At 45.3% G+C, this 72089-nt stretch overlaps 1 protein-coding gene and 1 pseudogene across 7 annotated transcripts; one reads left to right on the top strand and one right to left on the bottom strand.

Moving 5' to 3' along the window:
• Positions 1 to 18035: 18035 nt before the first annotated feature.
• Positions 18036 to 45563, bottom strand: LOC123426888 (annotated as a pseudogene).
• Positions 45564 to 51650: 6087 nt separating this feature from the next.
• LOC123426184 lies at positions 51651 to 57066 on the top strand. 7 transcript variants are annotated; one of them, XM_045109962.1, is made up of 5 exons: positions 51652 to 51756; positions 52123 to 52230; positions 53258 to 53335; positions 54278 to 54360; positions 54732 to 56096. In XM_045109962.1, the coding sequence occupies exons 1-5, from the start codon at positions 51710 to 51712 to the stop codon at positions 54791 to 54793; spliced, it is 378 nt and encodes a 125-aa protein (XP_044965897.1). In that variant the 5' UTR covers positions 51652 to 51709; the 3' UTR covers positions 54794 to 56096. The 7 variants fall into 7 exon arrangements, 5 of the variants coding, with proteins under 5 accessions (XP_044965896.1, XP_044965897.1, XP_044965898.1 ...); XM_045109963.1 differs by lacking the exon at positions 54732 to 56096 and adding an exon at positions 56823 to 57066 and having other exon boundaries at positions 51653 to 51756; XM_045109961.1 differs by having other exon boundaries at positions 51651 to 51756; positions 54278 to 56096.
• Positions 57067 to 72089: the final 15023 nt, after the last annotated feature.

The following is a 72089-nucleotide window of genomic DNA, read 5'->3' as shown; positions in this document are numbered from 1 at the left end:
AATACGTTTCCTCTCATTTGGTCATTTGCTGTGTGGGGTTTGGACATGGTCGGACCTTTCCGGACAGGTCAGAGTGGTTTCACACACTTGCTCGTCGCAGTCAACAAGTTCACCAAATGGATTGAAGCCAAGCCGATCAAGAAGCTGGATGCTCATACTACCATCAAGTTTGTGAAGGAAATTCCATTCCGGTATGCAGTCCCGCATAGTATCATCACAGACAATGGGTCAAACTTTGACTCGGACGAGTTCAAACGTTTCTGCACTAACAAAGGGACCCGAGTGGATTATGCATTCCTTGCTCATCCGCAAACCAACGATCAAGCAGAGCGAGCGAATGGTCAGATCTTACAAAGATTAAATCCTCGACTCATGTGAGACCTTGAGTATGCCGCAGGCGCTTGGGTGACTTATCTACCCTCTGTTCTCTAGCGTTTGAGGACAACACCGAACCGGTCGACAGGGCGCACTCCTTTCTTTTTGGTCTATAGAGCCGAAGCTGTTCTACCGAGTGACTTGATTCATAGTTCCCCCCGAGTGGATTTATATTCAGAAGCTGAAGCCGAACAAGCACGTCAAGATGGAGTAGATCTTCTGGAGGAGGAACACGAGATGGTGTTGGTTCGATCCACGATTTATCAACAAGACTTGCGGCATTTTGATTCAAGGCATGTAAGGAGTCGGGCATTCCATGAAGGTGATCTAGTGCTCCGAGTGGATCAACAATGGCCTCATAAGTGATCTCCTGCTTGGGAAGGACCCTTCATCATTACAAAGGTGTTAAACAATGGAGCTTACCGACTCTACAATCTTCAGAAGAGGACAGACGAGACATGTGCATGCAATGCTGATCTATTGAACCGTTTTATGCTTGATTACCGGTCTATTCGATTTAACAAACAAAGTTTGCTGAATAAACTTGCTTGTCCACGTCATAACTTCCTTAGTTTTAGTAGATTCCGGTCGAGTGGCTACGTGCCCAAAAATTGTACTCCGAGTGGACAGTGATCCTCACACTCGGGGGCTTAGCTGCGAACTAGATTCGCCTAAGTTAACAAACTCTTCTGAGTGGATAAAAACTATACACTCGGACGCTTAGCTATGAACCAGTCTTTGCCTAAGTATGAAACATACTCCAAGTGAAGAGCGATCCTCACACTCGGGGGCTTAGCTGCCAACAAGATTCGCCTAAGTTAAGAAACTCTTCCGAGTGGATAAAAACTATCCACTCGGACGCTTAGCTGCGAACCAGTCTTCGCCTAAGTATGAAACATACTCTGAGTGAAGAGCGATCCTCACACTCGGGGGCTTAGCTGCGAACAAGATTCGCCTAAGTTAACAAACTCTTCCTAGTGGATAAAAACTATCCACTCGAACGCTTAGCTGCGAACCCTATTCGCCTAAGTATGAAAAGTACTCCGAGTGAAGAGTAATCCTCACACTCGGGGGCTTAGCTGCGAACAAGATTCTCCTAAGTTAACAAACTCTTCCGAGTGGATAAAAACTATCCACTCGGACACTTAGCTGCGAACCAGTCTACGCCTAAGTATAACATACTTCGAGTGAAGAGCGATCCTCACACTCGGGGGCTTAGATGCGAACAAGATTCGCCTAAGTTAACAAACTCTCCCGAGTGGATAAAAACTATCCACTCGGACGCTTAACTGCGAACCAGTCTTCACTTAAGTACGAAATGTACGCCGAGTGAAGAGCAATTCTTACACTCGGGGGCTTAGATGGACATGATTCACCTAAGTAAAAAACTTTATTCCGAATGAATAGCAATCTATTCACTCAAAAGAAATCAAGAAAATCTTGCAAATATCAAATGCAGATAGATTCAAAAGAGCTGAGCACGGATCAAAGTTATCCATGCAGCAACAAAGTACTCGGGATCAAGACCTGAACGAAGTTTAAGCGATACATCGACCACTCGGCATACCGAGGCAAATTTAAAGTTTTTTGGAATAACAACATATTTTCTCTTCAAGGACCTCCGGGACTTGTTGGCTCAACAAAGGTATCGAGATCGATTCCATCAGCGATGCGAATTGCCTCACTGATGAAAGTCTCCATAAAATCTTCGAACTGGAGCTTCTTGGTATTGGCTACTTGGAGCATCTTCAGTTTATCCTCCCTCGCCTCCTTATAGTGGACCATGACGAGAGAAAGAGTGACATCAGCTCCACACCGAGCAACAAATTTCTTCCATGCTTGGACTCTCTCTGGGACCCGACCCAAGCACTCCATCACAGCTTCCAGATCAACGAGGAACGTATCTTCAGGCCATAGCTCTTTGTCGATTCGTTCTATAGCAGCTCGCAGTCGAGTGAAGTACTCTTGAACTTTCACGAGGCGGCAGTTGAGGCGATACATGCTTACGGCCAAATCATCAGGAACAGGAAACTTGACGGGGTCCAAGTATGGCTCCACCTAGAAGGTCTCTTTATCGAAGTCAGGACAGAATTCTGTGGAAGAAGATAAATGAAGCATAAGCTGCATGTCAGTCGACGAAAAATGTAAGGACTCACTCGGCAAAGGGAACATACCAATGAGAGACGCCAGCATCTACGAGAGGAAATCTTTTACAAAAATTTCTAGGGCATTTCCCCTTTTTCCATGGAGTTAAGCTTCTTCGCCCATTCATCTCTTTCTTTCCTCATCTTTTCATTTTTTGCCATCAATTTGTCAAAGTCCGCAAGCTTCAGTTCATCAGCTTCGAACTTCTCCTTTAGCTTGACAAGGACTAGATTCTTGTCTTCCAGCACCTTTTTCACCGCATCACATTCCAGCTTTAGTTGGTTCTTCTCAGATTCCATTTGAGTGTACTGTGACCCAATCTTGCACGCCTTCTCAGAAACCTCCGAGGGGAAAATAAGTTACAATCGGCATAATTATTTTTCTACTTCCGAGTGGAATAATACAAGCCATTCAACACTATTATTTTTCTACTCCCGAGTGCAAAAATACAAGTCATTCGACACTATTATTTTTCTACTCCCGAGTGGAAAAATACAAGTCATTCAGCACTATTACTTTTCTACTTCCGAGTGGAGAAATACAAGTCATACGACAGTTAGCGGCCTGCCGCACCCACCCAAGTTCTTCAGACTACTGCCCTTCATAAACGATCGACACTAGTCTCGGGGACTACACCCAGTGGGTGCACTTAGCGTGCCCCCACTGGATACAAAATTACTCGGCCAGACCTGTTTGCCCGAGTCCCGTGTTTACTAATTCTCAATAAGACCATTGCCGAAGCAAGCACTCGACAACGGTCTCGGGGAATACACCGAGTGGGTGCACTAAGAGTGCCTCCACTGGAAGACAACAACACTCGACCAGGTCCGACCTGGCCGAGTGATAAATAGAGTATACATCTCAACTCCAAACTCCTGATGATGCAAGCATTCAACAACAGTCTTGGGGACTACACCCAGTGGGTTCACTAAGCGTGCCACCATTGGAGTAAAGACTACCTACTACATGGCAAACCCCCAGTGGTTGTAAAGTAATAAGGCAAGATTGACAAGATCGACAACATTCCAATCGGATTGACAAACGAGACTCCATCGGATAATAACTTACAGTGCAACTTACTCGGATGTTTGCTTCAAGTGCCGAGCTGGTGGCATACGCCAGATTGCTGGACTCGAAGACCTCCTTTGTGCGTTGCATCATCAGATTGGCCAGGATCATCGCCTCTTTGGCAGCGCCAGTCTAGTCCCCTGGGACGCGATGCATAGAGAATGCAACTGATGAAGAAGTGGGCATCACGACATGGGTAGCTTGGGTTACGAGAGGAGCACTCTGTACAGTCGTCACGACAGTTGATCCAGTCGGAGGGGCCGTCGCCATAGCATCTGAACCGACTGGTGGAGTGGTCGACACAAGCGTCACAAGCATCCCCAATGCAGTTGTAACTGGCTTAGAGGAGTATGTTCCATAGCTGTATGTTGAGGTTCTGGATCGTCATCCAAGAAAATGACACCCAAAGCTGAAATGGTGATGGTCCAATTAGTCCTGATCTAATATATGAAATGTTGTGAGGCTAAGGTTGATCATACCTGGTCGAGGTCCAGGCTGATCCCCTGCGTCCAGGTCCATGCGGTCCTCTGCCGTCTCGACAGGAGTCAACACCGAGGTAGCAGCACTGACAAACAAATTGCACTCGGTCACAAGAAGTTTGAAAAGACACAATGGCAAGATGACAAAGACAAACACTTACACTGAGGCAACCGGCACGACGATTCTCATTCGCGGTAGAGCCTTTCGTAGCTTCGACGCATCAGGCTTCGGTTGTTTTGCAGCCTTCTCCGTATAGTCTGGCGTGACGGCTCGGTCCCGATTCACGCTTCTGCTACTGGAGGCGACTGTTTTACTTGGTGCCGCCGATGGGTCCTGGCGTTGCTTGGTTCGTGGAGGAGATTGTTCTTCCTCCTCACTGCCCTCTGAAGCGTCCTCGCTCTCTTTGTTGTCATCTACATATTCACTATCGACACTTCCACCCTCACTTTCTCCTCCAAGGTCGAATTGCTCCCCGTTGGGCACAGGAGAGTGCAGGTTGGTCCATTCCTACAAAGCTTGAAAGATAACAGAGTCAGTCGGATGAATATGAAGCCACTCGAAGAATGCATAAGTACAATCGGAAAGATGCAACATACCAGATTCCGCGGCTTATTCTCAACAGAACAGGGCGCGACTCGTCTAGATCCCACGGGGTTCTAATCCACTGGCTTACCGTCTCCTCATCGACTTCCTCTGGGTGCGACCGAGTGGATTCTTCGGAACTAGTGTAATGCCACATGACATGGTCCCTTGATTGTAGAGGCTGGATGCGCCGACTAAGAAATGTCTCCAATAGATCCAAACCATTCAGCCCGTTTCTGACCAAGTTGATCACTTCACCCGCCAACATCTCCACTTCTGCCTTTTCATCCTCAATATAGTCAGTATCCTAGGGGCAGTCGGACGATCTAAGGTAAAGGGGGGAAGACTAGTCGACATATTTGGGGATGCCATATCATTGCAGTAGAACCATGACGGCTGCCAGTTCCTAAACGATTCAGGGAGAGTCATCGGAGGATAAGTACTCCTATTCCTCTTCTGAATTCCCATGCCACCGCACAGTTGGATGACATTGGTATGGGTGTCCTCAGGATTCGCTTTTTTGACTGTTTGAGATTGGGCAGTAAATATTTTCTTGAACAAACCCCAATGAGGAGGGCTGAGAGGTATGCGATAGTATTGGGAGGGAGATGATGAATGCTGAGAGGTATGCGACAGTATTGGGAGGGAGATGATGAATGCTGAGAGGTATGCGACATTATTGGGAGGGAGATGATGGAGTTGAATACCGAAATAGAAGAGGAAACCGTGGAAGAATGGATGTGGAGGTAGAAAAAAACCTCGCTCGACATGAGTGGTCAGGAGGACCCGTTCCCCCTCACGACGTGCAGGTTCCAGCTCGCCCTGTAACAGTCTGCATGATTTCTCCGCCACCATCCCATGTTCCCAGAGATCCAAAACATCTTCCTTCATCACAGTGGACGGGAGAAAATCCCCCTGTATCCACCCTGGTGGCACAGCGGTCCGACCAGCTTTTTTCCCCTTGCCGCCCTTCTTGGCGCGCTCAAGCTTGGAAGTTTTGCTTTTCGTCATCGTTGTGGCAGCGAGGAGAAGTTTGAGCAAGGCTGGCAAGACCAAGGAGGAAGAAGAGCAAGAAATGATCAAGGCGCAGCCGTAACCCTAGCCATAGTTGCATTTATATAAGTGATTGATTGAGTCACCGACCGGTTGGTCCTCCAGATCTCAACATATCCCCCTATCAGTGGAGACGTGACGTGTGGCGATGACAACGGCGCAAAAATTGAGGCCCTTCCCCTTCACTCCAGCACCTCGCACCACTCCTACAGACCCTCAATCGAGGCCCTAGCCACCCCATTCGAGCACGGAGAGCTCTGGTGCTCGAGATCGACTGAGGCCCCGCCGCTTCGGAGCTCCGTCGATCTTGGGCTACAGGCCAACTCTCGCGCTCCTCTCACCTCCTTCAGGACCGTAGTGAGATCGGGAAGCTTCTCCACCTCTTCCCCGAGCATTTCCCTGCCCGTAGCACCCAACTCCACCACCTGCCGAAGCACCTCCGTCGCTTCCACCTCATCGCCGCTGACCCAGGGCCTCCACGCCGTCCATTCGACCACCAGCAGGTAGGCGACGATACCACGATGTCGTTCCCGCCGTCACCTGGCCTCGAGGGCGTCGGTATCGCCGCCGGCATGCCTCGCCTCCCTCTGTCCATAGGAGGAAGACAACCCCGACACGCATGCCCCACCTGTCGGTGGCCCGTCTCTCCCCCTCTCTCCTTTCTCTGCCGCTGACCATAGGGGCCCGCGCGTCAGGTTTAAACTTGACGGCGTGCGCACACGTGGGATGTTCGGTGGCTAGCTGGCTGGTTGGCTAGTTGGGCTGGCCAGCCACTAGCCGAGCCAGGCCAGGGTTAAGCCCCCTTTTCTTTTTTCTTTTGGTTTTGATTCTAAATGATTTTTTTAGAATTAAATATTTAATCAAATTTAAATATTTTTCCACCACAAATCTTCTAAAAAAGTGTAGAATTTATTAGTGTCGTTGCACTAATTTTTGTAAAAACTTTTACGCATAGCTCTGATTAAAATGCCTAGTTTAAATATTTTAGCCTCTATTATTTAGGTTTTTTAAATACCTTTTTGCCTAAAAACTAGAGACAAATATTTCTAAAACTATAATATAGATTTATCAGAATAGGATAACATTTTTAAAGTGAATTTGGGCTCTGTTTTTGAATGAGCTTCTTATTCTATTACTATTATTATGATGATAGATTCCGCAAACGACAAAGGAGTTGGACTCGAAGACCCCGAAGACCCCGGATACCTAGCTGATCAAGGCAAGCAGCCCTTTGACCATGTATGAGAAAACATTTTCATGCATGCCAAGTTGAATACTTTATTCCGATGCATATCGTTAAGGTTATCCGGTGCACCCCAGCGTGGTGTTACCGATGGCTCCTCCGGAGCACTTGCATTGAGCATGACCTTACCATCTATGAGGGTCACGCTGATAATATATTGACAAGTAGACAGTAGTGCTACGCATAGTAAGAGCATGTGCATAATGATGGTAACACAAAGTTGCTATCAAAGGTTTTACGAACACCCCGTCGGGTGCCACTAATGCCCAAGGGTGATGCTGTTGAGTTACGTGACCACTTGTGAAGAAGTGGTGCACCGGGAAATGTTTTGTGTGAGTGGTTTTGAAAATGGGAATATATTTTTGATGTGTCGACCGTCCCAACCTTACATGTGCGACCATGATACCCCTTTATGGATGGGGCTTTGTCGATTACTTTGGTCGGTGCTAGCAAAGATTCCACATTACTAGTGGTGGGAGTGATATGTGGTCACTATCGTGACGAGGTCGTACCAGGTAGGTCGACTATGCCATTTTTACGTGTTCCGGGCACACCGTTGGTCCCCGCATGGATGATACGGTCCAGAGTTGGTGCTCGTAAGACGTTCATCATGTGGGCTAGGTACCAATCGAGTGGAACTGACCGGGTACTTACCTCGGGTATGTTATATACTGCGAGTCATGGATGACACGGAAGTTTCCCGGATCTCGTGGGTACAGCGTACAACCTGTGCAGAGTGTAAAACTATTCAAATAGCCGTGTCCACGGTCAAGGACAGTCGGGTGGTTGATACGTCCATTTTTCATCATGTTTTCATGTTGACATTTATCGCTTTTTGGGCTGTTATTTCACTTCACGGTACAATACTTATGCCTTTTCTCTCTTATTTTGCAAGGTTTACATAAAGAGGGAGAATGCCGGCAGCTGGAATTCTGGCCTGAAAAAGGAGCAAGTTTGAGATACCTATTTTGCGCGACTCCAAAAGCTGTGAAAATCAACGAGGATTTTTTTTTGGGATTTATAAAAAACTGGATCAAAGAAGTACTAGAGGGGCGCCAGCAGGAGGCCACGAGCCTGCTAGGCGCACGCTCCCCCCTCACCGCGCCTAGGGGGCTTGTGGGATCCCACTTGGCCCTCTGGCTCCCCCCTTTTGCTACAAGAAGGGTTTCGTTCCCGAAAAAATCAAGAGGAGGCTTTTCGGAGGATTCGCCGCCGCCACGAGGTGGAACTTGAGCAGAACCAATCTAGAGCTCCGGCACGACGATCCTGCCGGGGAAACTTCCCTCCCGGAGGGGGAAATCATCGCCATCGTCATCACCAAAACTCCTCTCATCGGAGGGGACTCGTCACCATCGACATCTTCATTAGCACGATCTCATCTCCAAACCCTAGTTCATCTCTTGTAACCAATCTCCGTCTCGCGACTCCGATTGGTACTTGTAAGGTTGCTAGTAGTGTTAATTACTCTTTGTAGTTGATACCAATTGGATATCTTGGTGGAAGATTATATGTTCAGATCTTTGATGCTTCTCATTACCTCTCTGGTCATGAATATGATTATTGTTTGTGAGTAGTTACTTTTGTTCCTGAGGACATGGGATAAGTCATGTTATAAGTAGTCATGTGAATTTGGTATTCGTTCGATATTTTGATGTGATGTATGTTGTTTTTCCTCTAGTGGTGTTATGTGAATGTCGACTACATAACACCTCACCATTATTTGGTCCTAGAGAAGGCATTGGGAAGTAGTAAGTATATGATGGGTTGCTAGAGTGACAGAAGCTGAAACCCTAGTTTATGCGTTGCTTCGTAAGGGGCTGATTTGGATCCACTAGTTTAATGCTATGGTTAGACTTTGTCTTAATTCTTCTTTCATAGTTGCGGATGCTTGCGAGAGGGGTTCATCATAAGTGGGATGCTTGTCCAAGTAAGGGCAGTACCCAAGCGCCGGTCCACCCACATATCAAACTATCAAAGTAGCGAACGCGAATCATATGAACATGATGAAAACTAGCTTGACAGAAATTCCCATGTGTCCTCGGGAGCGTTTTACCTCCTATAAGAGTTTGTCCAGGCTTGTCCCTTGCTACAAAAGGGATTGGGCCACCTTGCTACACCGTTGTTACTTTTGCTACTTGCTACTTGCTACGAATCATCTTGCCACAGAACTACTTGTTACCGATAATTTCAGTGCTTGCATATATTACCTTGCTGAAAACCACTTGTCAGATCCTTCTGCTCCTCGTTGGATTCGACACTCTTACTTATCAAAAGGACTACAATAGATCCCCTATACTTGTGGGTAATCAAGACTATTTTCTGGCGCCGTTGCCGGGGAGTGAAGCGCCTTTGGTAAGTGGAATTTGGTAAGGAAACATTTATATAGTGTGCTGAAATTTATTGTCAATTGTCACTATGGACACTAATCCTTTGAGGGGATTGTTCGGGGTATCTTCACCTCAAACGGAAGCAAAAAGAGTTTCTCCTCAACCTGCTGCACCTACTGAAAATATTTGCTATGAACTTCCTTCGGGTATGCTTGAGAAACTGCTGGGTGATCCTTTTACACGAGATGGAACATCACATCCAGACTTGCATCTAATCTATGTAGATGATGTTTGTGGTTTATTTAAGCTTGCAGGTTTGCCCGAGGATGAGGTCAAGAAGAAGGTCTTTCCCTTATCTTTGAGGTATAAGGTGTTGACATGGTATAGGCTATGTGATGATACTGGATCATGGAACTACAATCGGTTGAAATTGGAATTTCATTAAAAGTTTTATCATATGCATCTAGTACATCATGATCGGAATTATATTTATAATTTTTGGCCTCGTGACAGAGAGAGCATCACTCAAGCTTCGGGAGGCTTAAATCAATGTTATATTCATGCCCCAACCATGAGCTCTCGAGAGAAATTATCATTCAGAACGTCTATGCTCGGCTTTCTCATGATGATCGCACCATGATTGACTTCAAATGGAATTTATTGGAGAGAATTAAACGCAACTCTGAAGATTGGGAGCTTGATGAAAGTAAGGAGTCAGGTATGAATTTCAAGTTTGATTGCGTTAAATCCTTTGTTAAAACAAATACTTTTTGTGATTTTAGCGCTAAGTATGGACTTGACTCTGAGATAGTAGATTCATTGTGTGAATCATTTGTTGCTCATATTGATCTCCCCAAAGAGAAGTGGTTTAAATATCATCCTCCCTTAGAAGTGAATGTAGTTAAACCCAATCTAGTTGAAGAGAGAGTCATTGCCTATGATGATCCTATTGTTCCCAATGCTTACATTGAAAAACCACCTTTCCCTGTTAGGATAAAGGATCCTTCTAAAGCTTCAACTGTGATACGTAGAGGCTACATTAGAACACCTATGCCCCCTGAGAAAATTAGAGTTGAACCTAGAATTGCAATTATCAAAGATCTCCTGTCCGACAATGTTGATGGCCATGATATTCACTTGTGTGAAGATGCTGCTAGAATTGCTAAACCACATGCTAGAGACAAACATAGGCATGTTGTTGGCACGCCTGTTGTTTCTGTTAAGATAGGAGATCATTGTTATCATGGTTTATGTGACGTGGGTGCTAGTGTTAGTGCAATACCTCAATCCTTATATGATGAAATTAAAGACGAGATTGCACCTGTCGAGATAGAACCTATTGATGTGACTATTCAGCTTGCCAATAGAGATACTATCTGCATTGTGGGAATTGTTAGGGATGTTGAAATCTTGTGTGGTAAAACGAAGTATCCAGTTGATTTCCTCGTTCTTGCTACCACCCAAGATAGCTTTTGTCCCATAATATTTGGCAGACCTTTTCTCAATACCATCAATGCTCATATTGACTGTGAGAAGCAAACTGTCACTGTTGGTTTTGAAGGTGTGTCACACGAGTTCAATTTCTCCAAGTTTGGTAGACAACCTCATGAAAAAGAGTTGCCTAGTAAGGATGAAACTATTGCCCTAGCTTCTATTGTCGTGCCTCCTACTGATCCTTTAGAGCAATACTTGCTTGAGCATGAAAATGATATGCATATGGACGAAAGGGATGAGATATAGAGTTGTCTTAGAACAATATCCTATCCTTAAGAATAGTTTGCCTGTTGAACTGCTTGGGGATCTGCCCCCACCAAAGGGTGATCCTGTGTTCGAGCTTAAACAGTTGCCTGATACTTTTAAGTATGCTTATCTAGATGAAAAAGAGAACCTGTTATTACTAGTGCTAGCCTCTCAGAGCATGAAGAAAATAAGTTACTAAAAACTCTGAGGAAGCACCGTGCTGCTATTGGATATACTCTTGATGATCTTAAGGGCATTAGTCCCACTCTATGCCAGCACAAGATTAAAACTGATCTTGATTCCAAGCCAGTTGTTGATCATCAACGGAGATTAAATCCTAAGATGAAAGAGTTAGTAAGAAAAGAAATACTAAAGCTCCTGGAAGCGGGTATTATTTATCATGTTTCTCATAGTGATTGGGTGAGTTCGGTGCATTGCGTCCCTAAGAAGGGATGTATTACCATTGTCCCTAATGATAAGGATGCATTGATCCCAAAGAGGATTATTACTGGCTATAGGATGGATTTTAGGAAATTGAATAAAGCCACTAGGAAAGATCATTACCCTTTGCCTTTTATCAACCAAATGCTAGAAAGACTGTCTAAACACACACACTTCTGCTTTCCGGACGGTTATTCTGGTTTCTCCCAAATACCAGTTGCACAAGCTGATCAGGAGAAAACCACTTTCACCTGCCCTTTCGGTACCTTTGCTTATAGACGTATGCCTTTTGGCTTATGTAATGCACCTACTACCTTTCAAAGATGTATGATGGCTATATTCTGTGACTTTTGTGAAAAGATTGTTAAGGTTTTCATCGATGACTTCTCCGTTTACGGGTCTTCTTTGATGATTGCCTCAGCAACCTTGATCGAGTCTTGCAGAGATGTAAAGATACCAATCTTGTCTTGAATTGGGAGAAGTGCCACTTTATGGTTAATGAAGGCATCGTCTTAGGACATAAAATTTCTGAAAGAGGTATTGAAGTCGATAAGGCTAAGGTTGATGCAATCGAGAAAATGCCATACCCCACAGATATCAAAGGTATAAGAAGTTTCCTTGGTCATGCTGGTTTCTATAGAAGGTTCATTAAAGACTTCTCTAAGATTTCTAGGCCTCTTACCAATCTTTTGCAAAAGGATATTCCTTTTGTTTTTGACGATGATTGTGAGGAAGCCTTCAAAATACTTAAGAAGGCCTTGATAACTTCGCCTATTGTTCAACCACCTGATTGGAACTTACCTTTTGAAATCATGTGTGATGCTAGTGATTATGTTGTTGGTGTTGTCCTAGGGAAAATAGTTGACAAGAAGTTGAATGTTATTCACTATGCTAGTAAAACTCTAGACAGTGCCCAAAGAAACTATGCTAGTGATTATGCTATTGGTGCTGTCCTAGGGCAAGTAGAGCTAAGCAATAGAGAGATTAAACTGATTCTGCAAAAGACTGTCAATAGGTCTAGAAAGAACTGGTCTAAGAAGCTCGATGATGCACTGTGGGCTTATAGAATTGCCTATAAGAATCACATGGGCATGTCTCCGTACAAAATGGTGTACGGTAAAGCATGTTATTTACCTCTTGAGCTAGAGCATAAAGCTTATTGCGCAATGAAAGAGCTCAACTTTGATTTCAAACTTGTTGGTGAGAAGAGGTTATTTGATATTAGCTCGCTTGATGAATGGAGAGCTCAGGCATATGAAAATGCCAAGTTGCTCAAAGAAAAGGTTAAGAGGTGGCATGATAAAAGGATACAAAAGTGTGAGTTCAATGTAGGTGATTACGTCTTGCTATATAATTCTTGTTTAAGATTTCTTGCAGACAAGCTTCTCTCTAAATGGGAAGGTCCTTACATTGTTGACGAACTATATCGTTCCGGTGCTATCAAGATCAACAACACGGAAGGTAATTTTCCGATAGTGGTAAATGGGCAGAGAATCAAGCATTACATCTCAGGTACTCCCATAAATGTTGAAAGCAATATTATCAATACCATAACTCCGGAGGAGTACATAAGGGATATTTATCAGCCTATTTCAGACTCCGAAAACAAAGAGGTATGTGATTCGGTAAGTAAACAGACTCCAAAACTTTTCCAGTAGGAAATTTTCTCAGTTTTGGAATTTTTGAAAAAATAGAAAATTTTGAAGTAGTCCGTAAAGCGCACGAGGAGGCGACAAGCCTGCCAGGCGCACGCCACCCCCTGGCCACGCTGGGGGGCTTGTGGACTCCTCGTGTGCCTCCCGGACTCCGTTTTCTTGCGGAGTACTCCTTCTGGTCTGAAAAAATCATTATATATTCTCCCGAAAGGTCTGACCCTCGTATCATGCAAATTTCCTCTATTTTCGTTTTGAGTCGGTTTTCTGCCACAGATTTAGAGCAAGGATGCCGTCTCAAGAATCTGTCGGGGAGAACAATTTCCCTCAAGTCCATGAAGAAGTATATGTTGATCTGAAAAGAGTGGAAGTCAAAGAAACCAAGGGCAGAACTAAGGGGAAGAATTAGGCGTGGGACGAAGTACAATCCGTGTTCAACAAGGAAGAATTTGAAGAAGTGGATTTCCTCCAACCCTACCTCCACCTATTGTCTCCATCCTTTATTGAACTCTTGAGGTTTTGTGAAACAACTCGTGCTCGCAATACTTATCTCACTCGTGAAGTTGTTTTGCTGGAGAAACATATCACAGATATCCAAGGTATAAATCAAAGATTGATGGCCCTCTTGGAATCAAAGGACAAAACAACTCCATCACCATCACCTCCAAAGGAAGACAACTGAGCAATGGTATGGGCAATCCCCTTGGCTTGTGCCAAGCTTGGGGGATTTGCCCCGGTATCGTATCACCATCACATCTTTTGCCTTTACCTTTGTTTTAGTTTGTTCCTTTTCGGTTTTATCTTTCTCTTGTAGAATAAAGGTCTTAGTGTTTTAGGCTTGAGTTTTGCTTTGTGTCACCCCCGATTTATTCGAGCTCGTGAGCCATATAATAAAGAGTGTCTTAGTTAAGGGCCTTGCCTCATGCCATGATCAAGAGAATGATAAAAGAACAAAAGCATGAAAGATCATCTAATGATCTTATGGGAAGTGATGGCTTCACATATAAAAAGAAAGACGACTGAAACTTGCTGAGGGTAGACAATCGTAGACCTTGGTCATTGTTGCAATTAATAGGAAGTGATAAAGAAGGAGAGGTTCACATATAAATATATCATCTTTGACACCATATATGATTGTGAACACTCATTAAACTATTGCATGCTTAGAAGTAGATGTTGGACAAGGAAGACAACATAATGAATTGTGTTTGCTTGGTTCCGAAGAATGTTATATGACTAGAGATCCCTTAGCATGTGACGATTGCTTCCACCTCATATTAGCCAAACCTCCCGCACCAAGTAGAGATACTACTTGTGCATCCATAAGCCTTCAACCCAGTTTTGCCATGAGAGTCCACCATACCTACCTATGGATTGAATCAGATCCCTCAAGTAAGTTGTCATCGGTGCAAGCAATAAAAACTGCTCCCTAATATGTATGATCTATTAGTGTGTGGAAAATAAGCTTTGTACGAACCTGTGATGAGGAATACATAAAAGCGACGGACTGCATAATAAAGTTCTTTATCACAGGAGGCAGTATAAAGTGACGTTCCTCCCCACTAAGAGGACACACATCCAAACCTCAAAAGCGCATGACAACCTCTGCTCCCCTCTGCGAAGGGCCTATCTTGTACCTTTACTTTTTGCCCTTGAAAGAGTCATGGTGATCTTCACCAATTCCTTATTTTGCCTTTATCTTGGCTAACGTCATATCCTTGGGAAAGATCTATATTCATATGTCAACTTGGAAGTAAGTATTCATGAATTATTATTGTTGACATTACCCTTGTGGTAAATGGTTGGGAGGTGAAACTATAAGCACCTATCTTTCTCTGTGTCCAGCTGAAACTTCGATCTCATGAGTACCACGTGAGTTTTAGCAATTGTAGGGAACGAAAAGATGATTGAGTATGTGGATTTGCTTTACAAGCTCTTATTTGACTCTTTCCGATGTTGTGATAAATTGCAATTGCTTCAATGACTAAAGGCTATCGGTTGTTAATTCTCGGTAAGGCTCTTGATCCATACTTTACTTTGTGAAGGAATTATCACTTTAGCATGAGAGATTATATGTTGGTATTGTTGTTCTGAGTATGATCATGATACCTTCATGGATGTATCTTGTTTTGTCAACACCTCTCTCTCTAAACATGTGGGCATATTTATTGATCTCGGCTTTCGCTTGAGGACAAGCGAGGTCTAAGCTTGGAGGAGTTGATATGTCCATTTTTCATCATGTTTTCATGTTGACATTTATCGCTTTTTGGGCTGTTATTTCACTTCACGGTACAATACTTATGCCTTTTCTCTCTTTTGCAAGGTTTACATAAAGAGGGAGAATGCCGGCAGCTGGAATTCTGGCCTAAAAAAGGAGCAAGTTTGAGATACCTATTCTGCACAACTCCAAAAGCCGTGAAAATCAACGAGGATTTTTTTGGGATATATATAAAATACTAGGCCGAAGAAGTACGAGAGGGCGTCAGCAGGAGGCCACAAGCCTGCTAGGCGCGGCCTCCCCCCTGGCCGCGCCTAGGGGGCTTGTGGGCTCCCACTAGGCCCTCTGTCTCCCCCCTTTTGCTACAAGAAGGGTTTCGTTCCAGAAAAAATCAAGAGGAGGCTTTTCGGAGGATTCGCCGCCGCCACGAGGCGAAACTTGAGCAGAACCAATCTAGAGCTCCTCTCATCGGAGGATGATCCTGCCGGGGAAACTTCCCTCCCGGAGGGGGGAATCATCGCCATCGTCATCACCAACACTCCTCTCATCGGAGGGGACTCGTCACCATCAACATCTTCATCCGCACAATCTCATCTCCAAACCCTAGTTCATCTCTTGTAACCAATCTCCATCTCGCGACTCCGATTGGTACTTGTAAGGTTGCTAGTAGTTTTAATTACTCTTTGTAGTTGATGCCAGTTGGATTACTTGGTGGAAGATTATATGTTCAGATCTTTGATGCTACTCATTACCTCTCTGGTCATGAATATGATTATGCTTTGTGAGTAGTTACTTTTGTTCCTGAGGACATGGGATAAGTCATGCTATAAGTAGTCATGTGAATTTGGTATTCGTTCGATATTTTGATGTGTTGTATGTTGTTTTTCCTCTAGTGGTGTTATGTGAACGTCGACTACATAACACTTCACCATTATTTGGGCCTAGAGGAAGGCATTGGGAAGTAGTAATTAGATCATGGGTTGCTAGAGTGACAGAATCTTAAACCCTAGTTTATGCATTGCTTCGTAAGGGGCTGATTTGGATCCACTAGTTTAATGATATGGTTAGACTTTGTGTTAATTCTTCTTCCGTAGTTGCGGATGCTTGCGAGAGGGGTTAATCATAAGTGGGATGCTTGTCCGAGTAAGGGAAGTACCCAAGCGCCGGTCCACCCACATATCAAACTATCAAAGTAGCGAACGTGAACCATATGAACATGATGAAAACTAGCTTGATAGAAATTCCCATGTGTCCTCGGGAGCGTTTTACCTCCTATAAGAGTTTGTCCAGGCTTGTACCTTGCTACAAAAGGGATTGGGCCTCTTTGCTGCACCGTTTTCACTTTTGCTACTTGCTACTTGCTACGAATCATCTTGCCACACAACTACTTGTTACCGATAATTTCAGTGCGTGCAGATATTACCTTGCTGAAAACCACTTGTCAGAGAGTTGATATGGTCAAGTTTGGTGACTTGGCATATCGGGTGAACCCGAAGTGTTCATTCCTTAGCAGATATGTTGATATCTATAACCTGCTCTTATGATTACCATCTAGTTTATGATGCATATCCATGCAAGTAATTGACCATGCATATTTTTAAGTAGAGCTTGTTTTCCACAAAGGTTGGATATTACCTTATTATCATACCAACTGCATTATCCATATCATGGGCTGTTTGCGAGTACATTCAAAGTACTCACTGGCTTGCCACTGGTTATGTTATTGACCAGACATGGAGGAACCAGAGTTTGGAGAAGAATTAGTCATCGGAGACGGACAAGCGAACTAGGACGCTTCCGAGTCAGAATGCCTGTTGGTGAAGGCTGATGGCATGGGCTCCCGTTTACTAGCAAGATTTTCGCTAGTAGTTGTATCGATGTGATTGGACTTATTGGCCCTACCTATGTGAGACTTGACCATGATGATCATTTGTTGTATCAAATGGTATGTTGGATGTAAGACTCCTAATATTCAGTATATGTGTGTTCGGTGAGCATTGATCTCTGGGATTACTGAGCACGTTCATTCGGCGATCTCGACTTGTAAGTCGGGGTCCCCACAGAATCTCACGCGACTAATGAAAATATGCGAGCGAAATACGCCTACACACTTGTCACTTGATACTAAGATTTCATAGTTGACAACTTGTTACACATACATCTCTTCCTTTCCTTCCTTTGATTCCTCTGCTTTGCTCAGCTTGGTATATAAGGCTATAGACAGGAAGACTACACTATAGATGGCCTTTCTTCTTCTGCTTCGAGCACTTCAGCGCACATTGCATCACTTGAGCGCAACATCTATCAGGACGACGAGCCATCGCGACGACTTGAGGTTGAGAATGCCATGATGCCTTTCTTGCTTCAAGCATCTCCAAAGGCGCCCTGCTCACGTCTGAGGGCGTTGAACTGCATTGTGTTAACTATCCGCTCCACCTCTCGACCTAGTCATTATAGTTGTTTCACTACGAACTACCTAAAAATGAAAATATGTTGTAAGTTTATCCACTTCGCCAATGGTGACCGAACTAAATCATCACACATCCAGCAAAAAGTGTGTTCTAAGTTTATGACATATGTGTGATTGATTGATTGATCTTGTAATGTTGAACGAAATTACATGATCTAACCGAGGCTCCATTATAATATTGCATGCTAAGGTTTAAAGTAATTTGTATGAACATATTAAATTGGTTGTAGTATAGCATTACTTAAAAAATTTCTTGCTCTAACTTTTCTGTTATTGACATGCCTTTTTGTCTTGACCAGCCTCCTTGTTGAGAACAAGCTTCTGCCTTGTTAATAACATGAGCAAGAGATACCTTACCTCTTACTATGTTTTTTGTTGATCATGCTCATTATTCGCATTTGTTTCTCCTCACGGACATATATTTCCTTGGTCTTGTGGTGACAAGGCTGCTTCCCACACACTTCTTCTTTTATGTGAGGCAACATCATCTGGTTCCCCATACCATTCCATTTCAGAAGGGCCCACTTCAATAATCTCACCTTTAGTCAATATGTGTGGATTAGATTGCGTCCACCTTCTCTGATTTGAGATAGTACCAGGGGATACTCTGCCTTTACGGAGTCTGCTAACTAAATTCTCACCTCTAGAGGAAACTGAACTATGTTTCACGAAAGACCTTGTTAAAGCAATATTGGAATAGGTATCCTCAACACCTTCTCCACCATCCTTCGATTCATATCGGATTTCCAGTATTATAGCAGAAGAAAGGACAGACTCAAATGCTTGCAAAATTTGACCCTTGGACTTTCAGCTTTGGAATTATTCACACGTGAACTGAACATTAACTGCACAGTTGGTGTTGTAGGAGGAAAAGAGCAAAATGTAAGAACAATGATTACTGAAACAATATCGTTACAATGGCACAATTTAATGTTGGTTAGTTACAATTTTTGTTTATGTATTTCAGAGTCACTTTAACACGGTTTAAAACTTGTTAACAATCTTGAATAACAATCATCACATATTTCGTACATAGAGATGATTGGTAGTGGCCTAGAAGCAATGTATACATGTGAAAATAACCAAGATAACAAATTCCACAAAATTACATAGTCACCCAAAACTAACATATAAACGTAAATCACTTCTAATATATTATTATCTTATATATGTAGCACAACTTGCAGTTCTACACTAATAGTTATTTAGCACATTAACAATGATAACAAAGTTTTCCATAGGCATATTCTGCAATGAAATATTCACATGGTGTCAAATAATACAAGTTGAAATGGAGTAAGAGGGAATCTTACCTTTGCCAAGGCTAACAGAAATCACTAGTCCCTCTTTAGCCATCATTTTTCTCAACGAATCTGACTGAACATTTTCTAGAACAGCTTGCCAAATTATCTCGTTGGCAGTTCTGCTACATTTAGATCCTTCATTCATTCTGGTGGCACTTGTTGACAACACATGGCCATCTGGTGTATGTTCCCCGAGTCTCCTTCCACCATGGTAAGTGTTTGTCGTGACATGGCTAGAACAAATTCCTAGATTAGCATTTCTGTGTTGCCAAATTTCTTGGTCTGATGTTCTTGATAACCCATGCGGATCAGCATATTTTTCTTTATGATTTTTAGTAGAGTTCCTTGCTATATCACTGTGAGGGTAGGTAGACAAACCCTAGTTAAAGCTTGTACTTGTCGATGAACTTGGCAGTATATATTGTTTATCAGGAGCAAGCTGGAGGAGAGCAGTTCTAAGCCAGGTCATCTTAGCATTAGAGACCCTTAATTGTTTTTCAGCTTCACAAAGTGTTTACAGTAGGCCTGGCATAGTTTTTCCATATCCTCGTTTGATACTATAATGAGTGCAACACAAAATTACAATGTGAAAACAGTACATTCACAATAGTAGAGTTCTATGTAATGCATGGCCCAGGTACGAATTATCCCCTACTGTAAAATCCTTTCAAAGTAATAAATAAACAGAAAAAAGGAATATTATTGCTTACAGGTTGGACATTTGAAGAACTTTCTTCGAATTCTTTCTTGTGCGAATGTGTAGATGCCAGCAAGAATGTCAGTTATTATTGTGGTGCGTTGAGACATTAGGGACAAAGGCTCAACACCTGTTTCAGTAATATCACGTAAATCTTTCACGGTGTTCGCATTGTCAGCAGATAGTGCCAAATCAAGCAAATTTACCAATTTATCATCAGAAACCAAGCCAGCCTGTCAGGTAATGAAGTATTAGAAACAACAATCATATATTTGTACTTAGAATGCAATAATGTGTTGTTTATATGGATAAAACAAGTATTTTACTAAAAAAGTGTTTGGTGCTTCCAGTTGTAACTCTAACTTACTGAACTATTCGTGCATTATGCAAAAATGGGAACACATATTGGAAGAGAGATTTGAAGTATATGACAATGATATCATTGATTTAACTTCACAACAAATTCCAGAGTTATATAAGCATTCTCTCTATATAGGCGGCCCCTAGCAAATCCAGCAAGCCCTCTATCTAAATATGTGTCAATTAGCATCTCTCTCTACTCTTTATCTCTCATATCTCTACTCTCTCTCTTCCTCACCTATCTCTTCTTGGGAATATGCCCTAGAAGAAATAATAAATTGGTTATTATTATATTACCTTGTTCATGGTAATCGTTTATTATCCATGCTAGAATTGTATTGATTGGAAAGTTAAATAGATGTGTGGATACATAGACAACACACAGTCCCTAGTGAGCCTCTAATTGACTAGTTCGTTGATCAAAGATGGTCAAGCTTTCCTGGCCATAGACAAGTGTTGTCACTTGATAACGGGATCACATCATTAGGAGAATGATGTGATGGACAAGATCCAAACTATGAACGTAGCATATGATCGTGTCAGTTTATTGCTACTGTTTTCTACATGTCAATGTATAACTTCCTATGACCATGAGATCATGCAACCCCCGGACACCGGAGGAATACCTTGTGTGTATCAAACATACGTCGCAACGTAACTGGGTGGCTATGAAGGTGCTCTACAGGTATCTCTGAAGGTGTCTATTGGGTTGGCATGGATCAAGACTGGGATTTGTCACTCCGTGTGACAGAGAGGTATCTCGAGGCCCACTCGGTAATACAACATCACAACAAGCCTTGCAAGCTATGTGATTAAGAAGTTAGTCACGAGATCTTGTATTACAGAACGAGTAAAGAGACTTCTCGGTAACGAGATTGAAGTAGGTATAGAGATAGAGACGACCAAATCTCGGGCAAGTAACATACCGAAGGACAAAGGGAACAATATACGGGATTAACTGAATCCTTGACATAGAGGTTCAACCGATAAAGATCGTCATAGAATTTGTAGGAGCCTATATGGGCATCCAGGTCCCGCTATTGGTTATTGACCGGAGAGTGTTTAAGGTCATGTCTACATAGTTCTCGAACCCATGGGGTCTGCACACTTAAGGTTCGGTGACGAGTTGAGTTATAGGTGTTGGTGACCGAAGGTTGTTCGGAGTCTCGAATGAGATCCTGGACGTGATGAGGAGCTCCAGAATGATCTGGAGGTAAAGATAGATATATAGGAAGTCCTGTTTTGGTCACCGGAAAAGTTTCCGGCTCATCGGTAGTGTATTGGCAGTGGGGGGGTATTAGGGGACCACCGGGAGGGTGTGACAACCCAAGAGACTTATGGGCTGTGAGAGGAGGTGGACCAGACCCTCGTGGGATGGCCGAAGCTTCTATCAAAAGCCCATGCGGCTAGTGGTGGAGATAAAAGGCAAAAGTCCTTTAAAAGGAAAGGAAGGAGTCCTCCCAAAGTAGTCCACCTCCCTTGTGGGAAGGTGATACATCCCAAACTTATCTATAATTTCTGCTTATTCCATGATATTTTGGGTGACATTGTTATATGTTTTGCTACACTTTTATATCTTTTTACACATAATTGGACTAACCTACTAACTCAATGCACCTAGTGCCAGCTTCTGTTAGCTGATGTCTTTTTTGCAGCGGCTTTTACCCAATTTTTCGGAGCCCCAAAAATCCCGAGAAAAATATATAAAAATCAGCGCACGAGAAGCTTCACAAAGCACGAAAGGGGGCCAGGGGCCACCTAGGCGACCTGTGGGCGCGGCCCACCCCCAGGCCGTGCCGGGAGGCCGCCTGTGTGGGTCTCACATCCTCTGGTGCCCTCCTTTCGCCTATATTTACCCCTTGACGAGGAAAACCCTAGACGGGATCCAGAATTGTGAATTTCTCCATCGTTCCGCCGCCGCAGCGCTTCCAAGATCGGGAGCGTCAGGAGATCTCTTCCCCGCACCCTGTCGGGGGGAGGATTGACCTCCGGGAGCTTCTCCACGACCATGGACGCTTCTCGGACGTGCCGTGAGTAGTCCTCGATGGACCATGAGTCCTGACCAGTATCTATGTGATGTCTTCTCGCCAATCTTGTGCTTCCATGATTAGCCCTTGTGAGCTGCACTACATGATCAAGGCATCTATGTAACTTTCCTGCTATTGCTATGATCGGTTTGTTGGGATCCGATGGATTATGAGATTATGTTCAGAATTTTATGAGTTATATATTTGATTATCCTTTTATATTATGTTCTTTACTGATTCATGCATGTTCTCCGTTTCTTTGTATTGCTTTGGCCGAGTAGTAGATTGTAACTCCAAGAGGGAGCGTTATGCATGATTGTGGGTTCATGCCCCCTGATGTGTAGCTTGAGTGACAGAAACATGAGACTAGGGGATGTGTTGTTGCCACCAGGGAGAAAACAACGGTGCTTGTGATCACGATTGCAAGGATTGCTTACCTTACACATAGTTCGTTAATGCAGTTGTCCGTTGCTTTGAGTTTACACTTTGGGTGGGGCTCGCAACTTAATACCAGCGAGATGTTCTGGATAGATATCTCAAGGTGAATGACTGGTAAGTAGATGCTGATGAATAAATGGTCTACTTGTCTTGGCGTACTGCCCATTACTATTGATCCTCTAACTTTCAAGTAGCATAATTAGCATTGCGGTGCCTTTATAATTCTATCAATTGACCAGCTGTAATTTGTTCACCCAAGCATAGTTGTTTATTGTCTTTTGGGAGAGAGACATCACTAGTGAACATCATGTGACTTCAGTCCATATCACCACCATTGCTTACACCTCCATCATTTACTTCTTTCATTTAATTTTCCGTTGCAGTCACTATCACTTTTCCCGCTTGTGTTTTGATCCTTTGCAAACTACAAGGCCGGAGAGATTGACAACCTCTTTGTACTCGTTGGGAGCAAAGTTATTTGTGTGTGTGTAGGTCCACGTCTTCTACTAGCTCCAGGGTGGGAGACACCTACTTGTTGATCCTCGGAGTCCTCCTGGTTCGATAAACCTTACAGTCTCCGTGTAAGGGAAAACTTGCTGCTGACTACATCTCAACCTTTCACTTGGGGTAACCAACAAGGAGCGAGAAGTATATACATCATCTCGTCATCAGAAGGTGGACTCTTCCTTGTAGGTTTCGGCCGACCCCTTCTCCTTGGCGTAGGGGCCAAGGCTGCCTCCTCTCCCCTCCTCCTATATATACTAGAGGCTTTGAGGGTTTTGAGACACAGAAATCAGCCATGACTTCCTCTACTTCTCTCTAGATCTGCTTCTACTCTAGGCTAGTTCAACGGTGCTTAGGCGAAGCCCTGCTGGATTAGTTCACCACCACCACCACCATGCGGCCGTGCTAGAGAAATCATCTACCTATCTGCCCCTCTTGCTGGATCAAGAAGGCAGTGATCGTCATCGAGCTGTACGTGTGCTGAACGCGTAGGTGCCATCCGTTCGGTACTAGATCGGGATGGATTGTGATGGAATCGCGGGACGGATCATGATGAGATCACGGGATGGGCTGCGATTTGGGTCACGAAGATGTTCCACTACATCAATTGCGTTATATACGCTTCCGCTTAGCGATCTACAAGGGTATGTAGATTCACTCTCCCCTCTCATAGATGATCATCACCATGGATAAGTATTGCGTGTGCGTAGGATTTTTTTTGCTTCCGTTGCGATGTTCCCCAACAGTGGCATCATGAGCTAGGATCATGCGTAGTTGATATCTCGAGTAGAACACAAAAGAGTTTGTGGGTGGTATGGTTGGATTGAAGTGGCTCGGACCAACATTACTCATACGCTTACGAGAGACCGATTTCATCGACTAACATGCAACTTGTTGCGTAAAGATGACCGGCGGGTGCCTGTCTCTTCAACTTTAGTTGAATCGGATTTTACCGAGGCGGTCCTTGGAGAAGGTTAAATAGCAACTTGCATATCACCGTTGTGGTTTTGCGTATGTAAGATGCGATCATACTAGATACCCATAGCAGCCACTAAAACGCGCAAGAACAAATTAGAGGACGTCTAACTTGCTTTTGCAGGGTATGCATGTGATGTGCTATGGCCAAAGACATGATATGATATATTGGATTTATGATATGATCATGTTTTAGTAGTTAAATATCGACTTGCACGTCGACGCTATGTCAACCGGCAGGAGCCGTAGGGTTGTCTTTAATTATTTTGTGCTCGGTGATGCTTTACTTTATCGCTAGCAGTAGCTTTAGTAGTAACAACATAGTTAGCACGACAACCTCGATGCTTTACTTCATGATGATGGAGATCATCGTGTGGATCCGGTGGCGATGGAGATCATGCCAGTGCTTTGATGATGGAGATCAAGAAGCACTAGTTCATGGCCATATCATGTCACTTATGATTTGCATGTGATGTTAATCCTTTTATGCACCTTGTTTTTATTAGGACGACGGTAGCATTATAAGGTGATCCCTCACTAAAATTTCAAGATAAAATTTTGTTCTCCCCGATTGTGCACCGTTGCGACAGTGCGTCGTTTTGAGACACCACGTGATGATCGGGTGTGATAGACTCAACGGTCACATACAATGGGTGCAAAACAGTTGCACACACGGAACACTCGGGTTAAACTTGATGAGCCTAGCATGTACATACATGGCCTCGGAACACAAGAGACCAAAAGGTCGAGCATGAATCATATAGTTGATATGATCAACATGGAGATGTTCGCCATTGAAGCTAAACTCAACTCACATGATGATCAGACTTGAGTTAGTGAATTTGGATCATGCGACACTCGAATGACTAGAGGGATGTCAATTTGAGTGGAAGTTCTTAAGTAATATGATTAATTGAACTCATTATCATGAACATAGTCAAAAGGTCTTTGCAAGTTATGTTGTAGCTTGCGCTATAGCTCTACTTTTTTTGATATGTTCCGACAAAAAACTTAGTTCAAAGATGATAGTAGCAATTATACGAACTGGGTCCGTAAACTGAGGATTGTCGTCATTGCTGCACAAAAGGCTTATGTCCTTAATGCACCGCTCGGTGTTCTGAACCCCGAACGTTGTGTGTGGATGTTGCGAACATCTGACATACACGTTTTTATGACTACGTGATAGTTCAGTGTGTAATGCTTAACGTCTTAGAATTGAGGCACCGAAGACGTTTTGAACGTCACAGAACATATGAGATGTTCCGAGAGCTGAAATTGGGATTTGAGGCTCGTGCCCACGTTAAGAGGTATGAGACCTCTGACAAGATTCTTGGCCTCTGAAGTAAGGGAGAAAAGCTCAATCATTGAGCATGTGCTCAGCTTGTCTGAGTGCTACAATCGCTTGAATCGAGTGGGAGTTAATCTTCAAGATGAGATAGTGATGGTTCTCCAAAGTCACTGCCACCAAGCTACTAGAGCTTCGTGATGAACTATAACATATCAGGGATAGATATGATGATCCTTGAGCTATTCGCGATGTTTGACACCGCGAAAGTAGAAATCAAAAAGGAGCATCAATTGTTGATGGTTAGTAAAACCACTAGTTCCAAGAAGGGCAAGGGCAAGAAGGGATACTTCATGAAACGTCAAACCAATTGATGCTCTACTGAAGAGAACCAAGGTTGAACCCAAACCCAAGACTAAGTGCTTGTGTAATGAGGGGAACAGTCACTAAAGAGGAACTACCCTAGATACTTGGTAGATTAGAAGGCTGGCAAAGTCGACAAAAGTATATTGGATATACATAATATTGACGTGTACTCTACTAGTACTCCTAGTAGCACCAGGGTATTAGATACCGGTTCGGTTGCTAAGTGTTAGTAACTCAAAATAAAAGCTACGGAATAAACAGAGACTAGCTAAAGGCAAGGTGACGATATGTGTTGGAAGTATTTCCAAGGTTGATGTGATCAAACATCGCATGCTCCGTCTACCATCAGGATTAGTGTTAAACCTAAATAATTGTTATTTGTTGTTTGCGTTGAGCATAGACATGATTAGATTGTGTTTATCGCAATACGGTTATTTATTTAAAGATAATAATGGTTACTCTGTTTATTTGAATAATAACTACATTGGTCGTGCACCTAAAATGAATGGTTTATTGAACCTCGATCGTAGTGATACACATGTTCATAATATTGATGCCAAATGATATAAAGTACTAATGATAGTACCACTTACTTGTGGCACTGCCACTTGATTCATATTGGTATAAAACACATGAAGAAGCTCCATGCTGATGGATCTTTGGACTCACTCGTTTTTGAAAAGTTTGAGACATGCGAACCATGTCTATTGGTATAAACGCATGAATAAACTCCATGCAGATGGATCGTTTGGAATCACTTGATTTTGAATCACTTGAGTGATGCAAATCATACCACATGGGCAAGATGACTGAAGACCTCATTTTCCAGTGAGATGGAACAAGAAAGTAACTTGATGGAAGTAATACATTTTGATGTGTGCAGTCCAATGATTGTTGAGGCACGCAGTGGATATCGTTATGTTCTTACTTCACAGATGATTTGAGTAGATACTAGTATATTTACTTGATGAAACACAAGTCTGAATTATTGAAAGGTTCAAGTAATTTCAGAGTGAAGTTGAAGATCATCGTGACAACAGGATAAAATGTTTACGATATGATCATAGAGATGAATATTTGAGTTGCGAGTTTGGTACACAATGAAGACAATGTGGAAATTGGTTCACAACTAATGCCACCTGGAACACCATAATGTGATGGTGTGTCCGAACGTCATAGCCGCGCCCTATTGGATATGGTGCATACTATGATGTCTCTTATCAAATTACCACTATCGTTTTTGGGTTAGGCATTAGTGTAAGTGCATCTAGTACCCCTTAGTGATTTTGGTGCTTTGAAGACTTATAGGTTAAGTATCTAATGTGTTTATGAGTGTACACATGATCTGTAAGTCATTGAGGAGTTTGAGATATTTGAAGAATATCGACCCCTAAAAATATATATCTTCGCTTGAAGAAATTGGTCTGAAGCTGAACAAATGAATCGCGAGGAATCTGCGATGAAATTGATATTCCTCATGAAGATACAGAAATCGAGGAATTCGGTGTGTCCTGAAGAAAATCATTTTGAAGACTTTGAAGCATGAACATTTAGTCTTTCTGTTTTATTTGCTTCGCATTTGAGTACTAGGAACAATGTACTGTTAAAGGGGGTCGAAGTTACACTTTGGAATGAATTTCCTCATGATGCTCAACCCAAGCCTAATCCGACCAAAAGACCTCAAGTAAGGAATACGAGTGACATGAGGACTCTCATAGTTGAGGGTTCCGACCGTTTCGATAGCCACGCCAAGTCATTAGTCTTATCCACTCCAACGGTCATATTATTTAAGGGCATTAGTGTCAAATCATGCCAGGATGCTCCCAAGCTATAAATAGCCACCCCCCACAACCATTAGCTGGTTGGCTGCTACGTTAGAAACTGACACTTGTCATAAGAGCAACCCAATTCCTCAGAGTCTTCGAGAGTAATTCATCAGTGAGGAAATACCCCATACACCGAAACCACAAACCAAACCTAGTGATTGAGCATCACTGAAGAAGTTGTTCCTGTGTGGGACTGAATCCTTTTACCTTTGAGGACTGTGCATCCTCTAGACGGTTAGGCGTCATGGTCTAGAGCTTTCCAGCAGTCAAATTGTGGATCGCCGGGTGACCAAGTTTGTGAGGGTTTGGAAGTCTGCCCTGAAGACTTACCACGAGTGTTGGGCGAGGACTGTGTGTTCTTAGCCCAAGGAGAACACGGTAGGGACTGTGTGTCCCAGGACTGTGTGTCCTTTGGTTTCAATACCAAGCCGCTCCAAACCAGCTGTACGACTGTCACAGCAGTTGGAACTGGGTCATCAACGATTGTCTTCACTAAGAAACGGGTTCTAATTCCTCAACTCCTCACTTTCCTCGTATTATGTGTTGATGACTTTCACTGCTACTGTTTGAAGAATTTGCTGAAGACTTTCTCTGAATTTCCTCAACCCCAAATTCTTCACGTCAGTTAATCCTCATCTGAATTCTGCGTGCCTCCTCACAGTGCAATCTGTTTTCACATTCCTCACTCTGAAAAACTGTTGTTGTGAAACTTTGCACTTCTGATCCTTTACTGTTTCCGCTGTAAGTTAGTCATCAGTGAGGAATTTCCTCAAAAGGAATTTCCTCAGTGATGAAATTCTAAAAATCTCCTATTCACCCCCCTCTAGTCGATATAACGCACTTTCAATTGGTACTAGAGCAAGGTACTCCCTTGTTCTGTGTGATTTTGGTTTAACCACCTGGAGTTTTAGTTATGTCGACTGCAGGCATGTTTAAGGTGACTGCAGCATGTCCTACCTTCGAAGGAAAGAACTTTCCCTTCTGGAAGAACAAAATGCAAATGCATCTACAAGCTATTGATAATGATCTCTGGTATATTGTGGAACATGGCGTCCCCATCATCTCTGCTAGTGTCTGTGCTGCTGATGTGTAGAAATTCAAGAAACTCGATTCTCAAGCGAAGAATATCATCTATGGCCATCTGAGCCCAGGCCAGTTTGGAAGAGTAAGTGCTTTGGGCTCTACAACACTGATCTGGGAGAGACTATGCAAAGTAAATGAAGGAGTATCAACCCAGCGTGACTCTCGTGTTGATATTCTTCGCAATCTCTTCAATCGCTTCAAGAGATATGACAATGAAAGCTGCCAAGACACCTTTGATCGCCTCACTGACATATCAAATGAACTGCAAGCACTGGGAGCTCGAGACATCACTGATCACGAAGTTGTGAAGAAACTCCTGAGATCTTTGGATTCTTCATTTGATACTTTAGTTCTGATGATTTAAGAAAGACAAGACTACAAGATGCTTGATCCAGCTGATATACTCGAAAGGATAAATACTCATGAATTCCAGCTAGAAGAAAAGAAAGATCTATATGGACCAAGCTATTCCAGACTACGTGCACTGAAGGCTAGAGCAATTTCCTCATCTGAAGAAGAAGACACAGATGACAGCATTGGTGACCCTGAAGAATTTGGACAGGAGCTTGCAATGCTCGTGAGGAAATTCCAGAGATTTACACGACGTGGCCAGTTCGGTAAATCTTCAAGAAGAGACATGAGGAAATCAGAATCTTCATCTGAGGACTACAAGAAACGAACCTGCCACAAGTACAAGAAATCAAGTCATTACGTTGCTGATTGTCCCCGTTGGGGAAATGAATCAAAGAAGAAGAAATACAAGGATGACAGTTCTGATGACTCGAAGAAGAAGAAGAAATCTTCAAAATCCTCATCTTCAAAGCCCTCATCGCACAAGAAGACTAGTTTCAAAAAGGCTCGGTCACTTACTGGCAAGGAAATGGACTTAGAGGCAGAATCAGAGGAAGGTGATGAAGAAGAGGGTTCTGATGAAGACTCAGAATCCAGACAGGCTAGTCTTGCACTGGCAATCACTTTCGTCAGCAAGTCAATCTTCAATCTTGAAGAAAATGATTGCACCATCCACACTGATGACTATGCTGATGAGTTCGCTCCAACCTATTGCTTCATGGCAAAAGGTTCAAAGGTACCAAATAATGCCTCCTCCTCTGATTCAAGTGACTGTGAACCTAATGATTATAAAAAACCCAGTTACAGTGAACTTGCTATCATTGCCACTAAGCAACAAACTGCCGTGGAAAAGCTTCAGAAACTGCTAGATAAAAGTGATGATCTGTTGACTGATGAAATGAACTTTACCCAAATCCTCACTGAAGATGTGAAAAGTCTTCAGTCTAGATTTGATAATCTTCACGATCGTTATGATACACTCCTCACTGATCATGAGAAGCTTTCCTATGAATTTCTTCAAAGGAAGCTTGATCTTGAGAAGTTGAGGATGTCTCATGATGATCTTCGTATGGAAAATGATTCATTACTAGCTCAACAGATCAGCGCTGGTCAAGTTGAATTCATTCCTCCATGTCTTAAATGCATTGAACGCGAAACTGCTAATTCCTCACCAGAATCATCAAATGCTACTATTGCTACAAATTCTTCAACTGCACCTGTTGTGTCTATTTCCTCACTTGAGGAAAACACAAATGTTATTGATGAAAATGCAGGGTTGAAGGAATTGTATGTGACAGGCATATACAAAAGCCTCAAAGGACATCAAACCCTTTGTGATGTGCCCAAAAAGCAGATCGTGAACAGGAACCCGAGGAAAGAAGGAATTGCCTTTGAGAGGAAATTAAATGCTGATGGATCTTATTGGAAACCTGAGCAGTATCCCAAAACCTCATGGGTTGCTGCTACTCGGCCTCCTTTTGATCCATCTAATATAACTGGCTTTTCATGTGAATTGTCCTGTTCCTTAGATGAGTCATTTGACTCCAACTATAAACTGGTCAAAAATCAATCTGGTGAAGTATTTGCTCGATATGTTGGAACTAACTGCAGGAATGGCCCTCCCTTGAGGAAAATCTGGGTTCCCAAAAGTTGTCTTGAAAATCTTCAGGTGAATGTCCTCATGACACCACCATTGAAGAATCTGAACCCCAGATCAAATTCCTCAGGAGGACCAAAGTCTTCAACAGGATTAAAATCCTCAACTGGTCAAAATTATGCTCGTACCCGTGCTAATGCGTCTAACATGCAGGGAAATTACAAGGAATATGAATATGAGCGCTACTCTTCAAATCATTATGTTCATAAATCCTCAAACCAGTTCTCTGCATATTCATATGAGTACTTTAACCCCCCTACTGTTAAGAGAAGTGCATTAGCTTCAATGCCACCTTTCTCATATGGTGCTCCGAGGATGATGAATGCTTTGCCACCCCTTCAGATGTGGGTGGTGAAGAAATTGAACTAATCACTTCTGCAGGTCAGGTTTCCAGATGAAAATCATCATCTGAAGAATTTGCTGGAGACCTGAGGAAATGCTTGATAGGACGCAAGCTAATGATTGATGAAATAGAAATATTTCACACGTCCTTATATTTCTGTTGTGATGAAATTCTTATCTGATGAAATTGATATCATATTCTTCAAATCTGAAGCATATGAGATGGTAAGCTGTACTAATTCATCTGCAGGATGACAAACCCAAGAATACTGAGTGGGTTCTTGATAGTGGCTGCACACATCACATGACTGGTGATAAAAGCTTGCTAATGAATAGGCCACTAACTCCATCACCTCTGAAGCAAATCACATATGCTGACAAAGGTAAAAGCAAGGTATTGGGACTTGGCAAAGTGGCTATTTCCAAGGATAGGCATATGGACAAAGTGATGCTTGTTGAATCCCTTGGTTTTAACCTCATGTCAGTCTCGATGCTTTGTGATCTTGATATGATTGTTATCTTTGGTAGATATAGATGTGTAGTCATCATGGAATCTAACAGATCCAAAGTCTTCGAAGGTGTAAGAAGAGGGGATTTGTACATTGTTGATTTCTCTATAGGTCCTCAACTAGCCACTTGCTTAGTAGCAAAAACCTGAGAAGGATGGTTGTGGCACCGAAGACTAGGTCATGCAGGCATGAGGAATTTGCACACGCTCACAAAGAAGAAGCATGTCATAGGCATCGAATCAGTCAAATTCCTCAAGGATCATCTGTGCGGTGCTTGTGAATCTGGGAAAATGACCAGATCCAATCATCCCTCGAAGACTATCATGACCACTACACGTCCATTCGAATTGCTTCATATGGATCTATTTGGACCTACTCACTATGCCACACTAACCAATGCAGCATCTTTATATGGCTTCGTCATAGTTGATGATTATTCCAGATATATATGGGTGCATATCATAGTGTATAAAACTGAAGTGCAGGAAATCTTGAAACTATTTTCTTCAAGGGCCTCGACGAACTTTGGCATCAAGATCAAACATATCAGGAGTGATAATGGAACCGAGTTCAAAAACACTGGTCTTGATGATTATCTTGATGAACTTGGTATTACTCACGAATTATCTGCTCCTTATACTCCTCAGCAGAATGGTGTCGTCGAAAGGAAGAACAGGACTCTGGTTGAAATGGCAAGAACTATGCTTGAAGAATATCAGACTCCTCGTCGCTTTTGGCCTGAAACAATCAACAGTGCATGCCATATCATCAACAGGGTATATCTTCACAAATTCCTCAAGGAAACCTCATATGAACTCCTCACTGACAAGAAACTCAATGTAAGTTATTTCAAAGTCTTCGGTGCAAAATGTTGGATTAGAGATCCTCACCATAGCTCAAAATTTGCACCTAAGGCACATGAAGGTTTTATGCTCGGTTATGGAAAGGACTCGCACACCTACAAAGTCTTCAACAACTATCACAACAAAGTTGTTGAGACTGTAGATGTGCGGTTCTATGAAACTAATGGCTCGCAAGAAGAGCAATTGCCTTCTGATCCAGATAAGTTGTCTCCTGAGGAAGCAATAAAGCTCAAACCTGCTGAAGACATTGTCCCCATTGAGGAAATTGGTGAAGAAACGATCCCCATCACTGATGAAAATCAAGAAGATGCTCCTGAGGAAATTGCACCAGAACCACTTCCTCAGCCCAGACGAAATCCTCAACCAGCTCATCTGAGGATTGCAAATGAAGTAGAACTTGACAAAATCCTAAACGACATCAACGCGCCAGGTCCTCTCACTCGCTCAAAAGCTTCACACTTAGTTAACTTTTTTGGGCATTGGTCCTTTGTATCCATCACAGAACCCTCAAAAGTTGCTGAGGCTTTTCTGGAACCGAAGTGGATCCAAGCTATGCAGGACGAACTTCTTCAATTCAAGCTGAATGACGTATGGGAGCTCGTCAAACGACGACCAGATCCTCACAAGCACAACATTATCGTCACCAAGTGGATTTTTCGAAACAAGCAAGATGAGGACGGTCAAGTGGTGAGGAACAAGGCACGACTTGTAGCCCAAGGCTACACCCAGGTTGAAGGAATAGATTTCGATGTAACTTTTGCACTTGTTGCTAGACTTGAAGCTATTCGAATACTACTTGCTTATGCTAATCATCATAACATCATCTTATATCAAATGGATGTGAAAAGTGCATTCCTCAATGGTAAGCTTGAGGAAGAAGTATATGTTGCTCAGCCCCCAGGTTTTGAGGATCCAAAGAATCCAGACAAAGTCTTCAGACTCAAAAAGGCTCTTTATGGTCTCAAGCAAGCCCCTCGGGCATGGTATGATACATTGAAGGAATTCCTCATGAAGAAAGGCTTCAAACCTGGTTCACTCGATCCAACTCTTTTTACTAAATCCTATGATAATGAGCTATTTGTGTGTCAAATATATGTCGATGATATCATATTTGGCTATACTGACAAACGATACAGTGATGAATTTGCTTACATGATGAGTGAAGAATATCAGATGTCCATGATGGGGGAGCTGAAATTCTTCTTAGGTCTTCAAACTCGTCAACAAAGCAATGGAATCTTCATATCAGAGGAGAAATACCTCAAGGATGTTCTGAGGAAATTCGACATGCATGAATGCAAAGGTGCCAAGACTCCAATGCCTACCAACGGCCACCTCGGCACTGATGAAAATGGTAAAGATTTCGATCAGCAGGTATATCGTTCTATTATTGGCTCTTTATTGTATCTATGTGCATCTAGGCCAGATATAATGCTTAGTGTTTGCATGTGTGCACGTTCTCAAGCAAAACCGAAGGAATCACACCATAAGGCTGTGAAGCATATTCTTCGATACTCAGCTCACACACCAACACTACGATTATGGTATCCCAAGGGCTCAAATCTTCATCTCGTAGGGTATTCTGATTCTGACTATGCTGGTGACCATGTGGATCGCAAGTCAACTTCTGGCACATGCCATTTCCTTGGAAGACCACTAGTTTGCTGATCCTCAAAGAAGCAGAACTGCGTATCACTCTCCACTGCCGAAGCCGAGTACATTGCTGCTGCTTCATGCTGTGCTCAATTACTATGGATGAAGCAAACCCTCAAGGACTACGGCATCAACATGAAGAATGTGCCTCTCTACTGCGACAATGAGAGTGCAATCAAGACTGCATACAACCCAGTACAGCACTCGAAGACCAAGCACATCCAGATTCGTCATCATTTTCTTCGGGACCATGTCCTCAAGGGCAATATCCTCATCGACCATGTGAAGACTGATGACCAACTGGCAGATATCTTCACTAAGCCCTTGGATGAGAAAAGGTTTTGCAAATTGAGGTGTGAGCTAAATATCTTAGAATCTTCAAATGTTTTGTAAAAACATGCACACATCCTAACATTTATGCAAATGACTTAGATGTGCAACACATGATGAATCAGTTTTCTTCAACTGATGAAGAATGCCACTCTGAATGTGAAGAAATGAACGAAGAAATTGATTCTCGGGGCCGTACGACAATTGTACGCGGCGTCTGTAATCAACATTCTTATATGGTGGGTCACACCGCCGCCCAATGTGAAATTCTTCAAGTTGATTTTCTTAAAATGTTCCATTTCCTCAAAATGTGTGTTTCTTCAAAACAGTTGTTCTTCATTGTGACGATTTATCACAAAATTTTCAAAAACACTTGATGGATTTCATTTGACTAGAGAGACTGTGATTTCAAGTCCTCAACAACATTCACTTATAGCTATTTCTTCAAGTTGATATTTCTGCTAAGTGAATGTGACCGGACCCTACTTTCCCTCTATGCTATACTCATCCAGTCTATTCAATTCTTCATATGCGTTCTACTTGAAACTTTGTTCAAAATCCTCACTGCATCCTTGTCAGCTGATGATTTTGTAACGAAAATCCTCAAATCTTCAAAAATTATTTCTTCAATGCACAGTAACTGAACCCCACTTCCCACATTCGGATAACCACGATCTCCACTATATCCACCGCCTTGTTCGAGAACTACACGTGTCCTGCGGAGACGTAGAGGCAGGGGCAGTTTGGTCCGAAATCTTCGCGCCAACCGTAACTGTCTGGCTATAAATATGTCCCTCTCCCCCTTCGGCAAACTCTTCTTCGCCCCATCGCTCTCTTGCTACAGCAAAAAGCACCGAACCCTAGCACCACCGCTGGAAGTTTCGTCGCCGGTGAGGAAGAGCTTCACTGCCTCAACTTCTCCGTCGCCGGAACCACGCCAGAGTCGGACCATCTTCGTCCGCGCCACCGTAGACATCCTCTGTCGCCGGGTTAGGGCGTATTGGACACGCGACCGAAGAGCCTCTCTACACAACTTCTCTGTGTTCTTCGTGTGCTCCTTCAAGGGTAAATAAAATCCCATTTTTACCGCAAGTTAGATCTACAATTTTACATCTTCTATGTGAAATCTGTTTTTCCTCAAGAATCGATAAGCACTTGATTCCTCAAACACTGTCTATCACCACATCATTGATGAACTATACTAAGCATCTAAGATTTTCACGAGATTCCTCAATTGTGCGAATTTTCGGATCTGTACAACTCTGGAACCCAAGAACAGTATGCTTAGGCAAATTCCTCAACCACTGGTTAAATTCCTCAACTGTCAAACTTTTTCATTTTCTTCAAATATGAGAACGCATATGACCTCTTCAAATTCCTCGCAACTATACTCTGTTCACAGGTACACACATGTCAGCTAATGAATCTCTCGGTTCTCATCACATTAACTCATTTGCAGCGTTTCTGGAAGAAAAATCTTCAAGTCTCATCAGAATCATCAACAGTTCAATCTCATCAGCAAAATCCTCAGCTGAAGAAAATGGAGGATGACAGAAAACAGAAGGGAGGAAAGAAACTTGAGCAAAACACAGCTGTGGATATCCCTGAGGATATTTACTTGGACTATTGCACACCTGATGAAAATGAGACAATGGCCAAGAGAAAGATTCGACTGCGGAAGATAGAACGCCGATGGGCGAAGGAATGGACGGAATACAGGTTCGTAACTGCCAAGTATGCGAAGAAATTCGCTCTAAATCCCCCTGGCAAACGGGCCCCACTTGAGGCTCATCAAGTAGCACATCCCTCAAGCCTCAAGACCCTTGATGACTATCCAGATGAGAAGGAAAAGCATCTGGCTAAGCTCAAGAAGCAAGCAGAAGCTGCAGTGAGGAAATTCAATGAATCCTCAGCATGCTGCCTCAGCTGCAGCTACTTCCTCTGCCGCTGAGACCTCTGGTTCAGAATTTCCTCAACCACGGTCTGTGCCGTCAAAGCCAAGGGCTCCAAAGCCTCAAGAGAAGTCTGCTCAGGCATCAGTTACAAAACTCTCAGCGCCAAAACCCTCAGCGCCAATCTCCTCAGCACCACCACCAAAGCCTCAAGAGACACCAGTATAGAAGCAAGTCATGAAGCCTATGACCGCCAGCTCCAGCTCCTCACTCCCAGCTGCAACCAGCTCGGAGACAAAGTCTTCACCACCTCCTGTGAAGACTCAGGTGTCTGCTGAAAGAGCAACTCTACCGAGCCCCAGCAAAATCATCACCGTCCCGTCTGCATGAGAGGGTAGTGATGAATATGATGATCAAACCCTGCAAGCCATCATCAGAAACAAGCAGGAAAGAGTAGCTCAAGCATCAGGCAGCGACATTCCTCTGGCCATGGACCCCAAGGTCCTCCTTGACTACATCAACATCTGGTATGAGGACCCAAACACTCCGCTTGATGATTTGAAACTTCCCCCTGGCATCAGCCACATGGTGGCCACTTTCATCAATGAAGCCAAGTGGAAAGAACAGCAGGCCAAGCAGACCAAGGTTGCAAAGATTAAAAAGGAGAAATTCCTCAAGAAGAATCTCCTCAGCTTGACGCCTGATGCACTGGTGTCAACACAAGCAGAGCTGAAGAATTTTACTGACAAGTACTCCAAGCTGTCAGATCGTAAGAGTCTCAAAAGCAATTTCATCAAGCTGGCCACTAAAGATGTTGATGACTACAACAAGAAGGCTGCACCTCCAGCACCAACTTCCCAGCCCTTGATTGAGGAGCCAGCAAATGAATCTCCTCATGTTGAGGAAACTCCTCAAGCTGAGGAAATACACCAAGAAAGCCGTGTAGATGTACCGGCTATTGAAGAAATCATCATGGAAGCTCCAGCTGATGAATCTGCTGCAGCTGATGAGACTGCCCCTGACCCAACTGCTTCATCAAAGCAAGCTGATGACTCTGTTCCAGTTGGTTCCTCAAAATCAGCTAAAGAATCTGTCGAGAGAACCCCTTCACCAAAAGCTTCAAAGGTGAAGAAGATGACTCCGTCTGCATCAGACGTGAAGAAAACAAGGGCTGCTGAGAGGGAAGCCAAAACGAGAAAGGCCTCCTCAGCAGAAGAAGAAACAGAGGCCAAGCGCCTCAAAGCGCTTGAAGAGACTGCCCCTCTAGACCCTGTGCCCCTAAATGTCGCTCCTGCTTATGAAATGATCATCCTTGATGATCAAGCGAAAGGGGCATGTGAGGAAATGAAGGATCCTACCGCTGAGGAACACACCGACGAAGAAATTCGTATTGACGACAGTCCTCAGCCCTTCATTCCTCAGAAAGACACTCTTCAAGGATCAGCTGCACCAGCTAAAGAAACTGCTTGTGCCGCCAAGCCAGCTAAGGAAGAACAAACTGAAAATCCTCAAGCTGATGAAATTCAAAGCTGTGAGCAAAATCTTCAAGATGAGGAACAGGCTGACCCAACTCCTCCACCTGAGCAAGATGAAACTATTCCTCAGTCTGACACACAGCCAGAGCCATCTCCTCAGCCTGAAGTCCCACCTGCTGAAATTCCTCACCCTGAGGAAAATGCTGAGGAAAATGCACCTGACCAAGACAATGCATTCGTCGTGCTCAACCCCGAGACTGCAATTGTTGTCTCCCCTCCTGTTCCTCAGCAAAATCTTCAGCCAGTTTAGTGTCAGCCATTCTCCAAACGTCCAAAGTTTCAAAACGAGAATTTCTTTGAAGAACGCATGTACTTCATTGGAGAGAACCCCTATGACAAGCCTTAAATGAGGCATCTGAAGTTTTGGACTAGGACACAGATGAATTACTATGCCTCTGTGTTGTGTGGAAGAAACAAGATATTCCTGCACACGCATATTCCTCACGTTGAACTTGAAGCTACACCGTGCCTAGAGCCAGTCCTCAATGTACTCCATGATGCTGGTTTACTGCCAATGTGCTCCGACATCTCTGACTGGAACAGCGAGCTCATTCTTCAGTTCTATGCAACTCTTCATATCTCTAGCAACCCTGAAGACATCAACACTTTGGTGTTTGACTGGATGACACAAAACACTCACTACAAGGCTCGTGCTACTGAGCTCCTCCGTGAACTGCCTGTACCAATTCCCTCAGAGGAGGCTGTGAAGCTTTATGGTGAGCGTGAGCTTCCCAATGGGATGATGGAAGTCCTCATGAAGCCTTTGGCTGAAGGAAAATCATCGAGAAAAACATTCCTCGTCCACGAGCTCAAGTATACACCCAAGTCTGTCTACAGAATCCTCAGCAGTGTGCTCGCGCCGATCAAAGGCCATGATGATGAAGAAGATGTCGTAGGCCTCATGAAGAATATCCTCTTCAACATCATTCATGGTATTCCTATCAACATCCATGATTTCTTCTTGAGGACTTTGGCCGACAATGCTATGTGTCCTTTTGATCACAAGATATATGCCCCATGGATCATGAGATTCATCAGGACAAGGACAAGCATCAACTTTCTCGCTGAGTGCCAAAACCATGTTGGTTATATGCCTCCTATCCGGGTCAACAAGAAGACTTTCGAGCCCATTGAAGGAAAAGGCAAATCAGTGATTGAAGAAGGTAGTAGGCCCCTTGATGGCCAGTTCAGAGAGCCAGAAGCTTATTCTTCATGGGATGATACCGAGACTCGTCCGGCAAGCCCCGTTCCTCCTCGCGTGATGAATACAAGAGAGCTCCTCCTCAGTCTTCACTAGAAGGTGGATCGAAATCACGAGTGGGTCAAACGCCAGTTTGGAGCCATTGTGAAAACCCTCACTGAAACACAGAACTCTGTGAAGCTCAACCATCACTATCTGCATGAGGTTTTTGATCGCACCTGGGCTACACTTGCACATCTGAAGACTCAGACTGAGCTTGAAGGAATGGACTTTGAGCGAGACTTTGACTGGTCGTGGCCTCCCAAGAAGAAGTTCAGGCCCATTCCAGTTCCAGACCTTGAAGACAACTCCTTTTCTTCATTCCGCACTGCTGAAACTGATGAAGAACAGCTCGACACTGCTACCGGTCCAAGAAAGAAGACTACTCCCAAGAAGCGTCACGGCTCTTCCTCAACCGCCAAGAAGTGAAGTCTTCACGGGCGTTAGTCCTCAGTTTGTCCCTTTTTATCACTTGATGACAAAGGGGGAGAAACTTGAGAGTTAGTCTTCAAACGGGATATTTTTGGGGCTTATGAACTATATTTAAGTTACAAACTCTTGGATCTTCTGAAGTTTTTATGTAATGAGTTGTAACTTAAGCCCGATGGTACTCTGACGCTTTTGAACGTTTTTCTTCGCATGCTTATTCCTCAAGTTTTAATGCACGCATGCTGGAATTCGTCAGATACCATTTGTTATCATGCATTTTCATTTTCTTCATATGATATGTTACATGTATGCATGATTTACAAGACTCACGGGGAGATCTCCATGATATAAATCATCAATGTGCATTTGCTGTGAAAAGCAAAATCCTCACGATATGCACATCTTCAGGGGGAGTCTCTCTGAATCTTGATTTCAAATTCCTCAAATGAGTATTTACACTTCATATTTTTGATCCCTGTTGAAGACTTAACCTAATTGTCATCAACCACCAAAAAGGGGGAGATTGTAAGTGCATCTAGTGCCCCTTAGTGATTTTGGTGGTTTGAAGACTTATATGTTAAGTATCTAATGTGTTTATGAGTGTACACAGGATCTATAAGTCATTGAGGAGTTTGAGATATTTGAAGAATATCGACCCCTAAAAATATATATCTTCGGTTGAAGAAATTGGTCTGAAGCTGAAGAAATGAATCGCGAGGAATCTGCGATGAAATTGATATTCCTCATGAAGGTACTGAAATCGAGGAATTTGGTGTGTCCTGAAGAAAATCATTTTGAAGACTTTGAAGCATGAAGATTTACTCTTTTTGTTTTATTTTCTTCGCATTTGAGTACTAGGAACACCGTACTGTTAAAGGGGTCGAAGTTACACTTTGGAATGAATTTCCTCATGATGATCAAGCCAAGCCTAATCCGACCAAAAGCCTCAAGTGAGGAATACGAGTGACATGAGGACTCTCACAGTTGAGGGTTCCGACCGTTTCGATAGCCCGCCAAGTCATTGGTCTTATCCACTCCAACGGTCATATTATTTAAGGCCATTAGTGTCAAATCATGTCGGGATGCTCCCAGGCTATAAATAGCCACCCCCACAACCATTAGCTGGTTGGCTGCTCCGTTAGAAACTGACACTTGTCATAAGAGCAACCCAATTCCTCAGAGTCTTCGAGAGTAATTCATCGGTGAGGAAATACCCCATACACCGAAACCACAAACCAAACCTTGTGATTAAGCATCACTGAAGAAGTTGTTCCTGTGTGGGATTGAAGCCTTTTACCTTTGAGGACTGTGCATCCTCCAGACGGTTAGGTGTCATGGTCTAGAGCTTTCCAGCAGTCGAATTGTGGATCACCGGGTGACCAAGTTTGTGAGGGTTTGGAAGTCTGCCCTGAAGACTTACCACGAGTGTTGGGCGAGGACTGTGTGTTCTTAGCCCAAGGAGAACACGGTAGGGCCTGTGTGTCCGGGGACTGTGTGTCCTTTGGTTTCAATACCAAGCCGCTCCAAACCAGATGTACGACTGTCACAGCAGTTGGAACTGGGTCATCAACGACTGTCTTCACTGAGAAACGGGTTCTAATTCCTCAACTCCTCACTTTCCTCGTATTATGTGTTGATGACTTTCACTGCTACTGTTTGAAGAATTTGCTGAAGACTTTCTCTCAATTTCCACAACCCCAAATTCTTCACGTCAGTTAATCCTCATCTGTATTCTGCGTGCCTGCTCACAGTGCAATCTGTTTTCACATTCCTCACTCTGAAAAACTGCTGTTGTGAAACTTTGCTCTTCTGATCCTTTACTGTTTCCGCTGTAAATTAGTCATCAGTGAGGAATTTCCTCAAAAGGAATTTTCTCAGTGATGAAATTCTAAAAATCTCCTATTCACCCCCCCTCTAGTCGATATAACGCACTTTCAATTAGAGACAACCGCATTCACTTTAAATAGGGCTCTACATAATTGTGTTGAGATGACATCGTATGAACTATGGTTTGGAGAAACCTAAGCTTTCGTTTCTTAAAAGTTTGGGGTTGCGACGCTTATGTGAAAAAGTTTCAGCCTGATAAGCTCGAACCCAAAGAGGATAAATGCATCTTCATAGGATACCCAAAACAGTTGGTTATACCTCCTATCTCGGATCCGGAAGAAAAGTGTTTGTTTCTAGAAATGGGTCCTTTCTCGAGGAAAACTTTCTCTCTGAAGAATTGAGTGGGAGGATGGTGGAAACTTGATGAGGTTATTGAACCGTCAGTTCAACCAGTGTGTAGCAGGGCGCGGGAGGTTGTTCATGTGGCTCCTACACCAATTAAGATGGAAGCTGATGATAGTGATCATGAAGCTTCGGATCAAGTTACTACAAACCTAGTAGGTCGACAAGGTCATGTACTGCTCCAGAGTGGTATGGTAACCCTTTCTTGGAGGTCATGTTGTTGGACAACAATGAACCTATGAACTATGGAGAATCGATGGTGGGCCCGAATTCCGACAAGTGGCTGGAGGCCATGAAATCCGAGAGAGAATCCATGTATGAAAACAAAGTGTGGACTTTGGAAGAACTACTTGATGGTCCTAAGACTGTTAAGTACAAATGGATCTTTAAAAGGAAGATAGACGATGATGGTGAAAAGTCACCATTTATAAAGCTCGACTTGATGCAAATAAGTTTTCGACAAGTTCAAGGAGTTGACTGTGATGAGACTTTCTCACTCGTAGCGATGCTAAAAGTCTGTTGGAATTATGTTAGCAATTGCTGCATTTTTCAATTATGAAATCTTGCAGATGGTTGTCAAAACATTGTTTCCTCGACGGTTTCCTTGAGGAAAGGTTGTATGTGATACAACCAGAAGGTTTTGTCGATCCTAAGGATGCTTACTAGTATGCAAGCTCCAGCGGTCCTTTTAAGGACTGGAGCAAGCATCTCGGAGTTGGAGTATACGCTTTGATGAGATGATCAAAGTTTTTGGGTTTATACAAGGTTTGTGAGAAACTTGTATTCCCAAAGATGTGAGTGGGAGTACTATATAATTTCTGGTTAGAATATGTGATTGACATATTGTTGATCGGAATTAATGTAGAATTTATGGAAAGCATAAAGGGTTGTTTGGAAGGAGTTTGTAAAGGAAAACCTGGATTGAGCTACTTGAACATTGAGCATCAAGATCTATAGAGATGGATCAAAACGCTTAAGAGAACTTCCAAATGAATGCATACCGTGACAAGGTTTTGAAGTAGTTCAAAAAAGATCAGTCAAAGAAAGAGTGATTGGCTGTGTCATAAGGTGTGAGTATTGAGTAAGACTCAAGACCCGACTACGACAGATTAAAGAAAAAAGACGAAGGTCGCCCCCTATGCCTTAGCGTAGGCTCTAAAGTATGTCGTGCTGTGTACCGCACCTGATGTGTACCTTGCCATTAGTCTGTCAAGGGGTACAAAGAGTGATCCAGGACTGAATCACTGAATAGTTGTCAAAGTTATCCTTAGTGAGTAGTGGACTAAGGAATTTTTCTCGATTATGGAGGTGATTACAGAATTTGTCGTAAAGGGTTACGTTGATGCAAGCTTTGAAACTAATCCGGATAACTCCCAGTAGTAAACCGGATTCGTATAGCGGTGCAGTCATTTGGAATAGTTCCAAATGGCGCATGGTAGCAGCATCTATAGGATGACATAGAGATTTGTAAAGCACACACGGATCTGAAAAATTTAGATCCGTTGAGTAAAAACTTCTCTCACAAGCAAGATGTGATCAAACCCCATAACTGTATGGGTGTTAGATTCATTACAGTCACATAGTGATGTGAACTAGATTACCAACTCTAGTGCAAGTGGGAGACTATTAAAAATATGCCCTAGAGGCAATAATAAATTGGTTATTATTATATTTCCTTGTTCATGATAATCATTTATTATCCATGCTAGAATTGTATTGATTGGAAACTTAAATACATGTGTGGATACATAGACAACACATAGTCCCTAGTGAGCATCTAGTTGAGTAGCTCGTTGATCAAAGATGGTCAAGGTTTCTTGGTCATTGACAAGTAGTGTCACTTGATAATGATATCACATCATTGGGAGAATGATGTCATGGACAAGACCCAAACTATGAACGTAGCATATGATCGTGTCAGTTTATTGCTACTGTTTTCTACATGTCAATGTATTTGTTCCTATGACCATGAGATCATGCAACTCCCAGACAACGGAGGAATACATTGTGTGTTTGAAACATTGCAACTTAATCGGGTGACTATAAAGGTGCTCTACAGGTATCTCCGAAGGTATCTGTTGGGTTGGCATGGATCAAGACTGGGATTTGTCACTCCGTGTAACGGAGATATTTCTCGAGGCCCACTCGGTAATACAACATCACAACAAGCCTTGCAAGCAATGTGACTAAGGAGTTAGTCACGGGAACTTGTATTATGGAGCAAGTAAAGAGACTTGTCGGTAACGAGATTGAACTAGGTATAGAGATACCGGTGATCGAATCTCGGGCAAGTAACATACCGAAGGACAAAGGGAACAGTATACGGGATTAATAGAATCCTTGACATAGAGGTTCAACCGATAAAGATCTTCATAGAATATGTAGGAGCCAATATGGGCATCCAGGTCCCGCTATTGGTTATTGATCAGAGAGTATCTCAGGTCATGTCTACCTTAGGGTCTGCACACTTAAGGTTCGGTGATGTTTCGGTATAGTTGAGTTATAGGTGTTGGTGACCGAAGGTTGTTCGGAGTCACAGATGAGATCCTGGACGTCACGAGGAGCTCCAAAGTGGTCCGGAGGTATTGATATATAGGAAGTCCTGTTTTAGTCACGGGGAAAGTTTCGCGCTCATCGGTAGTGTACCGGGAGTGGCGGAAGGGTACAGGGGGACCACCGAGAGGGGTGTGACGACCCAAGAGCCTTATGAGTTGTGAGAGTAGGTGGACCAGCCCCTGGTGGGCTGGCCGAAGCCTCTCTCAAAAGCCCATGCAACAAGGAGTGGAGATAAAAGGCAAAAGTCCTTTAAAAGGAAAGGAAGAGGAGTCCTGCCAAAGTAGTCCACCTCCCTTGTGGGAAAGTGGACTCCTTGTAGGGTTCGGCCGACGCATTCTCCTTGCAGTAGGGGCCAAGGCTGCCTCCTCTCCACTCCTCCTATAGATACTAGAAGTTTTGAGGGTTTTGAGACACAAAAATCAGCCACGGCTGCCTCACTCTCCCTCTAGATCTGTTTCTCCTCTAGTCTAATTCGGCGGTGCTTAGGCGAACCCCTGCTGGATTAGATCACCACCACCACCACCACACTGCTATGCTGGAGAACTCATCTACCTCTCCGCCCCCCTTACTGGATCAAGAAGGCGGTGATCGTCATGGATCTATACGTGTGTTGAACGCGGAGGTGCCGTCCATTCGGCACTAGATCGGGATGGATCTTGATTGGATCGCGGGACGGATCGTGATGAAATCACAGAACGGGTTGTGATTTGGATCGCGAAGATGTTCCACTACATCAACCGCGTTATATACGCTTCCGCTTAGCGATCTACAAGGTTATGTAGATTCACTCTCCCCTCTCCTTGATGATCATCACCATGGATAGGTATTGCGTGTGCATAGGAATTTTTTGTTTCCCGTGCGACGTTCCCCAACATCTCTATCTCTCAAGCAGCATCGCCCAACATGCCCTTTGCTCTCTCCCAAAAGCAAAAGCTCATCCCTTCAAGTGCCTCCCCACCTTTAGCCACGGCGTCACTGTCGCCAGGCCTGTATCCACTCGTCGACGACGCTAACTCAACCTTCCCTAGATTCTCTAATTGCTTGGATGTGATTTTTTTTAAGGAGGAACGAACCTGCGCTGGTCGTTCGATCCAGGACAACACCTCCTCTGTGTCGCCCGTCAAACCATTGTTGGCCCCGGCACCACCGGCAATGGCCCGACGCCGTGCTGCCCCACCCGAGCCCTGGCGAGGCGGCCTCCATCCTCGGTAGCGAGCAAGCTGACCACCATATCATCCTCTGCCCGACGCCTCGGCCCAAGCGAGCATGACGGCCGCCTTATCGTCCTCCATCGTGACGCCTCATGCCCATTCCTCATTCCTGGGATCCTTCGGCACAAACGCCAAGGCTTGCCACGACGCCTCGCCCCATCCTGGGCTCAGGCGATGCGTACGCGTGCCCGCGAGCTCGCCATCGTTCTGGCCAAGGCCACCTTCAGCGACTTCCTGTGCACTATGCTCTCCCCGGCCCACCTCACCGTGCCCCCGCTCCCAGCCGAGCCGCTCAATATAGGCCCCACCGTCGTAGGATCCGTGTGGGGCTTTGCCGGGAGGACGCGAACGGGCGGCGGCGAGGGGAGGAAGGGAAGGGGGCCACACGGCCGCTGCATAGACGAGAAGACAGGGAGTGGGTGGGAGTTGTGGTGTGGGATGTGGGTGGGAGTCGTGGGGCGCGGGGCGGGCTGATGTGCTTGTTTCCTGTTTTTTTTTCTTTCGTTTTTGACCCTTGATTATGTGATTACACAATCTAGATTTAAAGTTGAATCTGTCTTCTCTTTCTTTTTTAGTGGTAGTAGATAAAAGGAAGAGGACTCATCATCTCAATTACATCATCAACGGTCATAAACCATCGTTAACAAAATTGATTCCCTCGCTGATGAAACGCCACCCTAATCCCCTCGCTAACAACACCCCTACTCTCCCGCACGCGAACTCGGCCACTCGGCCCGCCCCGGCCTCGTGCAACCGCCGCTTGCACCCGCCCGCACGCGCCGCCGCTCGGCCCATCACCGCTCGCCCCCGCAAGCATCACTCGCTCGGCCGCTCAGCCCGCCCCCGCCTCGCGCAGTCGTGTCAGGCCCCAACTGAAGCCTAACTACTGCAGCGCCAACTAAAGTTCATATTTCAAATTCAAAAGTGGGCGCCAAGCTACAGAAGCCGTCAATCTCCGATCCAACGCACCTACAAGCAACGTACAGCTTCGCTGGGACTTGATGCTACGAGAAGCGTTGATCGACGATCCGACGGTCCTCGTACCTCCGTCTTCGCCTGTTACCACGAGCGCCGATTGAAGAGTGTTCTACCACCTTTTACTGCCTATTCCGAGTTTTACCCCTCCTTTGTAAGGCTATAAAGCCATGGATCACAGCTCAGTGGAGCATTATCTTGTTTAGTGTTTCCCCCTTTGCGCCGCCAGTGTTCCTGGCCGGCTTAGGTGCCTCTGCTTGTATCATAAATCGACAGCAATTCGCCCATGAAATCCAACCAGTTCCACCTTTGAATTTCTCTGTTCATGCTCTACAATCGTCAGGGTCTGACAAGTGGTAATAAGAGCCATTCATCCTCGGCGGTGTCTTGGATTGGGAGGCCGAGAAGGAGTTGGATGAGCCATAAAATCCTCCTTTTCCCCTCCGATCACGGCGACAGTGTTCTTCGGTGGTGCAGGAGGCGGTGATGTTCGGTACAGGTTTGGAGTTGGTAAGTGGTTGCACAAGCTCCTTGCTTGCGTGATAAATCCCACCTCCCACCCATATCCGGTGTACTTTGGCGGCGTGGCAACGACGGCGGTGCAGGCGGCGGCAGGATCAGCAGCATAGAGGCCGGGTTGTAGCACAAGCTGTCGTAAAATTCCTCCCTTTGTGACTGTCGATCTATCTATAGAAAGGTAACTCGGCTCCTTGCCAGTATAAACCCTCTCTATAGTTTCTCCACGATGACTGGCCCGGGGGACTCTTCCTCCACCGACCAGCTTGAGTTCACCTCCCTATAGCTAGACGTACAGTTTCTCCAGAAAAATAGAGAGCAAGACCATTTGGAGTTTGAGGAATTCAGGGAGTATGTGCAAGAAAACTTCCAATTAGTGACAAAATACCTGGGAGATTTACAAGGTTCCCTTACAAAATTCCTATCTGGTTTTCCTCAACCTAGAGAAACCCCTCACAACCCACTTGATGTTCCTCAAGCTAGTGCCATAGCACACACACCACAAGGTCCATCTCAAAGGTTCCAAGACCCTCTGAAATCTCCTACCACTGTGGGATCTGCAACCTTAGTGGACAAGCACACTGGTAAGGAGCTCAATCTTGATGTCAGTAACAAACACCCCAACTGACACCCACACTTTGGTGACAAACAACTTCCCCAAGATGCCAAAACACAGCTGATACGTCCAAAAAGTATCTATAATTTTTTATGGTTTCATGCTACTTTTGTGCTTTTGATAATTGTTTTTATATTAAGTTTATGATTTATTTGGACTAACCTATTAATATCTGCAAAAGTGCACAATGTTCTTGTTTTACACTTTTATGTGTAGGAACTATCAAAAATAGAAGAGGAAACCTTGTTGAAGTCGAACTGGGACTTTCCTGAAATCTATCTGAAAACTCTTTTTAAAGATTGCCACGTTACGGGTCGAAGACGGCCTCACACGAAAATTTCACAGAAGACAAAAGTGTGGGTACTTTTATGCTGATAATTCGAGACATAAAATTTGTCCCATTTGGAGTTCGGACGCTCCAGAAAAGCCCGTTTTACTTGAGGACAAATATCCGATTACGGGATTGCGGGAATCGGTGACGTGATTGAGTCCAACTATTACCATATTTGATGTATTCGACCAAGACACGACTTTGGAACCTCATTAGGGCTGAGAGGGGTCCCTAGTAAGGTTCTAGAGGTGCCCAAGAGCCCTTCGATCAAAGGGTCATCCATCAGAGGGCAAAGTATGATCGTCCCAGCTCATATAAGGAGCACCAAGAAGCCATGGAGGAAGGGGGCTAAGGGGCGGCGCTCCCCCATGATGGTTGGTCGGTGCTGGAGGAGCCCCGTGCGGCGCTGATGGCCGCCGGCGCCGCCCTGCACCTCACCTGCTTCCCTTTCTCCATCCTCTCCGCCATGATACCGCCTTCACCAACACCTCCATCATCATCTCCTCCATAGCTATAGCGGTCCACTCTCCCACAAACCTGAGTATTCCCCTATGTAAAAATGGTGTTTGATGTTATAAACTATTTGCAAATGATCTATTGCATCTATGTCATGTTTGTGTAGTTTCCTTTTGTTATATGATTGATTGTTGAATCTCCATGGATGGTTTGAGCTATATATTGAATTTGTTACACTCCTATGGTTCCCATCATATGTTTATGAGCGCATGGATCACATCATAGGGTTTGTAGTATGTGGAGAAATCTAGAGGGTGGGCTGCTTGAGTGACAGAAACATGAGCCCCAATCTAGTGATTAAAGCATATGGGATAAAGAGGACCTTTTGATCTTAATGCTATGGTTGGGTATTTCTACCTTAATGTATCTTCTAGTATTTACGGATGTTTGGTAGAGTTCCAATCATAAGTATTTGCAATCATTGGATAGTGAGAGCTTGTTAGCTTTGCCTCTCCCATATAAAGAGGAATATCAACCATAATTTGACTATTTGATCATGGACAATTCCACCACAATTACCACCACTTCTCCGCACTCATGGTACTGTTAGTTTATGGTTACTTAGTATATTTTATCGCTGCAGCACTAACATTTACTTTCTTGTATTTATTATCTTGCAAAGCTTTCTCTCATACCCGTATTGTCACTCTAGTTTTATCTCCTAGATATAGCGAAACGTTTAGTGTGCGTAGAGTTGTGTCAATGGTTGATAGAACTTGAGAGAATATTCATCCCACCTTTAGCTCCTCGTTGGGTTCGACACTCTTACTTATCGAAAAGGCTACACACGATCCCCTATACTTGTGGGATATCAACAGCCTGCAGCTGGACAGAATCAACATATTGTTCATCTAGAACAAGAGCAAGGGGAGGGGTAGAATGCAAGCATGGACAGAAGAGTGGGAACTCCACAAAGAGATATGGGTCAAGACAACAGAAGGCAATTAACTTTGGTTAAACCTGATAAATACAACATCCCTAAATTTTATGGCATGTGCACTCACTCGTGGATTCAAACTATAGAAATGTACTTTGAAGCTGCAAGAACTCCAATGGAACAGAAAACTGAAATAGTTGTTACTTACCTGAAAGGGCCTGGTATTGAATGGTGGAGAGGCACTAGAATGACTGCTAGTACAATACCTGGTACAGGTTTTGTAGATTTGTGGGAGACAAATTTTCAGAGTCTCCAGTCTGTGACAATGTAAGAGCTTTCCATAACCTCTCTCAGACTCGAAGAGTTACTGAATATGTACTCAAGTTTGAGCAAGCAATGAACGTGATGAGGAGGGATAGATCATCAGAATAGACCAACAAAGTTTAAAATACATTCAGGAGCAGAAACTCACTGAAGGAATTCAACACAAGTTGTTGATCAAATTGATGAACTACAACTTTAAGGTGGAATACAAGCAAGGAAAGAAAAACAAAGTTGTTGATGCTTTATCAAGGGTCAAATACAAGTTACAGTCACTGTTTGCTAGTCAAGCAAAACCAATGTGGATTTCTGAAGTTCTCTCCAGCTACTCACAAGATCAGAAATGCAAGGACCTAATCTCTCATCTAGCCACCTCTGCTAATTCTATTCCCAACTATACTTTACAACAAGGAATCTTAAGATACAAGAACAGGATTGTCATTGGAAATGACAACAACCTCAGATCTAAACTAGTGGATGACCTCCATAACTCTGAATTAGGTGGTCACTCTGGACATAGAGCAACATACCAAAGACTCAAGTTGTTGTTCCATTGGCCTGGAATGAAACAATTCATTGCGGACTACATCAAGCAGTGCCCAACTGGTCAAATCAACAAACCTGAGCACTCTAAATACCCTGGATTACTTCAACCACTCCCTGTCCCAGATTTTGCTTGGTGTCGCATCAACATGGATTTCATCGAAGGACTCCCAATTTCTCAGAACAAGAACATGATCTTGGTGGTGGTTGATAGATTCACCAAATATGGACACTTCATTGCCCTTAAACTTCCAATTACCGTGAGCACTGTTGCAACTGCTTTTACTGATAATATCTTCAAACTCCATGGACTGCCCTCTCTCATTGTCACTAGCAGGGACATAATCTTCACTAGCCACCTATGGCAGGAACTCTTCAAGAGGTTGGGCATCAAACTCCAAATGAGTACTTCATATCACCCTCAGTCTGATGGAAAAACTGAAACGGTCAACCAATGTGTAGAAAACTACCTCACATGCATGGCATTCCCACAACCCAAGAAGTGGATGAACTGGCTCTCCTTGGCTGAATGGTGGTACAACACCAGGTACCACACTTCCTTGAAGATAACACCCTTCCAAGCTCCATACAACATACCTCCCACCATGTTAGCAGAATCTGCTATGTATCCAGCTGACCAGATTCAATAATTCTCTTCTATCCTCAGTGCTGAACAGATTGCTGCACAGATCAAAGCAAATCTAATGAATGCTCAAGAAAGGATGAAGCACTATGCTGACAAAAAGAGGTCAGAAAGATCACTAGAGGTCGGGGACATGGTTTACTTGAAGCTACAACCATATAGACATACTACACTCAGCATTCACAGATGCCTCAAGTTACACTCTAAGTAGTATGGACCTTTTCGAATCATCCAAACAATTGGTCCGATGGCTTACAAGTTGCTCTTGCCTGATAATTGCAAGCTCCACCTAACTTTCCATGTCAGCCAGCTGAAGAAACACTTTGGCCCTACTGCAATTCCCAATCCCAGCCTACGTCTTCTCCAAGAAGATGGGACAATTCTTCTTGAGCCAGAAAAGATTCTGGACAGAAAACTCATCCCAAGAGCCCAGGGTGATATCTAGGTGCCAGTTGTTCGTTGGCTGGTCAAATGGGCAAATCTCAAAGCTGAGCATGCCGCATGGGAGGATGCCTCGTTCATTCAGAAAGTTTTTCCAGCTTTCGACCCTGAGGACAGGTCGAATGTCACGTTGGGGGAGTTATCAGGCCCCAACTGAAGCCTAACTGTTGCAGTGCCAACTGAAGATCATATTTCAAATTCAAAAGCGGGCGCCAAGCTACCTCAGCCGTCCATCTTCGATCCAACGCACCTACAAGCAACGTACCGCTTTGCTAGGATTTGATGCTACAAGAAGCGTTGATCGACGATCGGACGGTCCTCATAGCTCTGTCTTCGCATGTTACCACGAGCGCCGGCCAAAGAGTGTTCTATCACCTTTTACGAATTTTTACCCCACCTTTGTAAGGCTATAAAGCCATAGATCACAACTCACTCGAGCATTATCTTGTTTAGGGTTTCCCCTCTGCACTGTCAATGTTCCTAGCCGGCTTAGGTGCCTCTGGTTGTATGATAAATCAATGGTAATTCGCCCATGAAATCCAATCGGTTCCACCTCTGAATTTCTCTATTCATGCTCTACGATCGTTAGGGTTTGACAAGCCGCCGCTCACCCCCGCACAGCTGCATCGGCCCGCCCATGCCGGCCTTCTCGAGCGCACGCCATCGACCGTAACGGGCTGCTCAACATGACGCGGAGGCTCTGGCTGCTGCCGTCGCGCTCTATGCCTCGCCCCTCCTCCGGTCGCGTCTAGGGCGTTGACGAGGAGCATCTCCGATTCGGTGTCCGGGAGGATATCGTGGACAGTTCCGGTTCCTCTGGCCTTATTGCCGAGAAGCGAAGCCGAGCGCACTGTCCATGTGGACTAAAATGCTGGGTCTGGTTGCAGGCAACATATCGGCAGCGATGGCCCTGATAAGGGGGAGTGCGGCGGCGTCCAGATGCTTCTCCGATTCGGTCGGCACAGTCAACCCCGAGGCCCTGGTTGGACAAATAGGTCAGAACCCAAATCCTCCTGCTGTTGAACTGTATTTGTTCTGACCGTCTGTACGTTTGCCTGTATTACAAACATGCTTGACACAATTCAGTTTAGTATCGAATCCATTTACAAAATCACTATATGAGCTGGTTAGCTAAAGCATGGTAGATGTACTACCTGGTTTAACTAGCAGACGGACATCCATTGCAATGTTGGTATTGTTGACCGACAGACATTGCAATGTTGGTACTGCTGGACAAAAACTAGTGGACTAAATTTGTACATTTGGAAAAATCAGATTATGGCTCGGTTGTGCACTACCAAACCAGAGACCTTGTCCCTCTCGGATGAGTGGTCTGGAGCAATCCAGTCGCAAGTATAGAGAGGACACACAGTGGTGGCATCAACCCAGATCCGGAGTCAAGCAGATGAGTACACAGTGAAGGTGTTGTTTCATCTCTCCGATGGCTCCTTGACATATTATCGGCGGCCTAGCACATCGGAGCTCGTCGGCAACAAAGCTCCGCCCAACAGTGTGCTTTCGCAGCAGCCCCCCCCCCCCCCCCCCCCCCCCCCCCCCCCCCCCCGCGATACGATAGTCTCTCTACCTCGACTATCCATGCATTCTTCCCAACCATCCTTTGCTAGGTGTTGCAAACTTACAAGTCATCGCAACGGTGGTTCGTCCTTCTGTATCATTTCCTGCCATTGGTAATCATGCAAAAATTGTAGCCGTTAACTGTGCAGAGAGGAATTGCTTAATATTAATGAGTGTTATCTGCTATTATAAATGTGCGCCTAATTTGCATCTTCTAACTTGGATTGAGCCAATGTACTCCCCAAGTACTTTTGGTTACTGTACAACTTAGACTATAGATGTTTGGTACGCAGTCATAATTACGAACAAATGAACAATTTGAAGCTACAGTTTTGATGGTTAGTTATTAGTTATGACTTGAGGTGTTAGGTCAGCATTGCCTTACAAAATCTACCTATGTTTATACAATCCTCCGGTTGTTGTATTGATGACATGTTCCTTGCTCAGTGGGACACGCCGATCAGGAAGTGTTCAAGACAATAACAAGCAGTTACTACTTACTAGCGGGGAGTTCATGGAATCACTGTAAGCCTTCATGGACACCCGCATTACTGTTTATCATATTCTTGTGACACTCGACGCTGTTTTTTTGAACTGTTTTTCATAGTTTCACTTCAGCCATTGACCTGAACTTATCATTTTCATGGTTTGCTGTTATCAACATTTAGAAAATAATGTGATTTCTGTTGTATTGGCTAACATCTAAATGTCAGTTTAGTTTGAGCTTACATGGTATACTTGAATGGATAGAACAACATGTCGCTAATTGCCACACATACAAAGAGAGCTTGTTTCGTTCGTGAAAGATCGGCATGCTTCTTTGTTCTTGATCCCTTCTTCCTAATGTAATTCTGATCTTTTCTATTCAAATACAATTATGAAGTAACTAAAGTATCTATGATTAATTTCAGGCATTTGTAGAATCATTAGGAATGAATTTTCTTGCGAATTATGCTAAGGATCCATCAATGTGGAGAGAACTTTCATAAATATGTCATTAGAAATCAAGAAAAAAGTAACCAGGAACTTCTCACTTTTAGAGGCCCTTTTTCTTCCCAGTTTCTTTGAAGTGGCGGCGAGGAAGCAGCCCTCGATTGGGGCCATGGTGCTCTGTCGGCGGGCTAGGAACAGCGGCGACTAGGGACTAGCCAAACTCTAGCACCAGAATGGGCGGTGGCGGGGAAGGAGCAGTGGTTTCCGGGGTACTTGGGGGAAAGGAGGAAGAAGCAGAGGAGGATTGATTAGCAGGGGATTTTAAATCACAAGGTTGTTTTTGCAAAACAACAAATGAACTAAGTCTTGGATATTCTTTTTCGGACGAAGGGAGTATAAGTATTTGTTATGCCCTGTTGTGCCATGGTGATTTATGTATAACCGAAATTCGGAATGAACTCAAAGTTGGCATGTGCAAGTGCGTGCAATATTCTCAGGAGCAATTTCTCAATGTTGAATGTTTAATCTCTTCAGACTCCAGATTGCCTCCACTTGGACAAAATTGAGACACCCAGTGCCGCAACCTCGGCCCTTTCCTAAGCCCCTTTCGACCGCCGGTAATTTATCGAGGCCTCTTGCCTTCAATTATAAGTTTAAAAGCGTTCAAATATGCAAATATTCACCTCCTTTCGCAATTATGGCCAGTTTAAATTTGTCTATTGAAGATCCATTTATACTTCCACATGGTTTGAGAGTCTCAACAGAAACACTACAACAGAAACATGATTCGTTCTGTAGCTTGTCTTTGGCACTTGTAAAACTGGATAGAAAGTAGAATTATGAGTATTGTACTTTCAATTAACATTATTTGTGGTATCCATTTGTATTTAACCCTTTGCAATTTTTGATTCTTGGATATTTGTGCTATACTTTGAAGAGTTTTGCTTCAATGCACACTCCCTATAAAATTTAATAAATCACGATGCAGATTCAAGATGGAGATTAGGATATACCCGTTCAATCAAAAAGATTAGATTGTTTGATGGATAGGGAGAAAAGGGAATAGAATTAGTTGGCCATGAACGTTTTAAGAGGGGTGTACCGAAGCAAAACTCTACATTGAATCAACTGTATCCATGTTGTACCCATGACATGTTCAATATACATGGCATGATTTGAGAGAGATATATTGGAAATGCAATTCTTTAGTGTCATATATTTAGAAAATCATGGTTCCAATGTCTGGTGAGGGCCGACTGTTGTTGTCCCGCCTGGATCTTGAACCACTCCATCGGGAATGACTGCCTGTTTGGTGTGGTGATCGAGGATATCTTCCGTTAATAGGAAAGACACTCAATGGATTGTCCACCACTAATGTCTCATGTCCTTGCCCTTTGCTTCCATTAGTATTAAATAAGTAGAAAATATGTTTATTTTCATAATTTTGTTTCCTTGCCTGATTTTTTAAGCAGTACTTAAGCTTACATTCCTTTTGTACTCATGTTACTTGTGATGATATTAAGGTTGTGATAATATACATTTTACCCCGCTGGCTTATAGATGCTTCTAGATTCATTCCCTTATAGTAATAAAAAGGAATGATGTGTTCTCTGTTACACTGTTTCATCAATCAGATTTAGAGAAAGTGAAAATGATGTGAACATATTTATATGTAGTTCATTGGCATTCATAAGTCTGAGGAACGATCAACAGCTCAGGAAAAATAAGAATAAAGTCGTGAAGTTAAATTAAATGACTTTATGCATAAATGCTTAGGTACATTACAAAGTAAATTTCCTTATTATATTTTTTTTGAAACTTCATACAAATTATCAAATTTGTAATATTTTTTGCTTCTGCGATTGGACTATATTCTCAGTGGACGTGAATTTTCACGTGCAAGCTTACTATGTTCTTCTATTTCATAAGTTGTGATATTTATTTTGAAGTAATATGGAATTGTATGCAAAGCTCTGCTGCTGCCTTGAGTAGGTCAACGTTAAGAAGAGCATAGTATGTGATTGTCCAATGACGAAGAAATGTAAGTCGACAGTGTTGCTCATGGGTGGCATTCATAGTCCCAACGTCAAGCCTGGTGCATGTACTATTATGTTTTCTTCTCCAAGCCTATCTCTTTAAAGGGGCAGTCCGGTGCATGTAGCTCCCGCTTGCACAGGGTTCGGGAAAAGGTCCGACCATTTTGGGTCTATTGTACGTGGCATTTCCTTATATTTTTGCAAGAGGCAGTTTTCAAGACTTAAACCCGTAACCTCATGGTCACAAGGCAACAACTTTACCATTGCACCAAACATATCTCTTTATTGAATAAATTTATGATGTGTATTGGACCGTATTGTATGAAGTATCACTGTATCATATTGGATTTAGTTTGTCCAGTAACTTGATATATTTTACAATGGGAGTTCAAAGGATTTTTACTAGATTCAATATTCTTCTTCCAACCTATAGAGACGGATGGATGAACAAAAATGGTGGAAATTGGTTTCAACATGCGTTGCACGTGCAAAATTGGAGTACAATAGATTGTTAGATGACCAGTTATTTATTAGTACAATGATTGGATGTCTGTATGTTTCCTTAGAAAAAAATATGCTTGACTATGCATTACAATTTGCAAGAAGAAAGGTTATAAATTCTTTCCTTAATATTTTTTCTGGAACTATTTGTTACGTACAATCTTGCATCAGGAAATTGATATATGATTTTTTTTATTGCCTCATAAGTCGGAACAAAATGACGTGCGTTGCACGTACCAGTTTACTAGTGTGCGCTATGTGGTCTCCTGCAAGGTGCCAACCACGTGCTCTTTCGTTGTCACCTGCCGCGATTTGCCTGGAGGGTCGTGAGAGATGCGGCAGGGGTGGACTAGAACCCTGCTTTCGATGTTGATCTCTTAACTTGTTTGGGTACCGTTAGTGGTCATGCTAGCCGAATTTTGTGGATGTGCGCCCGGGAACTTCTTTGGGCTATACGACACATTCGTAACAAATTAGTGATGGAGGACAAATTCCCTTCTCACCCATTTGACATTATTTTAATAAATATTATTTTTGTGCAGCAATGGAGTCCTTTAGGGAGGCACGAGGACTTTGAGGGCGTTGAGCTGTTAATTCAAAGACTTCGTCACATCAACACCAACTTTAGAGTGTCAGTTACGGCTACCTAGAGGAGTTGGCCTGCCGTTTTGGGTGATCCTCATGCAACGTTGTGCTTTCTTGTATGCTGCTGTGTTAGGCCTGTGGCCGTGGACCTTGGTGTTGCTTTGTATTTGACCACTTTATTTATTGAACTAGTGCACTCTGCGTGTGTTGGCTTTACCGAATGCCTACATCTTTGTTCAAAAAAAATCTCCGTGGCCAAATTGCTCGATCAGAAGGCAAAGCGCTGATAACAATTAAAGTAAAAACTAAGAGATTATGAAAGAGTCAACAACTGTCCTGGATTTTATTAATTGATGAATACATGGTGAAGGGACGCTCTAGAAGGACGCTTGTTCGGTGATGGACACAACTGTTCAATAATGTATGTTGTTAATCTAATGACGGGTTATTAATTAGCACGTGGTAATTAACAAACAGACGTGTGGTAAACTAATCCTAACAGGATCATCCACGGAGGGGCGTTTTGTCTCTTAGGTCAAATACACCCTGTATCATGTGTGGCTATCTCACCGTAGCAATACACCGGCCTGCCGAACGTTCAGCCGGTCACGCGTAACCCGTGCGATCTTCTCTGATCCGACGGCCCAATTCTCTAGCGTGGTGGGGTGTATGGCCAAGGGGGCCCACCAACGGCTTGCCCTGCGCTGCTGCCGCCCGCATTGTTGGTGCCTGCCCCCATCGAGCATACGCATTGCCGGCTCCCGCCCCCGTCGGCCACCCATATCGTCGGTTCCAGTCTCCGCCTGTCGTCCTCATTGCGTGCCGTCATGGCCGAGCCACGCGTATACAAGTGTTGCAACCATCATCTAAAATAGCTTCAAACGCTATTGAAAAGAGCTTTAACTATAGACAGAGAAAACTTCAATTGGCTCTGCCCAGCAAGGAAAGCTGCAATTGTAGTTGCATTTTTCTACTACCACCTAACTTTTTCGCTACATCCATCAAGGTGGACCTACGACCTAGCGACGACTGCGAGGATTTTTTCCTGCAATCGTAGTTGCATTTTGCTACTACCGTTGAACTTTTTGCTACATCCATCAAGGCGGTGTTGCGACCTCGCGACGACGATGGCGATAATTTTGCTGCAACTATAGTTGGATTTTGCTACTACCGGCTAACTTTTTTGCTACATCCGTTGACGGACTCCCCAAATGCTTAACGGGAGGCAAGATGTTGGTGGTGGGTTGCTGCGAACCACGACGTCGACGGCGAACGCGGTGAGTAGGCTGACAATGGGGACGACGACGACGACGAGCGCGCGGGAGCCCGCAGGGCTACCCGTAGGCGGCAGCACATGCGAGATATAGGGAGGCGGGATCGGGATGTTGGCTAAGCTGCTAGAGGAGGACGAAGGAGCAGGGGAGGAATCTCCAATGGTAGGGCTGCGCTGCGACCGACCGAGTTTTCAGGCCGATGCACCGGCGCCCAGTACTGGTCTATTTAATTCCATATACGGATAGTGGTAAAATCTGCAATACACTGTGTATGTATAGTCGTAGTGAGCAGGTGGGGATAGTTTTAATGTGGACGGACAGACGGCGGGATGGTGTGGTGGGTTCGTTGATAGCGGGCATCCAGTACCTACGTTCTAGACCATGCAAAGCGGGTGGCGTGGGCGCTCACCTAGCAGACGCGAGAATAAATGTCGCCTACCCACCCCATTTGCGAATGTTAAACGAGAGAGAAGGGATTGGTGGAATATTTGTTGTTTATGATTGATCTATTATTGAGCCTCACGGGCGAGTATATATTGGGTACAACACTTGGAGGACAAGAAGCCTAGGTAGGAGAAGGATTACAAATCCTAGACTACCAAATACATGTACACCAAATATATCTCTAACATCCCCCCGAAGTCATAGCAGTAGTGTTGCGAACAACAGGAGCGTCGCGGACGGTCAGACTGGAGAGAATAACATCCGACGGGCTGACATCCCGCCGCAGACGGAGCGGGAGCGTCGGGACGGTGTCGCATCACGGACGCGTGGACTGTAGAGGAAGCTAATGAGTTGCTCAAGCGAGGTGATAGCCCTTTGTGTCGATGTCGAGGTAGCCGAGAGCGTAGGGTGGTGTAGCCGTGGTCGAGGTAGCCGTGCGAAGAATGCCATGGTCGAGGTTGAGTCGGGGTAGCCAGTGTCGAGGAAGTCATCGTGGAGCCGCGGGCGCAAGGAGGTGCCAAGTTATTCATAGGCGCAGTGGTGTCGAAGTAGTGGTGCGCCGGGAAGAAGACGTAGTTGAGACGCATCAGGCCGAGTTTACCAAGCCCGTGGACACATCATGGGCGAAGGCACGCGTCGGTGTTGCCAGCACCGCACATGCGTAGACGGACGAAGTTGATGTTGATGATGCGCCGTGCCGGGCTTGCCAGGCCTAGGAGCACATCGGGGATGAAGGAACACGTCGGTGTTGCCAACACCGGACATGCGAAGATGGGGACCTGCACATAATCTGTACGCCATGTCGAGGAGGCTTGCAGAGAAGGACTCGACGACGGTTGCGGCGCAAACCGGTGGTGTCCGAGTTCGGGCTCTACAAAACCCTAAGGATTCAAACATAGGGGCGTGTACGAAGATCTCTCCCTACTCGGCCTCGCCTAGCTCACTACTCGATGGAAACGACGAAGGACTCCCTCGATGGTGAGGGAAACACGGAATACAACAGTTTACTCAGGTTCGGGCCGCTGCGAAGCGTAAAACCCTACTCCTGCTTTTGGTGGATTGCCTCTCGCGGAGGTTGGTGGATGAACTCGTAAAGTGCTGTCGAGCCTCCGGGGGTTTGGTGGCTTTGTGTGTTGCCCTTGGGTCAGAATCAACTCTCCCCCCAAGTATCCTACCCTCTCTGTTTTATAGTGGAGGCCGAGGTCCTCTTTCCTTATAGCTTCGGCGGGAAGGGATCCCACATCGGCCAATTTCGAAGGGGGGCAAGGGAACACGCTTCCCGTGTCAGAAGTGGTCTTTGCTTGCAAAGTAGCTGCCAACGCTGCAAAGGTGGGCACAAGGATGATGCCTGTCCTGCTGGCGGGCGGCCATGGTCTTGTTGCACCCGAAGGGAAACCTTTTGAATACGCTTTGGGAACCAGCGTTCGCCTTTGCCCTCTTTGCACCAAAGGGGAAACTGCGCCGCCTACTGCCTGCTGCTCATCTATCCTCCCCTTGCGTCAGCTTTGACTCCTGAGGTCGGACCTTGCCTCGGAATATCCGCCGCTCCGGAGGGGTCTTGAGGAGGCCCCCTGCGGGTCTTGATGTCGCACCTCCTCGCGAGGCTTGTCCCCTCGCGAGGTCCTTATCCTGGGTGGCGCCGCACCAGTCGATCTTGTGTCGATGAAGTGGGCCAGCCTTGGGCCGCAGACAGGCAGGTCTGGGTACCCCCATTCCGAGAATGCCGACAGTAGCCCCCGGGTCCAAGGCGCGCTTGGGTTGGCTTCTCGATGAAGCCTTGAGGTCGGCCCGAAGCGTCGCGTGCCCCATTTTCCTGCGGGCCAGGCGGCCCACATGCCCCGCAGCCGCGCGGCGACGTTCTCGCTCCTCGAGGCGCCCGGGTGGTGCCAGGCCATGGCGACGCAATCCCCAAGAGTCGTGCAGGCCATCATATTGCTCATTGAATGGCATGGGGTGGCCTAACCATACCCAACGGCCCTCGCGGACGTGACCGCTCGGTGGACAGGTGAGGCAACATGGGCGGCAGCGCTCCCGACGGCCCACCTCGCGACCCTCATGGGGTGTGCGATGCCCACGCTCCAGCGATGGTTGGTGGCTAGGGCTCGCCTATAAGCTCGCCCAGTCCCATCGGGGGGGGGGGGGGCACCGCAACCTCGAGCTTCCTCTCTGCTTCATTTGTTTGTCGCAATAAAACCTCTTCTCTCCTTTGCTCTTCGTCTTCATGGCATCCCCCGGAGACGGTTCCGACTGAGGGAAACGTGTGGTGCCTCCTGCGCCTTCGTCCGCCCCCAGAGGCAGCAGCGGAGGGCCCTTCGGGCCAACGCGTGTCCGTCACCGCTGGGCTATGGCTGACGAGTAAGTCCTTCATTGCGTATCCTTTACTTGTTGCTTCATCTGCTGCCCTGGGGTTGATCTTCCATCTTCTCCAGCGTGCCCTCCTCCAAGAAGCCAAGGCTTGGCAAGCTCCAAGAGGAGGTGGAGGGGTTGCGGTCTCGGCTTGAGAGAGCCGAGGCCGACCTCCAGGCCGCCCGCCAGGGCGAGGCGGAGGCCAAGGCGGAGCTGGCGTCGCTGCAGCAGCAGGTCTAGGAGGTGACCGACGCCGTCTTGGATGCCAAGGGTGAGGCATCGTATGCGTGAACGATGGCGTACCAGCGCGCCAAGCAGTTCGCCGACATTACTAGCCGGGAGGTCAATGTGACGCACCGATTCGTGGGGGAGGCCCCAGCGCTGCATAACATGACTAGCAACGGGGGCTACCTCACCTTCTTCGAGAAGGTGGTGGTGACGCTGGAGACCGACGTCTCCCGCATGGAGGAGGACAACGTGGCCGAGGTGCGAGCTTCTGGGCCTTGCCTTGACGCTTGTCTTCTCCAACCTGTGTCGCCTTGCTCCGGAGCTCGACCTTCGGCGCGTCGTCGAGCCGACGCCTGTAGGGTCCCAATGTCTTCTCTGGGACGAAGTCCGCCCTCACGTGGACACCCTGGTGGAGCGGTGCGCCCGGGTGCCTGTCTCCAGCGAGGAAGAGGACTCCGCCACCGAGCCTGTGGTCGTCAAGGGCACCGCTAGCGGCCCCTCCCCCTAGGTGTCCCCTATCTCCTGCTTACATGTTCCTGCGATGTTAGAAAAGATCCTGCCCGGTCGGGCGTTAAACCGTTCCTGTTATTACATTCGCCGTTCTCCTTTTACCTTTTGCTCCTGAGTTGATGGTTTGCACGTCGGTGGTCGCTGCGGTCGGGCTGCGAAGCTTAGGGCCCGTTGCTGTATCAGTCCTGGCTCAGGACGACGGGGGGAAGCAGGAGCATCAGGAGGTCATGCCCTCCCGAGGCACCTCTCATGTTGCCGCGTTCTTGGCCGTTGGCCTCACTCCTTGCTGCAGTCGAATCCTTAGGCCCTCCATCCCTTCGTTAGTGCGCATGTTTTAATTTCACCGTTAGTTTGTCGTAAAGTGAGAGGGTCCCGGTCTGGGCCCGCGGGGCACTTAGCTTGTGGGTTTGTGTCGGTCCCTTGCGTAGTTCCTCCTATACAACTCCTGTTTCGTAAGTGGGACGAGGTGAAGACCCTTTCAACACTCTGTGTGTGCAGGTCCCGGTCCCGCACATTTCCCTGCCACCGTGGGGCGCAACCCCGTTACCAAGGTTGCTTCTCATGGGGCAAAGCCCCGACACCCTGGGGGTCGAGTGGCTTTCCGACTAGTAAGGCTCCTGAGGCACGCTGCTCAAGAGCCCCCCTTGACACTCAAGCCGCTCTGCATCGTAAGACCCCGGATCCGCACATCTACCCACCACCGTTAGGCTCGCGCTTCACGGGGCGGGGCCCCGCTATTCCTGACGCTCTCCGGGGCTCCCGGACGGCTCCAACAGTGGCTGGTGGCATTACGTCCGGTAAGGCTCCCGAGGCATGGCTAGGAGCCCCCTTTCTGGCGCCCCGAGCGATTCGGCACTTTGATCCTATGGTCATCGCCCCAGGGGGTCATGAGGCCTCCCGAGACTCTTGGTGGTGGTATCAAGTTTCGGTCCGGACCCCCGGGCGGGGGTTGACTACTGGAAAACGTTTGCCCCTGGGGTGGCCAGTCCTTGCCTTCATGCTCCTTGTCTCCTAGGGGCGGTGCGGAGCGGTTATCTCCAAACACATCCTCCAAATGGGAGGTTTCAAAGGCAGTGAAATAAGAAACGCCAGAGAAAGTTTTCCCTCCTTTTTTTTCAATCGTCGGGCACTGAGATTGGAAAAATCAACTTTTGAAATAAGACAGTTTAAAGTGAGCGGAAGATAGTTCGAAATCCAAGAAAAGCAAGCAAACGCCGCGTCCGGCACTCAGGCTGGCATAGTCATTGGCGGACTATATGGGTTTCCTTGCTAGCTGCGAGAATGGTCATTGGTGGAACACACTGATTGCCTTTGTCTTCTCCCCAACACGAAGCGTAGGGCTGCCACTAGGCGTGGGATGGACCCCTCCACGTCGTCAGGGGGCCCTGGGTGTATACCGCCTCGGCTTGTTATTACGTGAGAGTGTCACGGTGGGGGTGTATATGAGAGGTCGCGAGGACGCTTTGGCCTCGCGAGTGTCCCTACCCCCGAGGCATAGGCGCCCGATTCCGGAAGTCATTGGTGGACTGTGTTGATTTCCTCCATCTATACCCAGCGTGGAACATAGATCTTCCACAAGGCGTGGGGTGGACACCTTCCGCATCCTCGGGGGTCCCTGGGTGTATACAACCTATGCTCGTTATTACGTGAGAGTGTCACTGGATGAAGTATGTTCCGAAAGGATTGAAGGACGATGCACATGTGCGACGGGTTGATGCAGGTCTTGCGTGCTCCTTGGCCGGATGCCAGTTAAGGTATTTTCTACAGCTCTATGTCGTCAGGTCCCAGTCCCGCACATTTCCCAACCACCGTCGCGTGTGACCAAGTGAACGGATGTAGCTACGGGGTTCGACCCTGCCACCCCTAACGACGACCAGATCGCCGAGGACGGTATCAAGGGCGGCAGGTGGCCTTGTGACCGGTAAGGTCCCTGAGGCGCGATGCTTAGGGGGCCCCTTCGGACGTTTGAGCGTCTCTACATCGCTAGGATCCAGTCCCGTACATTTCCCAACCACCGTCGTGTGTGACCGAGTGAACGGATGTAGCTACGGGGCCAGGCCCTGCCTCACCTGATAACAGCCGGATCAAGGATGATGTCAAAGGAGGCACGTGGCCTTGCCACCGGTAAGGCCCGTGAAGCGCGATGCTCAGGAGCCCCCTTTTGACATTCAAGCGGCTCTGCGTCGCTAGGACCCGGTCCCACACATTTTCCGACCGCCGCTCCTTGCGACCGAATGAACGATCTCAACTACGGGGTCAAGCCCTGCCACCCCTGATAACGACCGGATCACCGAGGACGATATCAAGGGCGGCAGGTGGCCTTGTGACCGGTAAGACCCCTGAGGCGCGATGCTCAGGAGCCCCCCTTGATGCTCAAGCGACTCTGATTTTATCCTGTCGATTGTGATCCTGAGGAGTCGTGGGGCTTCTCCAGTCCCCGCGTTGGGGTGACGCGTGCCGGCTGGAGCCCTAGAGCGAGGGAGGTGGATCGCCAAAAGATGCAAGCAAGGCAGCGTGTCAGGTTGCCAAGTGGGTGCAACAAAAGTCATAAAAGATTGCGCAAATGATACGACACACAGAAGTATGCCCCGAATAATTGAAGTCCCTACGGTGAGTAGACACTTCCTAAGGCAGTGAATCCAACAAAACTTACCTCGAATAACTCCCTTGTGCCTCAGGAGCGCCTCACGAGGCCTCACCCTCGGCTCCCATGCCTGCATCTTGGTTGCTGCGGGTGACCCGTGCCGCTTGCGTCTCGTCGCGGCACTCGACTTGTCCTCCTGAGGCCCGGGGGTTTAGCCTTACGTAGTTCTCCCATTGAGAAGGAGGCTGGCGCCGTGCCCCGCGGCTTGAGGGCGCCTCCCTGCCCATGCCTCCTGGGCCCGGCTCAAGGAGGGGCCCCAAAACGTTCGTCACTCCCGAGGGGGATAGGTGCCCGGGGGGACGCCCGAAGCTCTTCCTCGTCGGGAGGGTCAGGTGATGTCGCATACTCCGGCACGGACGACTCCATGTAAGTGCTCGGCCGTCCTCCGTGACCGGTCAGCACCGCGACGGTGGCGGTCCCTCTCGGTGGCGAAGGGGGTTCCCCCTGACAGTATTGCTCGGAGTTCTTCCTGCAAAAGGCCTCCGCGCGAAGTCGCTTGTTCCTGTTGCTTTCGTTGGCTGGTCGTGGCGTCACCCGGTGATGATTCCCTCCTTGGTGTCCTGGCATGTCTCTGTTGTCGTAGTTCACCCGCGCCATCGCCTCTGCCCTCTGCTGGCTGCGTTGGTGGGAGCGCTCCTGTCTAGCCGCCCCAGATTGTCGAGGGCCGACCTAGTCTCAGTGATGCGCACTAGCGTGTGCATCATTCGTCCGCCGTTCTACTCACGCCCCTGGTGGTTTTCGGTGTGGTGCGCCTCGGGGCCGGTTGCTAGGGTCTAGAGAAGGAGGAGGGCAGCGCGAAGGGCGTCTCTCTCGGCCTCGCCTAGCGTGGGTAGAGCCCCGATGCTCGCAGGCCCGGGGACCGGCACCCGGTGCGAGCCTCCGGCGCCCGTGGTTTTAAGGAAGCACCGGGTTGGATGGTCTTCTGCGCGATGGCGATCAGATCCATGATGTGGTCCGCCCAGGCGTCGAAGGCCCCTGGTGTCGGTCGTTGGCAGAGCATCTCTCTTGCCATCTACAACACGTTGTGTGCGCCGAGGTCCCCCAAGTTGATGTGGCGCGCTGCGGGTGCGTGGGTCGCCGCCCAGCCGCCGTGCACTTGGGTGTCACGTGTGACCGCACGGTGGAAACGATGTTGACGACCTGGTACGAGCCGCCTGTTACCATGACACCGGCATGCGTGCTTCCAACAGTGGTGATGTGGCGGTCGGAGACCAGCTCGGCGAGGCTCGAAGAAGCTTGTTGGTTGCCGGCCATCGGAGTAGCGGCCTGGGGAGGAGGAAGCTAGGAGAAGACCTTCACACGCCCCCTACCCGACGCGCCAAATGTCGGATTTCAGGCACCGCAAAACCCTAAGGATTCGAACACACGGGCGTGTACGAAGATCTCTCCCTACTCGGCCTCGCCTAGCCCGCTACTCGATGGAAACGGCGAAGGACTCACTTGATGGTGAGGGAAACACGGAACACAACAATTTAGCCAGGTTCGGGGTGCTGCGAAGCGTAAAACTCTACTCCTGCTTTTGGTGGATTGACTCTCGTGGAGGTTAGTGGATGAACTAGTACAGTGCTCTCGAGCCTCCGGGGGTTTGGTGGCTTTGTGTGTTGCTCTTGGGTCAGAATCAACTCTCCCCTCAAGTATCCTACCCTCTCTGTTTTATAATGGAGGCCCGGGTCCTCTTCCCTTATAGCTTTGGCGGGAAGCGATCCCACAACGGCCAATTTCAAAGAGGGACAAGGGAACAAGCTGTTGGGGAACGTTGCACGGGAAAAAAAATTCCTACACACACGAAGACCTATCATGGTGATGTTCATCTACGATAGGAGATTAGACCCACATACCCTTGTAGATCGCTAAGCGGAAGTGTATATAACGAGGTTGATGTAGTGGAACGTTTCCGCAATTCAGATCGCCGTAGTCATACTATCTCATCACGATCCGTCCCGCGAACTTCATCATGATCCGTCCCATGAACTTCACCATGATCCGTGATGCGAACTTCATCACGATCCGTCCCGATCTAGTGCCGAACAAACGACACCTCCACGTCCAGCACACGTAGAGCTCGATGACGATCTCCACCTTCTTGATCCAGCAAGAGGGGGCGGAGATGTAGAAGAGTTCTCCGACAGCGTGACGGCGCGCCGGCGGTGGTGATGATCTACTCCGGCAGGGCTTCGCCTAAGCTCCCTAGAAATACGATCTAGAGGATAAACTGCTTGGTATTGGCTCGAGCAACACGTGGCAAAGTTGTGTCTCAAAAACCCTCAATACCCCTAGTATATATAGGAGGGAGGGAGGGGAGGAGGCAGCCTCAAAACCTCAAGGTTTGGCCGAAATTGGAGCTGGAGGATTCCTACTCCAATCCTACTTGGAGTAGGATTCCACCTTCCCACGTGGAAACTCTTTTCACCTTGTGTTTTTTCCTTCTCAAACTTTATGGGCCTTAGTGGGAACTTATTCCAGCCAACTAGGGGCTAGTTTATCTCTTCCCATAGCCCATGAGACCCCTTGGGGCGTGACACCCCTCCCGATGGTCCCCGGCACCCCTCCCGGCACTCCCGGTACACTACCGATGAGCCCGAAACTTTTCCGGTGACCAAAACAGGACTTCCTATATATATATCAATCTTTACCTGTGGACCATTCCGGAGCTCCTCGTCATGTCCTCGATCTCATCCGGGACTCCGAACAACTTTCGATTACCAATACCTATAACTCAAGTATACCAAAACGTCACCGAACCTTAAGTGTGCAGACCCTGCGGGTTCGAGAACTATGCAAACATGACCTGAGATACTCTCCGATCAATATCCAATAACGGGACCTGGATGCCCATATTGGATCCTACATATTCTCCGAAGATCTTATCGGTTGAACCTCAGTGTCAAAGATTCATATAATCCCGTATGTCATTCCCTTTGTCCTTCAGTATGTTACTTGCCCGAGATTTGATCGTCGGTATCCGCATACCTATTTCAATCTCGTTACCGGCAAGTCTCTTTACTCGTTACGTAATATAAGATCCCGTGACTTACACTTAGTCACATTGCTTTTAAGGCTTGTGTGTCATGTTGTATTACCGAGTGGGCCCCGAGATACCTCTCCGTCACACGGAGTGACAAATCCCAGTCTTGATCCATACTAGCTCAACGGACACCTTCGGAGATACGTGTAGAGCACCTTTATAGTCACCCAGTTACGTTTTGATGTTGGATACACACAAGGTATTCCTCCGGTGCCAGTGAGTTATATGATCTCATGGTCATAGGAATAAATACTTGACACGCAGAAAACAATAGCAATAAAATTACACGATCAATATGCTATGTATAAATTTCGGTCTTATCCGTCACATGATTCTCCTAATGATGTGATCCCGTTATCAAGTGACAACACTTGACTATGGCCACGAAACCTTGGCCATCTTTGATGAATGAACTAGTCAACTAGAGGCTCACTAGGGACAGTGTGTTGTCTATGTATCCACACATGTATTTGAGTTTCCAATCAATACACTTCTAGCTTGGATAATAACGATTATTATGAACAAGGAAATATAATAATAACTAATTTATTATTGCCTCTAGGGCATATTTCCAACAGTCTCCCACTTGCACTAGAGTCAATAATCTAGTTCACATCACCATGTGATTTCAATGAATCCAACACCCATAGAGTTCTGGGGTCTGATCACGTCTTGCTCGTGAGAGAGGTTTTAGTCAACAGTTCTGAATCTTTCAGATCCGTGTGTGCTTTTACAAATCTTTATGTCATCTTATAGATGATGCTACTACGTGCTATCCGAAAATACTCCAAACATCTACTCTACTATACAAATCTGTTTCACTACTCATAGTTATTTGTATTAGTGTCAAAGCTTGCATCAACGTAACCCTTTACGACGAACTCTTTAACCACCTCCATAATCGAGAAACAAAAAATCCTTAGTTGATTAGTTACTAAGGATAATTTTGACTGATGTTCAGTGATTCAATCCTGGATCACTCTTTGTACCTCTTAATAGACTTGTGGCAAGGCACACATCAGGTGCGGTACACAGCATGGCATACTGTAGAGTCTATGGCCAAGGCATAGGGGATGACCTTCGTCCTTTCTCTTTCTTCTTCCGTGGTCGGGATTTTGAGTCTTACTCAAATTCACACCTTACAACACAACCTAGAACTCCTTCTTTGTTGATCTATTTTGAACTTCTTCAAAAACTTGTCAAGGCATGCATTTCATTTGAAAGTCCTGTTTAGTATTTCGAACTATCTCCATAGATCTTGATGCACAATGTTCAAGTAGCTCTATCCAGGTCTTCCTTTGTAAAACCCCTTTCAAAACAACCTTTATGCTTTATAGAAATTTTACATTACTTCCGATCAACAATATGTCAACCACATATACTTTATCAGAAATACTATAGTGCTCCCACTCACTTCTTTGGAAATACAAGTTTCTCATAAACCTTGCACAAACCCAAAAGCTTTGATCATCTCATCAAAGCGTATATCCCAACTCCAAGATGCTTGCACTAGTCCATAAAAGGATCACTGGAGCTTGCATACTTGTTAGTATCCTTAGGATCGACAAAATCTTATGGTTGTATCACATACAACCTTTCCTCAAGGAAACCGTCAAGGAAACAATGTTTTGACATCCTATGTGCAATATTTCATAAATAATGCAGCAACTACAAACATAATTCCAACAAACTTTTAGCATCGCTATGAGTGAGAAAGTCTCATCATAGTCAACTCTTTGATCTTGTCAAAAACATCTTTGCGATAAGTCAAGCTTTTCTTAATGGTGAACAGTCACCATCATCGTCTGTCTCCCTTTTAAAGATCCATCTTCACTTAATAGTCTTACTACCATCAAATAGTTCTTCCAAAGTCTACACTTTGTTTTCATACATGGTTCCTCTCTCGGATTTCATGGCCTCCAGCCATTTGTCGGAATTCGGGCCCACCATCGCTTCTCCATAGCTCGTAGGTTCATTGTTGTTCAACAACATGACCTCTAAGACAGGGTTACCGTACCACTCTGTGGTAGTACGCGACCTTTGTCGACCTACGATGTTTGTAGTAACTTGATCCGAAGCTCCAATGATCACCATCATCAGCTTCCACTTCAATTGGTGTATGCGCCACAGGAACATCTTCCCGCGCCCTGCTACACATTGGTTGAAGTGACGGTTCACTAACCTCATCAAGTTCCACCACCTTCCCACTCAATTCTTTCGAGAGAAACGTTTCCTCGAGAAAGGACCCGTTTCTAGAAACAAAAACTTTGCTCCCGAATCTGAGATAGCAGATGTATCCAACTTTTTTGGATATCCTATGAAGAGGCATTTATCCGCTTTAGGTTCGAGCTTAACAGACTGAAACTTTTTCACATAAGCATCGCAGCCCCAAACTTTCAAGAAATGACAGCTTAGGTTTCTCCAAACCATAGTCTATACTGTATCATCTCAACGGAAATACGCGGTGCCCTATTTAAAGTGAATGCGGTTGTCTCTAATGCATAACCCATAAACGATAGTGGTAATTTGATAAGAGACATCATAGTATGTGCTATATCCAATAGGGCGCGGCTATGACTTTTAGACACATCATCACACTATGGTGTTTGAGGTGGCATGAACTACAAAACAATTTCCACATTATTTTAACTGCGTACCAAAACTCGTAACTCAGATATTCATCTCTATGATCGTATCGTAGACAGTTTATCCTCTTGTCACGACGATATTCACTCTGAAATAACTTTGAACTTTTCAATATTTCAGACTTGTGATTCTTCAAGTAAATACTCCTGTATCTACTCAAATCGTCAGTGAAGTAAGAACATAACGATATCCACTGCGTGCCTCAGCACTCATTGGACTGCACACATCAAAAATGTATTACTCCCAACAAGTTACTCTCTTGTTTCATGTGGCATGATTTGCATGTCTCAAGTGATTCAAAATCAAGTGAGTCCAAATGATCCATCTCTATGGAGCTTCTTCATGCATTTATACTAACAGGTATGGTTTGCATGTCTCAAACGTTTCAAAAATGAGTGAGTACAAAGATCCATCAACATGGAGCTTCTTCATGTAGTTTATACCAACATGACTGAAGTGGCAGTGCCACAACTAAGTGGTACTATCATTATTACTTTGTATCTTTTGGCACAAATATTATGAACATGTGTAACACTACAATCGCGATTCAATAAACCATTGAGGGTAATTATTCAAGCAAATAGAATAATTATTATTCTCTTTAAATGAATAATCGTATTGCAATAAACACGATCAAATCATGCTCATGCTCAACGCAAACACCAAATAACAATTATTTAGGTTTACCACCAATCCCGATGATAGAGGGAGCGTGCGATGTTTGATCACATCAACCTTGGGAACTCTTCCAACACGTATCTTCACATCGCCTTTAGCTAGTCTCCATTTATACCGTAGCTTTCATTTCGAGTTACTAATCACTTAGCAACCAAACCAGTATCCAATACCCTCGTGCTACTAGGAGTACTAGTAAAGTACACATCAATATCATGTATATCAAATATACTTCTGTTGACTTTGTCAGCCTTCTTATCTACCAAGTATTTAGGGTAGCTCTGCCTCCGTGACCGTTCCCCTCATAATAGAAGAACTTAGTCTCGGGCTTGGGTTCAATCTTGGGTTTCTTCATTGGAGCACAACTGATTTTCCGTTTCATGAAGTATCCCTTCTAGCCCTTGCCCTACTTGAAACTAGTGGTTTTACCAACCATCAACAATTGACGCTCCTTCTTGATTTCTACTTTCGTAGTGTCAAACATTGCGAATCGCTCAAGGATCATCATATCTGTCCTTGATATGTTTATAGTTCATCACAAAGCTCTAGCAGCTTGGTGGCAGTGACTTTGGAGAACCATCACTATCTCATCTGGAAGATTAACTCCCACTTGATTCAAGCGATTGTAGTACTCAGACAATCTGAGAACATGCTCAACAATTTGAGTTTTTCTCCTCTACTTTGTAGACAAAGAATCTTGTCGGAGGTCTCACACGAGCATGAAATCTCAATTTCATGTCCTAGAACATCTCTTATGTTCCCCGACGTTTCAAAACATCTTCGGCGCCTTGCTTCTAAGCCATTAAGTATTATGCACTGAACTTTCACGTAGTCATAAAAAACGTGTATGTCAGATGTTCGCAACATCTAAAGACGACGCTCGAGGTGTAGCACACCGAGTGGTGCATTAAGGGCATAAGCCTTCTGCGCAGCAATGAGGACAATCCTCGGTTTTACGGACTCAGTCCGCAAAGTTGCTACTATCAACTTTCAACTAAATTTTCTCTAGGAACATATAAAAACAGTAGAGCTATAGCGCAAGCTACATCATAATTCGCAAGGACCATTAGACTATGTTCATGATAAATAGTTCAGTTAATCATATTACTTAAGAACTCCCACTCAAAAAGTACATCTCTCTAGTCATTTGAGTGGTACATGATCCAAATCCGCTAACTCAAGCCCGATCATCACGTGAGTTGAGAATAGTTTCAGTGGTAAGCATCTCTATGCTATTCATATCAACTATATGATTCATGCTTGACCTTTCGGTCTCGTGTGTTCCGAGGCCATGTTTGCACATGCTAGGCTCGTCAAGCTTAACCCGAGTGTTCCACGCGTGCAACTATTTTGCACCCATTGTATGTGAACGTCGAGTCTATCACACCTGATCATCACGTGGTGTCTCGAAACGACGAACTGTTGCAACGGT

This window comes from Hordeum vulgare, chromosome 2H (assembly GCF_904849725.1).
Source record: "Hordeum vulgare subsp. vulgare chromosome 2H, MorexV3_pseudomolecules_assembly, whole genome shotgun sequence".
Taxonomy (NCBI): Eukaryota; Viridiplantae; Streptophyta; class Magnoliopsida; order Poales; family Poaceae; genus Hordeum; species Hordeum vulgare.
Note: the sequence above shows the minus strand (reverse complement) of the source record. Positions and strands in the feature narration are given on the sequence as shown.

Bases quoted from the DNA above. Each gene is read 5' to 3' on its own strand.
- LOC123426184 (XM_045109961.1), top strand. From the start codon at position 51,710: ATGTTCCTAGCCGGCTTAGGTGCCTCTGGTTGTATGATAAATCAATG. The intron at 52,231-53,257 runs GTCAGAACCCAA...TTCCTTGCTCAG, and splicing joins GGCCCTGGTTGGACAAATAG to TGGGACACGCCGATCAGGAA. The intron at 53,336-54,277 runs GTAAGCCTTCAT...TAATCTCTTCAG, and splicing joins GGGGAGTTCATGGAATCACT to ACTCCAGATTGCCTCCACTT.